We start from the raw sequence: 58024 nt of genomic DNA on the forward strand, positions 1-58024 counted from the left end.
CTCGGAACAACTGGCAGAAGTTTTTACGAAGATTTTCAATCGATCTCTGGCCCAAGCCACTGTTCCATCTTGACTGAAATCCTCTACTATCGTACCTCTGCCAAAAAAATCTAATATAGATAGCCTGAATGACTTTCGACCTGTGGCGCTTACACCCATCATAATGAAATGCTTTGAGAAATTGGAGCGGAATCGTATTATGGCTTGTTTGCCAGATGGATTTGATTCTTATCAATTTGCATATAAGAAGAAGAGATCCATGGAGGATGCTGTGGCTATGGCCTTACACACTGTCCTGACCCATTTGGAGAAACAAGGGAATTATGCAAGACTGCTTTTTGTAGACTTTAGCTCTGCATTTAATACTATTCTCCCATATAGATTAGTGCCAAAATTATTGGACCTGGGGCTTCCACCATGCTTATGCAGGTGGATACTGAATTTTCTATCAGAGCGTTCTCAACAGGTCAGGATGGGCTCTCATGTCTCGACGGATCTCAGTATAAATACAGGGACGCCGCAGGGGTGCGTGTTGAGTCCACTTTTGTACACGCTTTACACATACGATTGTGTTCCCAATTACCTCAGCAATAGGATTATTAAGTTTGCAGACGACACAACTGTGGTTGGTCTGATTACTGCTGGAGAAGGGGAGTCGGCCTATAGGAAGGAGGTGGAGAGGCTGACAGAGTGGTGTAGGGAGAATAACTTATTCCTCAATTTAAAGAAAACAAAGGAGATCATTGTGGATTTCAGGAAATGCAAATTGGATTTCCAGCCACTCATTATTGAAGGGATTTGTGTGGAACGGGTTTCGGTGTTTAGATTTCTGGGAATAGAGCTGAGAGATGACCTAACATGGGGAGCAAACACCAAAGATCTGGTGAAGAGAGCACAGCAGAGATTAGACTTCTTGAGAGTTATCCGGAGGACTAATCTCTCAAGTAATCTATTGTTGGTGTTTTATCGCTGTGCTATAGAAAGTGTGTTGACTTATGGGATCTGTGTGTGGTTTGGGAGTTGTACAGCCAGAGAAAGAACACTGCTGTCCAAGGTTGTTAAGACTGCGGAGAAAATAATTGGGTGTACTCTTCCTACCTTAAATCAAATCTATTCCACTAGGTGTTATAATAAAGCTGTAGAGATAGCGCAGGATCCCACGCACCCTGGAAATGATCTCTTTCAGCTTCTGCCTTCGAGAAGGAGGTATAGGGTCTTAAAGACCAGGACCAGCCGCATGAGAAGTAGCTTCTACCCAAAAGCGGTCTCAGCTTTGAACGCAGCAAAACACAGCTTCTGAGGGGTTTTTTGTATTTAGTTTTTAGAGTTTTTTAGTGGGTTTTTAGTGGGTTGATGGGAGGGGGGCGTATTGGTATATGTTTAGATTATTCTTGTTAGGTCCTGTAGTAGTGGTTGTAGATTCTTTTCAATCTCGTTGTTCTGCACAGGACAATGACGATAAAGATTTATCTATCTATCTATCTTAAGGCAGGGAGAGCCACTCCAACCAGCATGGGCTGGTTTCAGTTCCAGATGAGGCCACGCAGCCCCATTTGGAACCGAAATAATGCCGCCTACATCTGATGTCATTCACGGGGGGCGTGTCTGGGGCCATGCTTGTGGCCCCTGATTGGTGGTGGTCCGGGTTCTGTGAACCCGTTCACCCAATGGTGGTTCCGCCCCTGCGATGCTTAATGCCAGCTGGAGAGCAATGCTGAATGCTACTGACAAGAAGAGAGGTGACAATTAGTGTGAGGCTTCCAGTCTGGCAGTGACTCCAGCTGGGGCTCTGGCCAGTGACATTGAGAGCGGGGCAGTGTTCCAGCCCAGCTGATTCAGGGTGCAGGGCTAGCTAGGCAGGTATGCAGGCTTTGAGCAGCACCTTTGAGCAGCAGTTCAGCTTCCCCAAAGACTTGGCCCACCACTTCAGAAAGGCTGCTGATCCCAGCAATAAAATCTACATTGCCCAGAATGCTCATCCACATTACAAATGCCTCTTTCCAGCTCTTTACTCTTCTGCGTTAACAATGAACAGTTCTTCACAAAGATCATGAGAGAAATGCAACGGCAATTTAAGACACAAGAATACAAACATCGGTACTCTGTTGTTGCAATATTGACTTTCCAGCAGAAGATGGTGCTAGCGTTGCTCATTTATTTCTGACTGGTGGAGCTTAAAGATGCCAAGTCAAGAAGTCCAAAACTGGGCTTGATTAAGTTTCAGGTTCCAATACTGTGTGTGCTCTACGTTACATTATAGGCAGCTCTTCTTTAACCCCATAGGATACAAAGGATCACAGTTACAAACCCTTGCCTGGAAGGTCTCTGAACTGCTTGTATTTCCCCCCTCACCAGCTGTGAAAGGATCATTGAGGAAAGCAGGGAGGGAATACAAGAAATGTTAGCAGCTTTGTGAATTTTAAATCTGTTTGCACTCCGTTATTAAACATTCTCTCTGGCTTGCGCAGCCAAGGCGAAACCCTTACAACTCCTCCTGCTGAGATACAAAAAGCAGGGTTGGCCTATTTCTGGAATCTAGGTACACAGTGGGATCCCCCCACCCGCCCCTCACCTCTTCAGAATACATTCAAACTCATTTTTTCTCTCTGGGCTTCGGCTCCCTCCCTCAGTCACCCTGACCTCCCCCACCCCCAGCAGGATACATTACCCAGGGCTGGAGTTCACATTTTCCATCATTCTGGCCCAAACCGACCCTTAAGGCAGTTTCTGTCTTTTCAAAAAGCACCTTCTGAAAAAAGGACTTTGGAACTCTGTAAAGGGGGACTCCAAAACTGCTCTCACAGTCTGAAACCTGGGTTGAACATTTCGGTTCCAGTCTTTTGAGATCCTTCTCTGTAAATTCTAACGGCTATCCTGACATCTGCCATGCTTCCAAGGACCTCAATGTGCACATTATAATGATACTATTATTTCTCAGTGGCCTAATGGCACAGCGGGTAAGTAACCTGCCACGGGAGCAAGAGGTTGCCAGTTCGAATCCCTGCTGGTATGTTCCCCAGACTATGGGAAACACTTATATTGGGCAGCAGCGATATAGGAAGAGGCTGAAAGGCATCATAATCTCATAATGCGTGGGAGGAGGCAGTGGTCAACCCCTCCTGTATTCTACCAAAGAAAACCACAGGGCTCTGTGGTTGCCAGGAGTCGACACCAACTCGACGGCACAACTTTGCTTTAATTAGGGGAGAGGGGACCTGTGTTTGCCCTTCCCATGGCATGCACACCCCGCTCACCCCTGCTCATGTGCAGCCCCTCTCCAGTCACTCCTGCTTTTTGTCCCCCCCACCCCCACCCCCAGGGGGCGCCTGCTCCTGCAGATTCTGCCAGGAACCAGGAGAAGTAAGTGCTGGCAAGCAGCAAGGGCAGTGGCAGATGGTGTGTGGGTGGCAATGGAGGAGGATGAGGATGGATGGATGGATGGATGGATGGATGGATGGATAGATGCTGGCAGCAGGGTTGGTGAGCAAGAGGAAGAGGAGGAAGAGCAGGAGCAGCTGGCTAGAGCGTGGAGGTGAGATAGGCAGCCCTCAGGGGTAGCACACGGCTTGCGTTCCAAGGGCATCTTGGGATATTGGTAGTTCTGTCCGTTATTACTGCTATTATTTCCTCTGGCACCATCCATCTGCAGATGTTTTTATGCATCAGTAAGCATGATGTATTATCACAGTATGTGTGTTTTCATAACCTTTAATGTAACATTTTCACACCCCATTGCCTGTGTTTTTGCAGCATTTTAGTCCTTTTGTTTCAAACTCTAGTTCCAGAAAATCTCAACAATCTCAGGTACAACCTGGAGTGAGCCATGAGGGCTGGAGAATGGAAAAGCACTGGCCCAGTTTTGAAACTGCAAAACCCATGATGCATTGTGGCCCTGCTGTCTGATAACACCCACATTGGAGTACAAATGGAAGTCACCTGGATTGAAACAGGAACCTGAATGGGTGTATTTATTTGTAGCACTCTTCAAGTCACCTTTCCAATGAAAAATGTTCAGGGTGATACGCATAAAATAAGAGAGCACTAGTAAAAACGTGAATGAAAGGGGGAAATGCTTAGAAAGCAGTATGAGGATCTGTCCTAGTCATGGTGCTAAGCAGCAAAACCCAGCAAACAGCTGAAAGGAAAACGTCTTCAACTGTATAGGAAGGGAAGCTGAACTTCCTTCGGAAGGAAGGTCTAGAGATAGACACCACAATGATGTGGTGTGTAAGCGAGCCAGCACCTTCCGGTCATATCCGGAAGACGAGGGCAACAGGGAGGCAGGGAGGTACGCTGCTGCCCCAATGGGCTGTTTTAAAAAATGATGCCAGTGGGGGGAAAGCGGTGAGAGGGGTAATTACACCCCCCCTCTTAAAGGGAGACCCTCCGCCGTCTTTGAACTGGCGGAACTGCCAGTTTCATGAACATCCCTAGCTTATGCCCAGTTGCAGGGGAGTAATGGCAGGAGAGAGGGCATGCCCTCAACTCCTGTCTGTGGCTTCCAGCGGCATCTGGTGGGCCACTGTGCAAAACAAGATGCTGGACTAGATGGGCTTCCTTGGGCCTGATTCAGCAGGGCTGTTCTTATGTTCTTATGCTGCTTTTATTTTGAATAAAATACACTTTGAGATATTTAAAACAAAAACAGCTCAAGAGACAAGGTATTTTTTAAAAATAATCACAGTTCAGAGGTATCTGCTACCTACTACCCTCTAATGCTTCTGAGAAAGTTTCTTCTCTAAAGAAAAAAAAAATCCACATCTTGTGAAGTCCCGTATTTTGCACCTAGCATGAAAAGAATGCAGAACAGCAATATTTATGCAGATTCCTGTGATAGAACTGGGGCTGATAATGCACAGAATGCTAGATCATTCTTCCTGAGTGTGGTATACTATTATGAGATAAGTGATCAGCTGCCACTTATAGCAGTATACAGTATATATTCCATATGAGATTCAAGGACATCTCCAGACTCAGAAGCAAGATGCCTTTAAATACCAGTTGCAGGGGATTAACAGTAGGCGAGAGGGCATGCCCTCAGTTCTTACCTGTGGGCTTCCAAGTGGCATCTGGTGGGCCACTCTGTGAAATAGGATGCTAGACTAGACAGGTCTTGGGCCTAATCCCACAGGGCTGTTCTTATGTTCATATACGGTTTTTAGGGAATTCAGGATGGCCTTTGACGTGCTTAGTAATCACTGAAGCATATCTTATTTGCACAGGTTACACTTTGGATCTAATTCCAGTACAACCTTGAACAGGCATGTTTTATAGATTAATGATTAAAATTAAGAGGGCAGAAGGAAATCAGACAACAAAATGTGCAATTTGGCAGTTTCCAGTTAAGGCCACCGAGAGGCCATTGCCACTTGGAACAATTGACAAGAATTACATCAGTGTCTGTAACAAACAAACATCAGGGACAGTCCCTATTTTCTGGTACTGGTCCCAATTTCGCCTTTTAGGAATGTCTTTTAAAGAGGGCCGGCTTCAGGTCTGAGAGAGCTCCTTGAGTAAAGCACTGGGGATTACAATCGATATTCTTAGCAGCAGACCTTACAGTAGGTGACTTACTTCCTGCATCCCTACAGCAGCTCCCAAGCAGTTGCTAGCCTGCTCTCTGCTGCAATGCTCACATAGTGGACAGATCTGGGACTACAGTTCTTCAGCCCAGCTGACCTGAGGAACCAATAAGGATCTGGCTAGCCCTATATAAGAGTTTCTCCAGGGAGTTATTTTGCACATGGCTTCATGCTGTGGGGTAAATGTTGAGCGAAGCCACTTTGAATTACACTGGTGGTATTGAGGGAGAGCAGCACCCCCTGCTCTCGGGCTTTGTTTTGGTGCAAGTTTTGGTGCAAGTACCCAGAATGTTGGGAATGTTGGGGACAATATGCTAAATCATTGTAAACCGCTTAGAGAGCTTCGGCTATAGAGCGGTATATAAATGTAAGTGCTATTGCTGCTATTGCTAGTTCACATGACATGCTTCTGTGTTTTCCTTCTAGCCAATGGAGGTGAGGAGAGCTTTCTAAAGAGCTATATCTGGATTTCTAAAGAGAGTATCCCTCTTATCATGCTAATTATTCTATGGCAGTGCCTCTTCCTATTTGCTCCCGTGTTTTCAGAAAAAGTCACTTAAAACCAGCATTTTAAACACCTGGAAATACATCAAGAAAAGCTAGAGTTCAGAAGACAAAGCCCGATTTGTGTGTGGAGTGGGTCCAAGGATTTCAAATGTACTTTGGGGTTAATTTGGCTGGTGTGTGAACGCACACACTCTCTTCCGAAGGAGATTCGGGATAACAGCCCTGTCTGTAAAGCCTCCAGGCTTAGCTACTCAGTCTGAGCAATGTCATTTGACAGCACAACAGCAGCAGTCTTGCTGGTACTTGACCACCTACCTGTCCATGACCACAACATCAGCCTCTGGACACTCTGCTCTTTGTCTACCTCAGGGCTGCACAACCTGACCCTTCAACTATTGTTGGACTAAAACTCCCATCATCCCCAGCCACAATGGCCAATCATTTGGACTAGATCTCCAGTTCTGGTCCAAAACAGCTGGAGGGCCAAAATTGTCCAGCCCTGGTCTACCTGATCTGCTACTTGACTCCAGCCTGTCTTAACCACTTCTGCTGCTGTTTTTTTGCTCCTTTGACCCTCAACTATCTTCTCCCTATCCCCAGAGACTGGCTGTCTTGGAGCCAGGCCAAGGACTGAGAAGGCTAAGACGCTGAGCTCACTGGTTTCTGAAGAACAGACCTGCCTTAGATTAAGCCCTGATAGTACAGAAGGGATATAGCCTCACCATCTCAGTTCTGCTGACTGTTGGTTTTGGATTACCATAAATCTCTGCTTTTTATCTCCAATCACTGAGCCTCTCCCCATAATATTGTTTTGCTTTTTCTAACAACAATACCAGTATATAGTCTGATGTATTTCTTGCAAGCTCAGCTGCTGTGACAAATGTGGGAAATAAGCACCATTAAACTCGGAGTGGGGGGTTCGGCTTCTTTGGGTGGATCAATGGTATTCATCAAATGATGATCACAGCACATGAAACCAAAGATGCTCAAAGTCTTTAATGTGAATTATATCAAAGTGGTCATTCTCTGGAGAACTCAAAGCAATTCCACCCATAGACTGTTGTCCTTGCCTAATGGCTTGCTGACCTAGAGTCCTTTATAGCTGCTAACAGAGTTGACCTTCTGAATGCCTGCCATTAGCCACTTAGTTATCCACTAAACCACTTGGCCTTTTCTGTTTGGGTCCATTACTCAGTGCATGAGGGTGACTCATGCAATCCATTTAGGGTGGCAGCAGGTTGCTTGGGAGATCCAAATAGTAGTGCTGCTTTAGGTGAAGCCTTCATGGCATGCTTCGCCCTGAGACCTGACATAAATCAAGCAAGGAATGTCATGTTATTGAAGAAGAACATTGATCAAAATGGGATGAGGAAAGATGTGTAAGAACATAAAAACATAAGAGCAGGCCCAAGGCCCATCCAGTTAAGAATCCTGTTTCCTATGGTGGCCCACCTGATGCCTCTGAGAAGCCCACAGGCAAGAGGTGGATGAGGGCATGCCCCCTCTCCTGATATTTCTCACCTGCAACTGGTATTTAGGGACTGGAAGTGGCCTATCACCAACTGGCTCTGAGGCTGGAGATGGCCGAAAGCCATCAGACCTAGTGGCCATTGATGGACTTGTCCTCCATGAATTTGTCTAAGCCCCCTTTAAAGCCATCCAAGCTGGTGGCCATCACCACAACCTGTGGCAGAGAATTCCATAGATTAATTATGCCCTGTGTGAAGAAGTCCTTCCTTTTGTGGATCCTAAATTTCCTGGTCATGGGATGACCCCCTGGTTCTAGTGTTGGGAGAGAGGGAGAAAGATTTCTCTCTGTACACTTTCTCTACTCCATGCGTAATTTTATAAACCTCTATCATGTCTCCTGTAGTTACCTCTTGTATGCATGTATGTATTATATTTGTACACACACACCCCCATCACTTCAATCTGTGGGTAGTTTACAGCAACATAAAACAAATTAAAACAGAAAAAAGCATAAAACAATTAAAAACCTAGTTTAAAAACTTGGGTGAATAAATGTACCTTTGGAGACTACATGAAAGTTATCAGAGATGCCCCCTACCCCATTTCAGCAGGGAGCGCACTCCAGACTCTTGAGGTGGCAACAGAGAAGGCAAATCCCTGTGTAGCCAACAGACGAACCTCTCTCCAGATGATCTCAATGGGCCAAGGGCAGAGGCGTATCTAGGGAAAATAGTGCCTAGGGCAAGCACTAAAATTGCGCGCCCTGTCCAAACATCTGACACCCATCTTTTCAGATAACTTTATCATAATAACAGCTGAAAAATACAAGTCAAGTTAGTTAAACTTTTAATGTTTCAAAAACTATTTAGCAGTGGATGTAGCCAGACCAAAAAATGCTAGAAAACTAAAAATTTCAGTATGCTGGGGGTCATTAAATACCCAAATATTATGTGGAGGTGTATTTGGAAAACTAAACAGAAGTGCCTGTCTAATTCTCTACTGTGCATTGTAGTATCACTATTACATAAGTTTTAAAAATAAATTGAGAATTTGACTTTTCCCAGATACACTGAAAATAATTAAAGGATATACAGAGTGAACTGTGTCACTGCTTGGAATATATTTTAGTATTTCAGAAAGACAGTTAAAATGAGAGAAAGAGAGCAAGAAACTCCCAGTGGGCCTTAATACTAAGGATTTCACACTGATTCAAAGACAAATTAACCATTAATAGCCATATTATTAAGACATCACATTTAACTCACTTATCACAAGAAGCAAAGTAAGAGCAAATGAATACAATCCTAGCTCAGAAGCTTCAGCTCATTATTCACAAGCCCTGCTCCTCTGTACATAGTGCCAAACTGAATATGTGTATAGTGACTTATATTATATTATTATTCTTTTACCTGTAGCCCCTTTGGGGGGGCTTCCTAAAGGCTGGGGGGTCTTAAAAGGTTCCCCCTCCCCACTCTGGCCTCTAGGGCCTCGTAGGGACCATTTGAACATATGTGGTGACCATTTTTTAAAATAACTGTTTTTAAAAAAAATGGCTGCTGAAAACAAAATGCCCACCGCGTATGCTCAAATGGCCTCTGTGAGGCCTGGCATGGCCTAGGGCCTCACAGAGGCCATTTGAGCATGCGCATTGGCCATTTTGTTTTTGGTGACCTTTTTTTTAAAAAAAATTAAAAAATGGCGCCCCTTCAAGTGGTGCCTGGGGCACGTGCCCTGCCTGCCCCACTCTAGATATGCCCCTGTCTAGAACCATCAGGCTTGCAGCTGAGCCCGGTGGTTCTGACAATTAGCAAAAATCAGACTTGGCTCTCCTAGCCCGAGTTTTGCTAATTGTGAGAATAGCCCCATACTCTGTCTCTTGTTCAGCTTTGCCCCTTCAGCTGTTGTTGGGCTACAACTCCTGTCATCCCTGGCTTTTGATCACAGTGGCTAGGGATGATTCGAACTGTAGTTGGAAGTCAGAAATGCAGCAATGGAGCAATGAGCAGGAGCAGGAGCAATTAAGTTGTGCACCCCTGGTCTAAGAGAACAGAAGCAGCCTGATTGTACCTGCTAAACCAACAGTTCTTTTGGGGGATCCTTGGTGTGGCTGATCGAGTTGTTAAGAACATAACATAAGAATAGCCCTGCTGGATAAGGCCCAAGGCCCATCTAGTCCAGCATCCTGTTTCACACAGTGACCCACCAGATGCCGCTGGAAACCACAGGCGGGAGTTGAGAGCATGCCCTCTCTCCTGCTGTTACTTCCCTGCCACTGGTACTCAGAGACATCCTGCCTTTGAGGCTGGAGGTAGCCCACAGCCCTCTGACTAGTAGCCATTGATAGACCTCTCCTCCATGAGGTTATCCAAACCCCTCTTAAAGCCATCCAGGTTGTTGTCTGTCACCACATCTCATGGCAGAGAATTCCACAAGTGGATTATGCGTTGTATGAAAAAGTACTTCCATTTGTTGGTCCTAGATTTCCCGGCAATCAGTTTCATGGGATGACCCCTGGTTCTAGTGTTATGTGAGAGGGAGAAGAATTTCTCTCTATCCACTTTCTCCACACCATACATGATTTTATACACCCCTATCATGTCTCCCTACAGTCATCTTTTTTATCTCCTCTCTAGTAAACCCAGCACTCAGCTGGATGTGGGGGCCTATGAGGGTGGTGCTTTGCCTCATGGGTCAGGGTGGGAGGTTTTCTGTCACAGTCTCCATAGCTGGAGCCCTTCCCATGGCTGGGGACTGGGGTTCCCAAGGATGACATTCTATCTATCTATCTATCTATTACTACTAATTTTTATATATACTGCTCTTCAACCAAAGTTCTCAAAGTGGTTTACATAGAAAGCTGAGCAATACATAAATAAGATGGTCCCCTGTCCCTAAAGGGCTCACAATCTAAAAAGAAACATAAGGTTGATACCAGCAACAGCCACTGGAGGGATGCTGTGCTGGGGATGGATAGGGCCAGTTGCTCTGCCCCTGCTCAATAAAGTGAACCACTACTTTACAAAGGTGCCTCTTTCTTCAGCTAAAGACAAAGTGTGCTGTCAAGTTGATTTCAACTCCGGGCGCCCACAGAGCCCTGTGGTTTTCTTGTAGTATAAAAGAGGGGTTAACCATTGCCTCCTCCCATGCAGTATGAGATGATGCCTTTCAGCACCTTCCTGTATCGCTGCTGCCCATTATAGGTGTTTCCCATAGTCTGGGAAACATACAAGTGGGGATTTGAACCGGCAACCTTCTGCTTGTTAGTCCAGCATTTCCCCACTGTGCCATTAGGTGGCTCTTTGCTCAGTTAGCAGGGGTTAACTGAGTTAGCAGGGGTTATCTATCTATCTATCTATCTATCTATCTATCTATCTATCTATCTATCTGATTTGTACACCACCCCAAATTTTCATCTCTGGGCAGCTAACAATAACAATATGAGAATGGGAATCTCTTGGATCTGCTTCATTTCCAGTGCAGGATGCTGCTACTTGTGGGCAGATGAGGAGTTGGTTGCACATTCCAAAGAGAGGGGAAACTGCAGGCTGTCAAATGGCTTTCCACCCCTGGATCCAGATGCAAATGCTCATTGCCACCACAATGCAGCACATTGCAACCTTTAACCAGTTAGCAATCCAAAGACGGACCTGTCCTCTTAATCCATGACAGCTAGGTTTACTCAAGAGCCTGTGGTGAGGGACTTTGTCAAAAAGCATTTTTGAAGTATATAATGTCTGCTGAATTAATACTAATCACTCATCAGTGGGAAGTCTACATTGTGCCTTTGCTCTTTGGTATATTCTAACTTATATTGTTTGGTGTTGGAAGTGAGGGACTCTGCGCTGTCTCATGTCTCAATGACAGAGGGGGACTGACTAGTGAGTCAGAGGGCTAGAGGGGTCAAGACATTGGTCATCCCTTCTCTACTGCTCTGACACTATCCCTTTGATATGTAGATTGCTACTTGCAGGGACTTCCTCCTTCCTGCTTTGCCACTTCCTCTTTCTCCCCTTTCCCCCCTTACAACACCCATGCTCCTCTCTCCCTGCACCATGTGTGCAGAGATGCAGAAACCATCCCTCTGCATCCAGCTAGCTAGCTAGATTAGAGATCCTATCTCTCCACATTCCTATCTAGAATGGAGCTCTCCAATAAAGACTCCTTATATTGATTTGAAACTATGAACTGGCTCCAAGTTTCTTTTACTTTCAGCATACACGCATGCCTAGGCAGACTCTGCTGTGTTTTGCCTCTGTGCACTCTGCTGTAATAGAAGGGTATCTCTTACTAGAGCGACTTCCCAACATTTAGGAGCATATGTATATTTTCAAAGGAGCTGGAAATGTTATGATCCTTTATGGCTACATAACCAGAGTGTCTGTGGGTGAGTAGAAGGTACTGACAGACTCAGGTGATCCGCAGATATGGCAGTGTTTTAAAAACCTGAAGAAAAAAATGTAAATGGAGGGGACCCCCAAAACCTTCCCCATGTAAGTCAATGGGATGGACTATTTGCAATCTCAGAGTGTAGTTAACAGACAAGCAGGTGGCTGGAGGTAAGGGAACTCTGTGGCAAGGAGGGGGAAGGAGGGCTTGGATAAAAAGAGCAGCAGTTTGAAGAATACTCCCTCCGGACATTCAGAAGCCCTTCTTCTGAGGCATCATGCTCAGGCATAAGCTCAAGTAACAGAGGCATACCAGAGAGATATTGCAACATTTTGCTGCAGTTCCATACTTGTCCCATCTGTGAGGTAGAGTGCTATCACCCCATGTTTCAGATGGCACTAAGAAGCAGTGGCTTGCCTGAAGCCACCAAACAAGTTCATGGGTGAACTGAGATTCACACTGGGGCCTTCACACTCATAGCTGCTTTGTTCTCTTTCTATGTAGGTGTTGCAGGGGTTCTCAACCTTGGATCCCCAGCTGCTGCTGGGACTACAACTCCCACCATCCCCAGCCTTCTCCCAAAGAGCCTGGGGATGATGGGAGCTGTAGTCCACCAACCTCGAGGAACCCAAGCATGAGAAGCCCAGGACTAATGTATAATTTCCAACGGGGAACCCAATGCACAGAATCTCACTAGTGGAGCCATCCCCATACAAGTCTGGTGAAATGGAATCCTTAAAACCCTAATACCACCTCTCGTTTGGGGCTGTTGCTGTTCATGCCCCTTTCCTTTTAGCCTGTTTTGCAATCTCCCCCTTATCTAATGGAATAGCATTGACTTGATGTCCTCACATGTTTGCTTTCCTCTTGTTTGCCGTCGATTTTTGGACCTGGGGCAAATGTAGCAGCAGCCTGGTGTGTATGCCAATGTGGGGGCGGTCTCCTCCCCTATAAATGGGAGCCCCGCTCCGGCTCCTTCCAGCAGGAAATGCTTGACTAACAAGCAGAAGTTTTCCGGTTCGAATCCCCACTGGTACATTTACCAGACTATGGGAAACACCTATATCGGGCAGCAGTGATATAGGAAGATGCTGAAAAGCATAATCTCATATTGCACGGGAGGAGGAAATGGTAAACCCCTCCTGTATTCTACCAAAGAAAACTACAGGGCTCTGTGGGCACCAGGAGTTGAAATCAATTTGACGGCACACTTTACCTTACCTTACCACAAGACCAGCTCTCCTCATGAGCACCACATGATGGCTTGTAACTCCTCTGTGAGGCAGGTTAGGCTGACAGAGTTTAGGACAGTTCGTATGATGATAAACTAACTGCTTGAGATATTACTCAATTTTGGGAGCTGGGTGTGCTCCTGTTTTGAGATCATGTGTTCGATTAAATACAAGGTTGGAGGTGGGGATCTTGATCATCTGTCAAGCCCCAGCTGATTAGGACGATTTTTCCGCCTACCTCGTTCAGAAGCTGAAGACGGAATCTGGCTTGCTCATCCTATCCAGCTGGGGCTTGACAGGCAATCAAGATCCCCACAGCCGACCTTGTTAGTATCTAACACACAATTGTAAAACAGGAGTGTGCCCAGCTCCCAAAAATGGGTAAGACTCATATCCCACTCATTTTACGGTCATGTGAACTGCCCTAGTGACTGACCCAAAATAATCTTGGTATCCAGGTTCTAGTCTAACACATGAATCATACAATTAATTGACTCATAATTAAATTGACTTGTATGACTAGTATTTTATTTTCTTGTCTTTATCCCATTGTCTGTATATTATCTGTTTTCCAAGCATCAGCCGACAAACAGTCCACTAGTACAAAGCTTTAAGCAAGCAACGAGTTCTGTGAAGTCAGGAGCTTGCATCACAGACCAGTCCACTTGCGCTGCCCATGGCATGCCTCCTGTGGTGAAACCTCTTCCCCAGCCCACATATCTTTCAGGGAATGATGAAAAGCTCCCCACTGTCCTTGCAGCACTCACACACAACACTTGTGCAAGTGGACTGAGATTGCACAACTTTGAGCAGCCACTGAGCTATGCAACCTTCTTCTGGGCATGCATAAACATTCGTCTAAAACAGGCCTGCTCAACTTCATCCCTCCTGTCGAAGTTGGACTACAGTTCCCATAATCCCTGGCTATAGCCACATGGCTTGGAGTTATGGGAGTTGTAGTTCAAAAACAGCTGTCGTTCACACTACCTTTTTCATTGGGCATGGAGGGCTGGTGGGGAAGACAGAAGCATTCCCACCTTCTCCCTCACAGATGATCTTCTTTTCTTTGTGGGCTGTGCAGCTCATGTGCCCACATGATCCACACTCCTCCTGGCAGCACAGTGTTCTGGAGGCTGGGAAAATGCAGCTCAGCCTCCAGATATCCCTAAATGCACCACACAAGGAGCGCTGGGCATTGAGGGAATTCCCCTCAGCTGGGCACTCTAAGCCCCTGGCTCTGTGTCTGCTCGGGAGCATGATCCCGGCCACGATCCCGATGAGTTGCATTAGCAGCCCTAATCTGGTAGGCCTTTGTAAGCCCACGTAGGACTGCTTGTGTGAACAGGCTCTATATGTCATCCAAAGTATGTAAACTTGAGATACATTTATTATAACTGTATTTGGCATAATGAAAGTTGGAAAGATTAAACATATAGAAGAACCAACCTTGTTGAAAGAGACACAGCATGGTTTCTGCAAAGGTACATCCTGCCTCAGTAACCTTTCAGAATTCTTTGAATATCAACAGGCATGTGGATTTGGGCAATCTACTTAACACTCTATTCTTGGACTTCCAAAAGGCTTTTAACAAAGTCCCTCATCAAAGGCTTTCGAGTAAACTTAGCAGTCACCGGACAAGGGAACAGGTTCATGTGAAAACCAAAACTGATCACAGCAAGCTCCAAAGAAGTCTTCCCAAGTGGGGCAGATTGGCAACAAAAAGACAAACCCAGTCCAATAAATGTAAATGTAAAGTGATAGGGGTACTCACACTTCTGAAGCGAGAACAGAATTGCTGCATGTGTGCTTCTTTGATTGCAAACATGCAGCATTGATCAGGATGTTGGCCATTTTTCTTCCCCTCAAGAGTGTCTTTCATCTCCGCCCAACAAAATTAAGTGAGGAGTTGTCCTCAAGCTTTCCCTCTCTCTGCACCCCTGAATGCATGCACTTTAAAAGGGAAGCTGGGCACAGGCCCCTTTGAAGGCACTTTGATATACTACTGAGCATGCATTGAACATTTGAATAACTGTACATGTGTATAGTCTCTACATGTGTAGATAACTTGTAATAACATGTGTAGATAACGTGTGAATAACGCGTAGATCATGTAATAACATGCGAATAACTGTGTACACTGTACACAGATTGTATGGGTGCTGATCATAACATGTGACTAGGGTTTAGGTACCTCTCTGGAGTATTGCCTGACCCACCTCCTGTTTTGGCTCATCCACTCCTGGGAATGCTGACATCTGGAAGCACTCTGTGGCAGGGGCAGCAGCTTGTGTGTGTGTTTAACAAAAAATTACCAGAAGTATCCAAAGAAAAAGGTTTGATGCTGAACTTCAGCCCTAATAATGGTCACTCTTTCCCCCCGAGCAGATGCACAAGTATATCCCCCTCCAGGTGCTGTCATATGGAGTGCTTTGGCTTCTTGAACTGGACTTACTAGAGACTGACTGCCATGTGTCGAACCCTATGCCTGTTGCCAACTGTGCCGTACGAAAACGGACACAGCATGTGAGTATCTGAACTCCTTGTAGAGAATCGGAGAACATGGCACATTTTGTTTGCCCTGCATCCAACCTGCCTCCTAACCATCACATCCAGGGTAGGCTGACCTCAGGAGTGAGTTATCTACTTTGTAGACATCCGTGCCTCTATTCCTCCAATGTGTTTTCACTGTACAATACTAGAATGAGGCATGATGAATCTGCATTCAGTGGTTCCCAATATGCATTTAGACTGCAGCAGGTGTGTTGCTGGACTAGACCAAAGTGTGGCGATGTTTGCAAGAATCCGGACAGCCAAGCAAGGGGAGCTAAAGGGTCAGCCAGAAATGCTTCGTCTGCCCACACCTACATTAAAATACTCTTTCATGCTGCAAGCCAGGGCCGGATTATGACATGCTGAGGTCCTAAGATATGTCAAGCTCAAAAGACCCCATAAAGAGTGTGTGTGTGTGTGTGTGTGTGTGTGTGTGTGTGTGTGTGTGTGTGTGTGTGTACACTGTATATATATATATATATGGCAATTAAAATAGAAATAATTAATATTTATTTTTACTTGGTAAAGATGGAACAAAAAACCAACAATCTAACAAAAAAAGCTATCTTGCAATAAGCCTGTTTTCATTAGAAATACCTTTAAATGGAAATACATTATGTAGAACTCAAAATGTGGTCACTTTTTTGTACCAGGCACAACAGCTTTTGGCTGTGGAATACAGTAAATATCTTTAATAAGATTTGGGCAGTGTGGGGAGAGAGAAGCGGAGGCTGGCTTAGTTTGAGCTGATTCATTCAAATCAGTCTTTTGCTGCTTGTATCATTTAGGCACATGCTGAGCAAGCTACAACCTAGGGCTCTGAATACAAAGCCCCATCGTAATGTGAGGCCCTAGGTTGTAGTTTACTTAGCATGTGCCTAAATCCGGCACTGATACAAGCAGCAAAAGACTGATTTGAATGAATCATCTCAAAGCCAGGCCCGCCTCTCTCTCTCTCTCTCTCTCTCTCTCTCTCTCTCTCTCTTATTAGGGATATTTACTGTATTCCACAGCCAAAAGCAGCTGTGCCTGATCAGCTCTAGGTTGTGCAATGGGAACTTGCTACCAGTCTTCATTCTGCGGGTGCAGCTTACAGGCGATCAACCTGTTATTCTCTCCTTTTGAACCTCTAGGCTGTTAAAGGGGATTGTGATGTCCGCATGCTTAAGGATAGGGGACGCATTTCTATTACCACTAGATGCCATTCAACTCCAGGTAATAAAATTTGATTTTGGGGGGTTCTCAGCAGGGCTGGTTCAAAGACAGGAAGGTAAGGTTTCTTCTTCAGTCCCTATTTACGAGGGACTGGTTTCCTCTTCTGTGGCACCTGTTCTTGGCAGGAGTGACGGAGACAGCTGTGGGGGTTGGCATGTTCCATGTGCTCCTCACTCTCTCCCATCCTGCTCCACCCCACCATTAATCAGAGCCATGCTGCCTGAAGGTTGGCCATTAATCTGGTAGAGGTGCGTGACTTGGTTAATCATTGACCAACTTGCACAACTATACCTGATGAATGGCCAGCTCGCGAGGCAGCATGGCTCTGATTAATGGTGGGATGGGGCAGGATGGGAGTAAATGTAACTTCAAGAAGGAGAGGCAGCTGTGCCTCCTTTGAAGCCCTCCCCTTTTTGTTCATTAGGATGAGTCTTTTGGTAGCAAGCATGACTTGTCTCCTTTGCTAAGCAGGGTCTACCCTGGTTGCATATGAATGGGAGACTACATGCATGAGCACTGTAAGATATTCCCCTCAGGGGATGGGGGCGATCTGGGAATCGCATCTAGGTTCCAAGTTCCCTCCTTGTCATCTCCAAGCTAGGGCTGGCAGCGATTCCTACCTACAACCTTGGAGAAGCCGCTGCCAGTCTGTGTAGACAATACAGTCATCCCTCAACAATCATGGTTTTCCCAATTGCAGATTTGAGTATCCCCCACTGGGAAATTGTGACCACCTTTGCCAACTGCGATCTGAGTATCTGCACCAGTGAGGGGATTTTGGTGGGTTTGAGGGGATTTCTGGGGTCAGGGTCATTTCTGAGGCTCAGGGGGCAATTTTCAGGGGGGTGGGGTGATTTGGGGAGGTCCAGGTTGATTTTCAGGGGTTTGAGGGATCATTTCTGTGGGTCAGGGGTCATTTCTACAGGTCAGGGGGTGATTTGGGGGGATCAGGGGGCAATTCTATCTGGTTTTTACCTTGTTTTTGGTCTTTCCGTGACCATGATTCCCCTAACCCCCTGTTTGCCATTGGTTTCAATGGCTCGTATACCATCAATTTGCCAACTGCATGGTTTTCCGGGAATGGAACCCTTGTGGTCGGTGAGGGACAACTGTACTGAGCTGGATTGACCAATGGCCTGAATTGATATATGGCAGCTTCCTATGTTCCTATTCTTGGTAAACCACGGCCCTATTTTGTACCGAAATTTTGACCCTTTTTTGGATGCCTTGTTTAAATCTTGTGTGAGTTGCTAGCATTGTCCTTCTTCAGGATTCAGCTCCCTTCTCAGGGTCTCTAGATGTTAAATTTCTGAGTGTGTAAGTGGGTACATATTGTTTCTAGAGTACACATAGGTAAATGCATGCACATGGGCACTAAAGCACCATATAGTCTTCAGCCTACCATTTCACAGATTTCATCTGCCAAAGCCTGTTTAGAACAGTTGATAATATATTGTAGGTCAATGATAAAAAATATCGGATCCAATCGGATTGGATCAATAAAATGCCGGATTCAGGCCTTTAGATCCCTTCAAAATATTGGAGCTGGATTTTCCAACCAGAAATCCTCCCCGTCTCTGGCTATTTATAAAAAACATCTGAAGACCCACCTCTTCACTCAAGCTTTTTCAGCTTTTTAAATTTGTAGTTTTAATTTTATAATGTTTTAATTTTATATTGTTTTTTAATTGTTAAACTGTTTAAACCTTTTATATTTGTTTTAATTGTTTTAATGTTATTGTTAACCACCCAGAGACGAAGGTTTGTGCGGTATACAAGATTAATTAATTAATTAATTAATTAACCAGGTTGGGAGAAGCCTTGAAGCTACCTCGTCTCAAAGTTGGCTCCAGACCCAGTTTTTTTTTTAGTTCTGCCCTCCAAAAATTGGGGTGTGTGGGTCCAAGTTCCTCTCCACCACACTTCCTTTTTTGCTGCACCCACTCCTCCTATTCAAATCCAGTGCACCAAAACTTTGAGCAAGGATGGTGCCAGGCAAGCTTCTCTGGGGTAGGAATTCTGCACACAGGGCACCACATTGGGAAAAAGTCCTATTTAGTCCAGGGGATCCCAACCTTTGGTCCTCAGATGTTGCTGGGCCACAACATACCTGCCAATTGCCCCAATTTACCCAGGACAGAGATGAATTCCCACCACGCTTCCCAGCTCACAACCATGCAATGGAAAACCCCAATTTCCACCGCATGGAGCATGGACTTTGCTTTTCAGAATAATTTCTTCCATTTATATAATCTATCCCTGCAGTATAGGGTCAGATTATCTGACAGAGCACTGATTTTGCTTTTATGAGACCTTCTGAGATCAGATGGTTTCTTTGGTTTGCTGCCATTTACTAGCTATGCACAGTGTGCCTTCCGGGTGGCGGGAGGGAGATAGATTTTGTGCCTATTTCTCATTCTGAAATGTTGGCAGGTATACTACAACTCCCATCATTCTCAACCATCATGACTATGTGGTCCTTCAGATGAACAACCCACTCCTATGCAATAAAGTGACATGCCAGGATGGCATTGGGACATCCACGGAAGTTGCCCCAATGAGCAGAGTTGTGAAAAGGAGAAGGGAAGGCTTCTCAGAAGCCCTGGAACTTAAACATGAAATGGGAGTGGTATCAAGCCCTAACGATGCCTGAAAGCTTCATGCTATTGTGAAATACAATCATGTATTTATAGCTATTCTTCTGTTTTACCATTAATTCCTATAAGCCATTATATTTTATGGGATGACACATTGACTCTATAATGATGTACCAAATGATTTAATCTAGGCTGGTACAATTATTGGGTGAATGATTTGACAATTGCTTGCATACTCTAATAAATAAATGACATAGGTTTCCACCACAAGATGCCTGCTTGTGTAAACAACTAAGCAGCTATTAGGAGCAGACTACCACTTATATCAATGCTTGAAGGAAAGTGTGATCTTTTCCTCTCTTTTTTCTCCTTAGATTCAGCTGAAGATGTTGTAAAATTCTGCCCCGATTGGCCACTTCTGGCCCCTCTGAATGACCCTGCTGTGGTCAGCGCTGCTGATGCTGCCCTCCTTGTGTATAACAGCTTAGAAACTACTTTGGAGCACTATATGATCACTGAGATTGCCCGAGCGCAACACACAGTAAGTACCAAAACAAGACTTGTGGCTGCTGTATTCAGCACAGAGTTCTCCACATGGCTGAGTGAGCCCAGCACAGGAAGTACATGCTTGTAGGCTGCAGAGCTCCAATTGGGAAACCAGCTGCAGAGGAAGAGGAGGTTCCTGTGGAAAATGGGTGGGGAAAGGCATTTCAGAAGGTGCAGCTTGTCATAGGCTGACATACAGAGCAAGGGTGCGCTGGTGCAAGGAGAGAGCAGCCTAACAGAGCTTCCCACATAACTGAACTGGTGCAGCTGGGAAGCGGCAACTTTTGATCCCTTCCCCAAGAAGCAATCTGTCACCTAAGAATATGTCCCCAAAGGCTGCAGAGTTCTTGGGGACATATTTTCAGGTGATACAGAGGGCTTCCTGGGGAAGAGGGAGGTGTCAAAAATTGTCACCTCCCTGTTGCACCGGTGCAGTTAGGTGGGGAGTTCTTCTAGGCTGCTGTCTCACTGCCCTGGTGCACCCTTGCTCTTTATGGCAACCATAGATAACAGTGAGAAATGCCACATCCACTGAAATAGCCTCTTGTACACATCCACTGAAATGGCCTCTGCCCTCCTTTAGCTCTTTAGTCACAATGATAAGATTGAGAGGGACCTGCCTTTTCTGAGATGGTTCTCTCATTCCAAGTATGTGTACCGCTGCATCCCCCATCAGGAATGCAGGAGGTTGCTTTGTGGATTGTGAGCTATGTCCCATAGCTCAGCCCTAGAACACATGATTTGCATGCACAAGGGCCCGGGTTCCATCTGCCAGAAACCATGGAGAGTGGCTGCTGCTTAGAGTGGACAAGACTGGCTTCGGTCAATTCCAAGGGTAATGAAATGAAGCACATTTTCAACGACTGTATTATGGTTAGTGTCTGAAACAATCAATATGCGTCTGTAATGGAACCAGAATTTTTGGACATTGTTTCTGATTCCGTTGCCAACATATTTTGCACATTTCTGATGTTATCTATAAATAATATTTAAGCGTTTTGTAAAACTCTGGCCTTAGAGTAGGGGATGTTCTCTTGCCAGTGGGTATATATAAAATCAACTGGAGAATTTGTTTATGGCTACAGTCATGGGAAAAGTGGTAACATGATTGATTCTGTTACCCTTAGAATTGCCCATTAGGTGGATGGCATAAGGCAGCCTCAGATGCTGGTAGAGGATTCAGACTGCAAAAACCTGCCTCAGGTTCATGTATGACTTCAGTGCTGTGCAACACTGTTCATAAGCTAATTTCTTTGGGCTCTTCCTCCTCAGTTCTGTAGCTTTCCACCAAGTGGCTAAAATGTGCTTTGCTCTGTTCCCAGAACATGCCGCCGGCAGTCTATGTGGAGTTTGCAATTGGCAGCACGAACTGCACCCACCACGCCAATGAGCATGTGGAAGTTAAACGACTTTGCGCTGTCTCTTTGTCTCAGTCAGTGGCGGACAGACTAGTAAGTCAGAGGGCTAGAGGGTCAAGACATTTGTCATCCCTTCTCCACTGCTCTGATACTATCCCTTTGATATGTAGATTACTAATCTCAGGGACTTCCTTCCTCTCTCTCTCTTCCATGCTAAAATGTGCGTTGCTCTGTTCCCAGAACATGCTGCCGATAGACTATGTGGACTTTACAATTGGCAGCACGAACAGCACCCACCACTCCAATGAGCATGTGGATGACAACTGCCACCTGGAGACAGGCAACCACTCAGTAAGTGGGAGCGATGGTTCCTTCCACATTAACCCAATGTTGACTTAGAATGAATGAATGCTCACCTGACAGGACTCTTCTGTCTTTAGAAGGACAGGCACATTTGGACATTTGAGTTACCTGCTTCCTGAACTGTATGATTGTGGATATCTGTTAAATTCAATCTTATTGAAAGCCAGGCTGGAAAGAAGGGTCTTCATGGTCCTCATGGAAGCCTCCAAAGAAGCTTGGCCTCTTATACCCACCCACACGGAGCGCATTCCACAACTTAGGGGCAACAACTGAGAAGGCCCGATCCTGGTTTGCCACCTGATGAACTGGTGGCATCCAAAGATAGACCTCTCCTGATTATCTTAATTAGTGTGTGTGGTGGGGGATGGTGGTTCTTATGGGGAAAGGTGTTCTCGCAGGTAACCTGGACCTAAGCTGTTCAGAGCTATGCCTCCTGACCTGCACCAGTTAGCTAGCTGGCCATGCTCACCAGGCATCCACACCTCCAATGCTTGTACACAAATGGTAGCACTGAATTTGGAGACACTTCTGCCACGTGGTTTTGGAACTCTGGGGAGCTAAGGGTCCCAAATGATGTGGAGGAGCTTTCTATACATTCAGCATTGCAGCATGGACTCCTAAGAAGCATGGCCAACCACTGCATCAGTGTAGGAGGTGTGGCTAGGCAGAACACTGCCAGTTGATCCCCACCCCACATACACACATGTTCAACTGAAGGATAACTTGAGAATAGGGATATTATGTGGTTGACTGTTTAAGAAATAGTCATCACCTCTGGGTAGAAGAGGAAACCACCTCAGTAAATACAGCCTCCCATTTTTGCCTCCAAAGGGCCAGGCCTTAATCTAGCCCGTCAGATTCTTGGGAATGGCTCCTGAAGTTTGGAGATCCCTATAACCTGGAAGGGGCAGGGCATTCAGAGAATTCCTTCACTCTGCCTCTGACATTTACCATCTGTAAGAGAATAGAGGTGCCTTTGTGGAGATGATCATTTGCTGGTTTGGGGCCCCCAGCAACGTTCTCTAGGGAATGTCTCCCCAGTTTGTCTGTAAAAACTGGACAGCACCACTCTTTGGAGATCATTCTGCTCTTTCTCATAACATGACGGTTCTCAAAATATGAGGCATTTGGATGACTGCGTGGCCCAAGAGGCAGAGTGCTACACTTTCTTCCCTTAATTACGAATATATTCTAGGTGGGTGCGTGTGGACTGACCAGAGTCTTGTGAGATTTATTCTTCTTTTTAACAGTCTCCATGGTCCACTCATACATTTTAAACTTCAAAGCAAGAGTGACTACTCAGGATTTCTTAGAGGGCCAATTCTCACAATTGATCTAACATAGTTTCCATAGGAATCTGGAGATCCCTATTAGCATGCTCCCACAGAGTGATCACGAGGACTCAAAAATTTCCCCCGATCACTGCTTAGCAATGCACCAAACAATTTGAAGCTCACATGCTCAAGCCAAATTCAGATCTAAGATTACAGATCTGGGTTTCATGTGGGTTTGGTTTATTGCCAAATGGGGACCAGGGGAAAGTTCTGAGTTCTCAATATCGCTCTACAAGAGCCCACATGTGCCAATGGGATTTCTAGATTCCCCCAGAGTCCAGATCAGATCAATTGTGAGAACCAGCCCAGAGAGATAAGGCAAAGTTAATGACAGGCATGAGGAGGAAAATTACTAAATTAGTCCCATTGGAATGAAAAGTCCATTCAATGGGACTACAGTAATTTTCCTCCTTGTGCCAGCCAATGTGTGTTGAATGTACATGTAAACCAGTCAGAGACACAAGTTTGGGGCTGTAATTAATTAATTAAATGGTCTTCTTTCTGCCCATCTCTGAATAGACCATGGTTCTGAGTATGCTCAGCAGCCTAGCATTGTCCCAGGGATCTCCATAAGTCCTTAGCTGTTTCCACTCTCATCCTCAGACACAACACTCATTGAACATTTCTCAGTTTGCTGCAGTGTTGTAGAAGGGTGTCTGCTTTTTCCTGTGCAACATGGCATGGCTGGAAAACCATCTTTTCTTCCTGATGCCTCAGTGGTGACTCAAGCGCCCTTTTCTTTTTCAGCACGCTGGGTTCTGCAAGGCAACAGTCTTCAAGACTCTTAATGAATCTGGAGAGGTGCAGTGTGAGATTTATAAAGAGGTACAAATCCTAAGCATCACTTTCAGCTCTTCTTCCCTTTTCCTTCCTTGACATTCATTGGCCTTGACATTCATTGGGGAAACCCAATGTAGGGGCCTCTGTGGAGCCAGCCCGCCCTCTCCCATTGCACCAGATCGTGCAACTCCCATGCTCCAGGTGTGCCTCTGCACTTATCTGGCCTACCCAACTATTTTGTTATTACACCTAGGCATACTTAGGAACATAGAATGCTGCCATAAACTGAGTCAGACCCTTGGTCCATCTAGCTCAGTATTGTCTCCACAGTCTGGCAGCAGCTTCTCCAAGGTTGCAGGCAGGAGTCTCTCTCAGCCCTACCTAGAGATGCCAGAGAGTGAACGTGGGACCGTCTGCACTCAAAGCAGATGCTCTACAGCCCCATGACCCCGTTTCCTTTGCCCTTTCCAGCTTCTCTCCTTCCAGCTGCTCCTTCAACCTCCTGCTAGGACCCCCAGCTTGCCTGTGGGGACCTGGCTCCTGGATCTAAGCAGCCGGTTTAGGCTGTAGCCTGTTCAGCCTGTAACCAGACCTGCTGCTTCTCTTTCCTAGTCCCTCTTACCATTAGAAAGACCCCTTGTCTATTACTGGGCCTTCCCAGACTATTCACGTCACTTTTTATGTCCTCTAACTTCTTCCTGATGCCTCAGTGCACTTTTGCATGGCTCGAGTTTTTGAATGGCATGTTTTGTGGTGGGGTGGGATGGAGCTGCAGCTTTTGTGTCCGGCTGCACACTGAAAAAGGCTTGTGTCCCCCTGTGCAGCAGAGGGGATGAGGAACTGGCGTTGCCATTTCTACACAGCCTGCTGCTCTTGAGCGGCAGAAATAGGCAGGGCATACACTCACAAGGAAGGAAGAGGCCGTCCCACCAATGGTCTCCTCTAGGAAGAGAACCATCCAGAAGCATATTGGGTCCTTCCAGATGCTGAATATTCCAACACCAGCAGAAATTACAAAGGAAAAAAACAAAAAGTGTCCGCACTAAGAAAGACGCATTAATCTTCTTGGTGCCACCTACTGGCCATCTGTGGCAACCCACTAAACTCCTGTCTTTTGATACTCCTCCTTTTATTCTACCATGGGAAAAGACAGTTGTTTCATAGATTGCCACAGATGGCCAGCAGATGGCACTAAGAAGATAAGTGATCTCTGTCTTTTCAGCATGGATTCTCTGCTTCCCACTTCCCACCCCGCCCCCACCTCCATTGTAATAAGAGCTGATGTTGGAAAATACCAGCGTCTGGAAGGACTCACAGAGGCATTAGCCGCACATTGTCTAAATCTCTTAATACATTAGCCAGGAATTAAATTTACAAAGAACCACTAGCCAGCTAAGTACCTGGATCTCATCTAGGTAATATTTTCAAATTGCTGTGGTATGTTACTTCCTGATGGGGCTTACTTTGACCAGACTCCAGCCTTCCCTGTGCTCTGTTTTCTTTAACTGTATCTATCAATACATGCAAATGGAATCCCCAGCTGTTGATAGGAAGCAAAATATGTGCCACTGAGAAGTTACAGTCACAAACCATCTCATTATGACCCTGATAGTGAAAGATACTGGAACATAGGAAGCTGCCATACACTGAGTCAGACCATTGGTCCACCTAGCTCAGTATTGTCTACCCAGACTGGCAGTGGCTTCTCCAAGGCTACAGGCAGAAGTCTCGCTCAGCCCTATCTTGGAGATGCCAGGGAGGAAACTTGGTACCTTCTGCATGCAAGCAGGCAGGTGCTCTTCCCAGAGTGCTCCCATCCACTAAGGGGAATATCTTCCAGAGCTCACACATGTAGTCTCCCATTCAAATGCAAACCAAGGTGGACCCTGCTTAGCAAAGGGGGCATCCATGCTTGCTACTACAAGACCAGCTCCCTTGCCATCCCTGGAAATTGCCTGAATATCTCCAGCTGCCATGGGCCTGACCAATGGCTCTCTGCCTTAAACTGCCAATGAAAGAAAGGACATGGTACAGGTCAGAAGGGACCTGGAAACCGCTGTAGGGGGAGTTGAAAGGAGTGGGAGACATTACCAGAAGCCAGTGATTCATTGCAGAGATGAGAGGAAGACACAACTTGGTCCAGCCATGCTGAGCCCGAGAATGGCAGAATGTGCAGGAGATGCTATAATATGCCAGCAATCTTCACTCTTTTTCAAGTAGGGGCTACTTGGGGAATCAGCCTTCAATTTGAGAACCCTTTCCTACCATGCTGACATGAGAACATAAGAACAGCCCTGCTGGATCAGGCCCAAGAATTCCCATCTAGTCTAGCATCCTGTTTCGCACAGTGGCCCACCAGATGCCGCTGGAAGCCACAGGCAGGAGATGAGGGCATGCCCTCTCTCCTGCCATTACTCCCCTGCAACTGGTACTCAAAGGCATCCTGCCTTTGAGGCTGGAGGTGGCGTACAGTCCTCTGACTCTGGTAGCCATTGTTAGACCTCTCCTCCATGAAGTTATCCAAACCCATCTTAAAGGTATCCAGGTTGTTGGCTGTTACCACATACTGTGGCAGAGAGTTCCATAAGTGGATCACATGTTGTGTGAAAAAGTACTTCCGTTTGTTGGTCTTAGACCTCCTGGCAATCAATTTCATGGAGTGACCCCTGGTTCTAGTGTTGTGTGAGAGGGAAAAGAATTTCTCTCTCTCCACTTTCTCCACACCATGCATGATTTTATAGACCTCTATCATGTCTCCCCGCAGTTGTCTTTTTTCTAAACAAAAAAGCCCCAGGTGTTGTAGTCTTGCCCAGAGGCATATCTAGGGAAAATAGCACCTAGGGCAAGCACTGAAATTGCGCCGCTGTCCAAACATCCGACACCCATCTTTCAGAAAATTTTACCATAATATCAGCTGAAAAATACAAGTCAAGCTCGTTCATCTTTTAATATTTCAAAAACTATTTAGCAGTGGACGTAGCAAGACCAAAAAATGCTGGAAAACTACAAATGTCAGTATGCTGGGGCTCATGAAACACCCAAATACTGTGTGGAGGTGTACTTAGAAAACTAAACAGAAGTGCCTGTCTAATTCTCTACTATGCATTGTAGCATCACTATTACATAAGTTTTATAAATAAATGTAGAATTTGACTTTTCCCAGATACTCTGAAAATAATTAAAGGATATGCAGAGTAAACTGTGTCACTGCTTGGAATATATTCTAGTATTTCAGAAAGACAATTAAATGAGAGAAAGAGAGCAAGAAACTCCCAGTGGCCTTAATACTAAGGATTTCACACTGATTCAAAGACAAGCTCACCATTAATAGCCATATTATTAAGACATCACATTTAACTCACTTATCACAAGAAGCAAAGAGCAAATGAATACAATCCTAGCTCATAAGCTTCAGCTCAGTATTCACAAGCTCTGATTCTCTGTAAATAGTGCCAAACTGAATATGTGTACACTGACATATTATGTTAAATTTAAAAAATTACCTGTAGCCCCTTTGGGGGGCTTCCTAAAGGCTGGGGGGGGGTCTGAAAAGGTCCCGGGCTGATTTTTGGACCTGTTTGGGCCAGCCAAGATTGGTGTGCTGGCCATTTTGGAGGCTGCCAGGCCTCACAGGGACCATTTGAACATGTGCGGTGGCCATTTTATATATATATATATATATATATGTGTATATATATATATATATATATATATATATATATATATATATATATATAAAATGGCCACCAAAAACAAAATGGCCATGGCCTAAGGCCTCACAGAGGCCATTTGAGCATGTGTGGTAGTCATTTTGTTTTTGGTGGCCATTTTATGTTTAAAAAATTAATTTTAAAAAAATGGCACCCTCCTTTAAGTGGCACCCGAGGCACGTGCCCTGCCTGCCCCACCCCTAGATACGCCCCTGGTCTTGCCTCATAAGAAAGGTGCTCTAGGCCCCGGATCATCTTGGTTGTCCTCTTCTGTACCTTCTCCAGTTCAACAGTGTCCTTTTTAAGATGTAGTGACCAGAATTGTACGCAATACTCCAAGTGTGGTCGCACCATAGTTTTGTATAAGGGCATTATAATATTAGCCGTTTTATTTTCAGTCCCCTTCCTAATGATCCCTAGCATGGAATTGGCCTTTTTCACAGCTGCTGCACATTTGCACAGTGCTGTGCTTTCCCCAGTATTTGGGTGCTGTGGTGGTGGGCTCCTTTAAGAGAAACAGAGCCCTGTCAATACCCAATGCCATCTTTGTTGGTTCAGATGGAGAGTTGGGAAGTGTAGTCCATTTCCCAGCACTTTCCCCCAGGGTGGATTTGATTTAAATCAAATTGATTTAAATCACTTTTTAAATCACTAGTCAGTAAGACTAGATTTAAATCATGGTTTTTTTAAAAATACATAAAGACTCATTCTTGCTGGTATAATCTTAATATTTGTACCCAGATGAAGGTTTCATTTTTGGTCCTCTTCTAGATAGAAAAAATGCCCAAAATAATCTTACAGAAACCTCTGGAAGAGCATGACATTGCGAATGGATTAATGGAATTCATTTACCAAAAAATTTAAACATGGCCTAGATACAGCCTCATGCTACATGACTAAAAACTAATGCTTATTTCATGATGAATACCTTTGGACTATACTATATCTTAAATAGAAAACTATCTTTAGATAGATTTTTCCCTCAAGAAGCATTTTATTTTTTTTTAAAAATCCAATTTAAATAAAAAAATCAGATTTAAATTGTAAAAATCTGATTTTTTTAAATTTTTTTAAGTCATTGATTTCTATCCCCATAGACCTCTGTGGGGAAAGCATCGGGAAGAACTACATTTCCCAGCACTCTGTAGACACCTTCCAAGAGCTTGCTTTGGCTCTAGAGCTTGGATTCCAACCTGGGGTCCTCCCAGCTGTGGCTAAACTGCAACTCCCATCACCCCTAGCTACAGTTTATCGTGGCTGGAGATGCCAGGACTTGTAGTTCAGCAACACCTGGAAGACCCCAGGTTGGGAACCCCTGCTCTAGATCTTTTTCCCTTAAAGGAGCCCCGCCAGCGCTGGACAAAGCACATCACTGAACAGTGGGAAAGTGGCCTCCGCACAGGGCAGGGGGCTGCATGGAATATTGTGTTTCGGCCAGAGCATCACAGTGCAAGATGGAGAGCTGGTGTTGTGGTTGTGAGCATAATGTGTCCCTTTTGTTAAACAGTGTTTACCTTGTTTTGCATTTGGATGAGTGACTACATGGGAGCACTGTCTGCTGTAAGATATTCCCCTTAGGGAAGTGGTCCCCAACCAGGGTTCCTCCAGATGATGCTGAACTACAACTCCCACCATTCCTACCAACAATTTATTGTGGCTAGGGGTGATGGGAGTTGTAGTTCAGCAACATCTGGAGGAACCCTGGTTGGGAACCAGGGCTGCAACTCAGTGGTAGAGCATCTGCTTTGCACGCAGAAGGTCCCAGGTTCAATCCCTGGCAGCATCTACAGGTAGGGCTGGGAAAGACGCCTGCCTGCAACCTTGGAGATCTGCTGCCAGTCAGTGTAGACAAGACTGAGATAGATGGACCAAGGGTCTGACTTGGTATAAGGCATCTTTCTTTGTTCCAAGCCTAAGAAACAACTAGGGATCTGATTTTAGAGTTGATGGGGGCTGTTTTTGGCTCCCTGGCCTTGCAATGAAGAATATTGATAGTTGCCCAGACACGTACTGGGAGACACCTGGTGAAATGGGTTCCACCAGCCTACTCTGCCCCACCCCAGTTTTCTGTAAATGGCATGGTTGAGGATAGCTTTGTTTACTTCCATAGCTCGCATGATAATCAGATGAATAAGCTGTGGCTAACTGAGGACCTTCAGTGGTTGAACCACGGAAGATATTTTATTGTTGAGTAGAAGTGGAAATGTTGGTGGCCACAGCCCATCACCATCCTTGTGAGGCATAAGGGGGGAGGGAGCAGTTCTTGCTGCAATTCCTGCTTCAATGCAGTCCTCCAAGTTCCATCAGAGCGGTATTCTTTTGTTGCATCTGGCTACTCCAGATCTTGAAGGTTCTTTTGTGAGCAGAGGGGTGGGGGCTTACTGGCTGCAGACTGGACCACCAGACATATATCTCTGTGGGGATCTCTCTATTGTCACTTTAATATTGGGTGAGGGGATGGATGCATTGTTATTTGGGCAGTACTCAGTCACTTCATGGTATATGTACAAGCTGGAGTGCCAAGCCAAAAGATCCACATTGGGATGGCACATGAAAAGAATGGCACAAGCAGACTAAACAGAGTTTTTCTCTATTCCAGGCTGGACACAGCCGCAGCCATAAGCACCTGGCTGGACATCACATTGGAGGAAACCGTCCTTCCCCTGGACATGGCCACACTGTCCTTAACCTCTTTCATTCCCACAATGACACATTCGCATCCCATACATCCCATGAATCTGCCGAACGTGTTGTGGAGGAACACATTGGAGGAAACCGTCCTTCCCCTGGACATGGCCACACTGTCCTTAACCTCACTCATTCCCACAATGACACACTCGCATCCCATGAATCCCATGAATCTGCCGAACATTTTGTGCCCTCAGTACTACCTGCCGTGGTTGAAAGAGCAGCTGTAGAGGTTGCCAGCCCGAAGAGAACAGCAGCAGCATCTCCATTTCCTCTTAAGCCTCTGAAACTCTGTCCAGGGAGGACACGGCATTTCACTTTGTAGGATTCAAGCCTTAAGGGCTGAGCCTAGTGGTTTGTCTGGAGCATATACCCCATGAGTGAGAATGCAGAGAAACCCTGAGATCACTGAGTGAATCGCATATCTCTTATATAGTCCTAAGTTTGAACTGAAATTCTTGACTCCAGGGAGGCTTCATCCCGATGCTACAGCAAATATCAGTAGCCTGCAAACATATTATTAGAGCGAGCATATGTGTATTCTGCTGATTCGCTTTGTAAATGTGCAGATTCTGCTGCCCACGACAGAATTCGGCATCCTCCATCTCTACCGTCATCTTTGTTTTAAAATCTAGTTGAACTCCTGTCACTAGAGACACCAGTTGGGGGGAAACGCAGATAGTGCCTGATGGAATCCTAGGGCAGGAGTGGTCAAACTTGGGTCCCCAGATGTTGTTGTTGGACTTCTGGTCCCATAATCCCCAGTCACAATGTCAAAAGGCCATTAAGGCTGGGGATTATAGGAGCTGAAGTCCAGTCTGGGACCCAGGTGTGAGAACCCCTCTCCTAGGAGGAGGACTTAGGAGAATTTTGCATAATTCTTCATCTCTTCCCTTTGAAAGCAAAAGCAGAATAAGCTGTATGCAAATGCAGTCATTCGTATGCACAATCTGGTGGGAAGCAAAGTTTAGAAGGAAGACTATACAGGGCACTGAACAGAAGGGACCAAGAACTTCATGAAAAAGAGCACATCTTTTTGTGTTCTCCAAGTGATTTTTTTTTTAAATGTCCAAAATTGCTAAGGCACATTACAGCATCAGTGATGGAAAATCTGTATTCTGAAAATAAGCAAACCCAATGATGGTGCTTCATAAATAAAACTCTAAACTCAAAAGCTTGCTTGCTTTTCCTTCTTCTTTAGTTCTTCTAAGGACACATCAAAGTCTTGGGCATATTACCATTAATGCTAATCTTGGACAGATACAATTAATCTAGCAAATCTCGCACTATTTACCTTGGGTGTTCTCCACTTGGGTCCCCATATATTGTCAGACTACAACTCACATCATCCCCAGCCATAATGGCTTGGGGATGATGGGAGTTGTGATCCAACAACAGCTGGGGAGCCACATTTGAGAACATTGATCTACTTCAATTGGCAATGGCTCTTTGATTCCCACATTGACATCGTTCACACAATCACTTCAGTGTTGTAACTCACATTAAACCTAGATTCAAATTATGATATGAACAAGGCCAGTGAGTCTGTGTGTGTGAAAGAGAGAGGGGTGGGTGGGAGAGAGAGTCAGTCAGACTTGATATGGGTTCAGAGGCAGCTTTGACCAATGGACCCATGGTTACACACACACACACACACACACACACACACACACACACACACACACACACACACACACACCCCGCCTGCTCTCCTGTCCATGTGTGGATGTTGGGAAGAGGGGCCTCCCTGCAGTCAGTGAGCCCGCAGAGGGTTCTGGACAGAAAAACAGACTCCCTCAACACTGCTTCCGTCAAGCCCAAACTGCAGTGCTTGAGGCAAGTGCTTGAGGGAGTACTTTTGGTGGGGGGTGGGGGAGAGAAAGAGCAGAGGACTCTGGGAAGAAAGTTTCAGCTTTTGCTGGAGAGAGAAACCCAGGCATTATAAAAACTCGGGGTGCTGTATTCCAGGGCTGCACAAGAATTATGGCCCACGGGCCGCATCCAGCCCTAGGACACATTTTTGCTGGACCACAGTGGAAGGCAGCCCTTAGCCCTCCCCACCCCCAGCTCTCCCCCTAGGGATGTGCACTAACTGGTTCGGCGGTCCTTTTGAGGATCTCTCTCCTGGTAAGTCACTGACAGCCCAGGTCCAATTTATTTATTTATTGTTGAATTTCTATACCGCCTTGCATTAAAAACAACCTCAAGGAGGTTCAATCAGCGTATATGTGGAGTTGGGGTTTTTTGCCCCAATATGCATCACTTTACACTTGTTTACATGGCACTGCATTTGCCATTTGTTGGTCCGAAATTTCCCCACTTTCAGTTTCATGGGATGGCCCCTGGTTCTAGTGTTGTGAGAGAGGGAGAAAAAATTCTTTTTGTCCACTCTCTCTACTCCATGCATAATTTTATATACCTCTATCATGTCTCCCCATAATTGCCTCATTTCCAAAGTAAAGAGCCCCAGATGCTGTAGCCTTGCCTCATAAGGAAGGTGTTCTAGGCCTCTGATCATCTTGGATGCCCTCTTCTGCACATTTTTGAGTTCTACAATATCCTTCTTAAGATACAGTGACCATAACTGTACACAATACTCCAAATGTAGTCACACCATAGATTTGTATAAGGGCATTGTAATACTAGCATTCTTGTTTTCATTCCCCTTCCTAATTATTCCTTGCATGGAATTTGTCCTTCTTACTATTGTCGTGCACTGAGTCAACACTTTCAACAAACTTCCACCACGACCCCAAGATCTTTCTCCAGGTCAGTCACTGACAGCCCAGCAGAGGCGTAACTAGGGAAAACGGCGCCTAGGGCAAGCACTGAAATTGCACCCCCCGCGCCCCCAACAGTATAGCATCACAAGCAACTTTAATTGTACTTATCAGTTTATCAAGTGCAGTGCAATACTTTTTCAGTGGTATCTGGTCACACTTTCAGTACACAAGTTAGTAAAGAAATCAAATCACAGATGTCTCTTAAATTTACAAGCAGAAGCAGCAAATTGCAATGCATACGGAGTCGTGTCGTGTGCCCTGGGAATGGCTGGTGGGAGTGAGCACCAAGGTTAATAGATTGAACTACGCAGGCACACCTCGCAGTTGGGAAGCGACGCCAGGCTGGACGGCAGGCCTCGGCATTGCTCTGTTCTCGGCCATCCGCCCGCCGGCGCCTCAGCCGCGGTCCAGGATAGGGGGGCTATGATGACCACCTTGGCGCTCACTCCCACCAGCCATTCCTAGGGCACAGACACATAACTCTGTCCGGCGGGCCGCTGGGCTGGCCAGGTAGCAGCGACGAGCTTGGGTGTGCGGCACTGCCGCACGGCCCAAGGAAAGGGCAGCTGGAGGGGGTCAGGGGGAGGGAATCCGGCCACTCTCTCTTCTGCCTCCAGTCCTGCACACAGCACGATGGCACAGATTGAGCCGCTGAGGCCGGCCGACCCAGCCCAACAACAACCTGCCCGGCGTGGGCCATGCCGCTGCTGCCACCTCTTCCTCCAACTGGGCCGTGTGTCGGAGGCCACCCGCTTCCGCCTACCCCCCCACTCCCTGGCTGCGCCACCACCCGGTTCATTAAGCAAGCCCACCACGCCACCGCTCGGCCCGGAGATTTTAAATGAAAATACAATTATTATTTAAAAAAATTTAAAAAACCACACACACACACACCTTGTCCTTCCGTTGCACACTTTATTGCAGTGGTCCTTCCTTGGAGATGATGTCGTGTCTCTGTTGATGATGTTGTTGTTGCTGTTTTCTTGGGTCCTGAAGTCCTTGCGGGAGCCCCAGCAGCCAAGCAGCAAGACGCTCTCGCTCTCTCGAGGCCGCCTCACAAATGCACGTCCGTGCGAGGCGATGAGAGCAGGAGGTAAACTCGCACATGCTCGAGTGGGGGTGGGTGGGGACTTGGGAGGAGTGCCACGAGGAGGTCAGTGGCAGGCAGTGAGGGCGCTGCCAGGCAGCCGGAACCCTTGCTGGGGGGGGCGCCACTCCTGCCTCAGAAGAACAGAAGATAATTTGGTGGTCTGAGCGGGTCTCTATGCAGGCGGCAGTGCCCAGGCTAGCACCCACTGGGGGAGAGAGGCGCCGCTGGCGCCGTGCAGTCGCGGCTGCTGCTGCTAGTGCTGCCTATTGTTGCTAAAAGTAAAAATTTTAAAAATAGATTTTGGTCAGAGCACTTTTTGGCGCCCTCCACCAAGTGGTGCCCAGGGCACGTGCCCTACCTGCCCTACCTTAGTTACGCCCCTGGCCAAGGGGCTCATAGTGAAGAAGATATTCTCTTAATTACCCTGGGCCTAAGTCATGTGGGGCTTTATAGGTTATAACCAGCACCTTGTATTTTGCCCAGAAACATATTGGTAACCAGTGTAGTTCTTTTAATATAGGAGTAATATGGTCTCTTCAAGATGACCCAGAGACCAATCTGGCTGCAAAATTCTGTACCAACTGCAATTCTCAGACTATGTACAAAGGCAGCCCGACATATTGTGAATTGCAGTAATCAAGTCTGGAGCTTACCAGCAAATTCACCACTGTTCTGAGATCATTTATCTCAAGAAACAGATGCAGCTGGCATATCAGCTGAAGCTGATTAAAAGGACCTCTGACCACTGCCTCACCTTGGGATACCAGGAGAGGTTTAAATGCAGAAGCATTCCTGGTCTGCATAACTGTTCCTTCTGGGAAAGTGAGATCCCGTCCAAAACCAGATCAAAATTGTCTCCTGAGTTCTGACCCCACACAACAAGTACCTCTGTCTTATCTGGATTCAGTCTCAGTTTGTGATCTCTCATCCAGCCCATCACCATCTCAAGGCAGGCATTTAGGGAGGTTTTGCCTTCTCCTGATGATGTTGACATGGAGAAATAAATTTGGGTGTCATAAACATATTGATAACACCCTGCACCAAATATCCTGCTGATTTTTCCCAGTGGTTTCATGTAGATGTTAAAGAGCATTGGAGATAGTATGGTGCCCTGGGGGATGCCATATAAAAATTCACATGTTGAAAAACAACAGTCTCCAAGTGACACCATCTGGAATCTGCCCGTGAGGTAGGAGCAGAACCATTGCAAAGCAGTGCCTTCCATTCCCAACCCTCTCAGACAGTTCAGACGGATACAATGGTCAATAATATCAAAAGCTGCCAAGAGATCCAAAAGGACTGCCAGAGTCACCATCCCTCTGACAATTCCCCATTGGACATCATCCATCAGGCTGGCCAAGGCAGTCTCTACCCCATAGCCTGCCCAAAAGCCATTTGGAAATGGGTATAGATAATCAGTTTCCTCCAAGACTGCTGCCTAGAGCTGGGAGGCCACCATCTTGCTCAACCATAGAAGGCTGGAGACAGGCCTATAGTTTTTTCAAATTAAAAAGCCCCAGGTGCTGCAGCCTTGCCTCATACAGAAGGTGCTCCGGGCCCCTGATCATCTTCGTTGCCCTCTTCTTTTCCAGTTCTACAATGTGCTTCTTAAGATACGGTGACTTGAGATCATTCAGAGGAATCACTTCACCAAGAGAGAAACAGAAACCCAGAGTGCTTTGATCTACTTGACAAGTTGTAAGGGCTATGCCAGTTGGTTCCAGCAATTTGAGTGTTCCTCAGGGAACTGTGTGTTCAGTGGGGTAGAACTGAACTGCAGGAGGTTATCTGAGAAGTTCTCAGGTACCAATTGCCAGACACGTCATTATGTGATTTTTTTTTTTTTTAAGACTGCTGATAGGGCTGCCAAAAAGCAATACCTGGAGACTCTCCTGCCCTGTCCTGGATACAGGTAGAAGGAAGTTCTATCAGCATTTGCAACATCCATTTGTTCCCTCAGTTGGAGGAAGATTCCAATCCATTAATTCCCTTGGTTGTAGTGGCTAAACCTAGGAGAGTGAATTCCATATGAAATGCAAGTAAGGCTTATTTGCATGCTGATGTGACTATAGTGTATGCTTGTGCAGCTGGATCAATCTTTCATGGTGTTTTATCTACAAGATGAAAAAAGGCCTCTGACGAAAAGGCCTCTGTATGACAAAAACAAAACCACATTCATAGGTTGCCCTCTGTGTGGAGAGCACAAAGATGTGTGGAGTTGAGAAGGACTCTTAATAGAGGACCAGTGGAAAGAAGACGTGATCAGAGGAAATGACATTGTAGGGGATGTGAGCCAATATTAGTGATGGGTGAACTCTCTTCACTTCAACTCAGAACTGGTTCAGTAGCTAGGAATTTCCATGGCTAGCATTCAGAAAAGGCTCATTTGTTTAGCGAGCATTTTCTCCCTCCTTGCAGTGTGGGAGCATGCATGCTGATGATGCTCTGTGTGTGTGTGTATTGTCATACTGCTCCCTGGGAAACGTTGCTTGGTTTCACCTGCCCTAAACCCACCCAGCAGCACCATCCATGGTGGAGAGTTCATCGAACACCATTGGGAAGAGAAGAGGATTTCATTTCTGGATGGAGGGTACCATACACATCAAATCTATGCAAGAAACAATCACTGAATGGAGCAGTTACATGCAGAACAAAAGACTGCATGGTTAGATAGTCTGGTCACATAACCCTTCATTTTACTGAGTAATGCTCTTAATTCCAATGAGCCACAGATCTTCCCCTTCATAAGAAACTCAGTAAGGGATCTGTCCTACATACTGAGACATATACATCATTAGAGTGTGATATCCTGACTCGGAGCTCAATTCTAGATCCCTTAAATGTTCTAAACTCTTTGAACACACCCTCCACTTTTTAAAGCGACAGATTAATTGGATATGATCCTGCTCTTGTGGTCAGCTTTCTAGCTTGTGATGGATTAAAATTATCACTATCCAGTAGGACTGAAGAAAAACCAGACATGATAGTAAAGGAAGACATAAATTCTGGTGTCAGAACAATAAAAACATTGACAACAAATATGGCTGCAAAACTACCATTGTTATCAACAGCAGCAGCAATAATGAATGGAATAATAAGAGGAGTAACAATGTTTTGAAAAACAATAACTGGAATAATGACAATAATTGCTAGAGTTCTGAACAGCTCTAGAAACCACCAGCCACAGTATTGTTCTGGGCCATCTATCGGGGTGGGTATTGTGGGTACCATTTTATAATGGCTTCAGGAGGGCAGGTGTCAGTAGGTTATGCTGGGGGACTCCTGCTCAATACCATGGCTGTTGGCCTACTGTGTCCCATAATACAGGATGATGTTCAGAGTAAGGCTGATCTGAATACCCGATTTTCAGGTGACAAAGGGGCAGTGGATTTCAGTGATCTTTTTTAGGGGGCAGAACTATTTTACAAAAGTTCAGGGTGGCTTCTTGCTGGCTTGTTGTGATTTCACTTGCTAGACAGTGGAGCTCTTTGCACGATCAGTGAGAAGAGCTCCGTGGAGGTCTGCAGGGGGAGTGGGTTTTACTTACCTGCCTTGCAGACGATCACTGACCCTTCCCTGGGCCAGCGATCGCCTACCCAGACAAGCACTGGCTGCTGCCAGTGGCTCTGGGGGTTGGGTGCAGGGAAGCACTGCCACGTGGTGTCCCACCCCTGAAGCCCCAATAGTGCACCATGTGAGTGTGCAGTGCATTACTAGGATCCCCCTCCCGCCCCAAGTGTGACCACTGCGGCTGCAAGCAGCCGTGGCAGACATGAAATTTAAAAATGTGGTCAAGGGAGCACTTGCTTCCCTTAACCTCATTATAGCAGGAGGCTACTTGGGCAGGTTTGCTGCTGTGTAGGTACCGGGATTGAGCCCAATCCCGGTGGTTCACATGAGTGTGCAAAACCAGGCTGGGCTCCTTTAGCCCGGTTTTGCACACTCATGTGAAGAGCCTCAGTGTTTCCTAGTGATGGGGCCACTGCTCAGTGATAGAACTTCTGCTTTGCAGGCAGAAGGTCCCAGGTTCAATCCCTGGCAGCATCTCCAGATAGGGCTGGGAGAGACTCCAGCCTGAAATCTTGGAGAGCAGCTGACAATCATTGTATACAGTACTGAGCTAGATGGACCAAGGGTCTGACTCAGTAGAAGGTAGCTTCCTATGAGGCTTATAAAACTATGAAAGGCAGGCCTGCACAACATAAGGCCCAGGGGCCAGATCCGGCCCACAGGGGCTTCTTTGCTGGCCCCAGGGGTGGCCCAAAGTATTGTGGTGCCTGAGGTGAGGTGCAAAATGCCACGTTGCCCCATGGACCTGGTGGCGGTCAGCCCCCTTTAAAAATTGACCTTTGCAAGCACTGAAAGTGCATGGGGGACATGGAAGAGAAAAAGTTGCTTGCAGAGCTTCGCCATGCTCCCTGCCTCAGTGTTTTTAAAAAACATCTTAAAACACACCTTTTTAGGGAGGCTTCTTAACATCATTATTATTCTGCTGTATCTGGTAGGTTCTTAAGTTTCTTCAGCTTTTTATAATTTTCAGTATTTGAACCTAATAGCCAATCTGACTTTAAAAAGACAACAACAAAACCCACTAACTTTATTACTTGTATCTGTGTCTATCTTATTGTTGTAAGCTGCCCAGAGCAGTATTGCACTGGAGGGGCGGGGTATAACTATTATAAATAAATAAATAAATAAATAAATAAATAAATAAATAAATAAATAAATAAATAAATTGTGCACCCCTGATGTAAGGTGTGAGGAATGATGAGAGGAGTTTTCCTCCCTCCCTCACAACTGCAGAACCAGGGGTCATCCAATGAAATTGATTGTCACAAGATTCAGGATGGGTAATGTTGGAAATTCTCTGTGGTGAGAGAATCCCTTTTTCAATATAGCAGAGTGCACAGAGGCACAAACACAGCGGATTTAGTTATGCATGCATGTGTGCTAAGAGTAAAGTAACTTGGAGCCAATTGCTAGTTTCAAATCAATATAAAAGGCATTTATTAAGGAACTCCATTCTAGATAGGAAAGTGAGGATTTAGGATCTCTAATCTATCTATCTAAATGGATGCAGATGGATTCACCATCTTCTCTGCACATATGGTGCAGGGCAAGAGACTTGCCATGTTGCAAGGTCAACAGCCAGGTAGGAAGAGAGAGAAGGAGGAAGGAAGTTGAATCCCCTAAGATTAGCAATCTACATTTCAAAGGGATAGCATCAGAGCAGCAGGAAGTGATGACCAAATGTCTTTGACCTTCTAGCCCTCTGACTTACTAGTCTGTCCTCCACTGTCTGAGGCAAAGAGACAGCGCAAAGTCCTTTCCTTCCAACACCCCCTCTCGTTGTCTCGTGACTCAGTTCACAATATTCATTTTCTCTCTCAGCTTTTCAAAGCAGGGTCTTGGTAGTGGCTTAGTGAGTAAGTCTGCGAGCATTTCATTTGTCGGGCAGTAGAGCAACTTGATTAGTCCATCTTTCTGCAGACTTCTCACTACATGGTACTTCACATCAATATGTCTGGTACTCCTCTTTACATCTTCTTGTTTGGAGAGTTGAATGCAGCTTTGGTTGTCTTCATACACTGGTATGGGCTGTGGTACATCTGTACCTAGGTCCTTCAGTAGTTGACACAGCCATTGTATCTCGTGACAGCCCTGTGCAGCTGATACATATTCCGCTTCAGTGGTTGATGATGCTACTATGTCTTGTTTTCTGCTTGACCAGCTTATCGCTCCATCTCCATAGAAAATTATGTGACCACTGGTGGATTTCCTGTCTGTTATATCTCCACCCCAGTCTGCATCTACGTATGCTTCTAGTTTTGGTTCACTATTAGCTGGCAGCTTGAGCTTAAAGTGTGCAGTACCCTTTAGGTACCTAACAAGTCTTTTCATTGCATTCCAGTCCTTGACTGTTGGTGATGCAGTCTTTCTACAAAGTAAACCAACTGCTGTACTAATATCTGGCCTAGTGAGTGTACTAATGTATAAAAGCTTACCCAATGCTTCACGATATCTATGGTTGTCAGATAGTGGCTCAGTTTGATCTTCTTGCTTTATGTAGTTCACTTCCATTGGAGTTGGTGTAGGATTTGCATTTTCCAGTCTGAGCAAGTTTATCAAGTCTTTAATTTTCTGTTCTTGGTTGATCAGGAAACTTCCATCTTTCTCTCTTTGTACTTGAATGCCCAAGTAGTGTGCAATGTTGCCAAGTTGCTTGACTTCCACTTCTTTGTTCAGATGATCCATTATTTCCTTGCTGTCATCTGGATTTTCATAGGCAAAAATCAAATCATCAACATACGCCAAAATGTAAGTCCATTTCCCATCTCTGCATCTCGTGTACAGGCAGGGATCAGCTTCACTTCTTTTGAAGTTTGCTTGAAGCAGCATATCATTCAGCTTTATATTCCATGCTCTGGCAGCTTGTTTTAAACCATAAATGCTCTTTTGCAGTTTGCATACATAGTCCTCTTTGCCTTCCTGTAAGAAACCTGGTGGTTGTTGCATGTAAATGTCCTCTTCTAGTTCACCATGCAAGAATGCAGTTTTCACGTCTAGGTGCTCAACATGCATTCCTTTGCTAGCAGCAATACTTAACAGAGTCCTTACTGTGGTATGTTTAACCACTGGTGCAAAGGTTTCATCATAATCTTCTCCATATTTTTGTGAATATCCTTTTGCTACTAATCTGGCTTTGTAGCGCTGAATCTCACCATCAGCATCATGTTTGAGTTTGAAAACCCATTTGCAGCCAATAACTTTTCTTCCTTGTGGTAACTTAGTAAGAGTCCAGGTTTTGTTTTTCTGTAGAGCCTCAAGCTCTTCAATTGCAGCCTGTTTCCACTTCTGGGCTTCTGGTTGTGGTAGCTGGGATATTTCCTCCCATGATGAAGGTTCTGGTTGTTCCGCTGTTCTTGCGAGGTAGGACAGCCTCGGAGCTGGAACACCTCTGTTTGAGCGCGTTGATCGCCTCACCTCACCCTCTGTGGTCTCTTCTATCACCTCAGGTGCGTCTGGTGGATCGCTGGGGGTCTCTGTGTCAAGTGTGGTTGGATCTGGATCTGCTGTCTCCTCCTCCTCCTCAGTTCCTCTGAGATCAGGAAGCATAATCCAGTCATCAGGGTGCTTGGTCTGGTTGCTTGCTTCAGTGTAGGCCCCCTCTGAAGGTGTAGCTCTTTCATCCTCTTCAAAACACACTGCTCTGCTTATGGTTATCCTGTTGGTGTCAGGATCCAGAATTCTGTAGGCTTTGGATTGTGCTGCGTAGCCTACAAAAATCCCTTTTGTGGCCCTAGGCCCTAACTTAGTCCTTTTTTCCTTTGGGATGTATGAGTAAGCCGTGCTTCCAAAGACACGCAGATGCGTCATGGACGGCTTATGACCATGCCAAAGTTCATAAGGTGTTGTTTCAATAGGTTTTGTGTTCATTCTGTTGTGTATGTATGTAGCAGTCATGATGCCTTCTCCCCAGAATTTCTGTGGGAGGTGTGCGTCAGCAAGCATGCATCTTACCATGTCCAGTAGAGTTCTGTTCATTCTTTCTGCGATTCCATTTTGGGGCGGGCAGTAAGGCACCGTAGTTTGATGCACAATTCCATGTTCTCTTAAGAACTGCTGTGTAGCATTGGACATGTATTCTCCTCCATTGTCTGTGCGCAGGATCTTTGGCTTCCAGCCAAATTTGTTGCTTGCCATCGCCACATATTGTTTTAATTTCTCCAGCATCTCTGATTTTTCCTTCAGTAAATAAACACACGTGTATCGTGAGAAATCATCTGTTATAGTTAGAAAATATTTATGATTACCTATGGTTGCTGGTAGTGGTCCAGATATGTCACTGTGGATCAGATCCAAGGGTCCTTTCGTCTTCCTTTCACTCTGCTTTGGGAATGGCTTGTTTACTGCTTTGAACTCGAGACAAGAAACACAGTTAGTTACAGTGTCACATGGTACAAAATCAATGCCATTAGCTAATCCCTGTTCCTTCATGTTTTGAATTGATTCAAAACTTCTGTGTCCTAGTCTTCTGTGCCATAATTGTAAGCAGTTTCCATGCTCACACAACTTGGCTAGGTTCACTACATTAGGCTGGTATGCCTCAGGTCTGGACTGGGCTGGTCTTTCTCTGTCTGTAAATTGCTCTTCCACATGATAAAGACCTTGAAATTCCGAGCCCACAAGGCAAACTTTTCCATTCTGGGTAACAACACATTGTCCATTTTTAATATACAATTCACAGCCTTGTTGCTCTAGCTTGGATATTGAAATCAAGGAGCTTGAGAATTCAGGGATATACAAAACATCTCTCAGAAAAAATGGTTTAACAGATCCATCCAGCAATTTGCAATATAAAATTCCTTCGCCCTTTTTCTTTGCTTTAATTGTAGTATTATTGCCCAAATAAACGGTCTCTTCAGGAATATCAAACAGTTCAGTATAGAAACTTAGATTTTTAGAAATATGGACAGATGACCCAGAATCTAAAATCAGCTTTTCATTATTTTTCATTAAATTAACACTATAGTTCTTGTTGAAATGTCTGTCTGTATACTTGGAATCTCTATTTTCATTCTCCTTTGTTTGACTGATATTCCCAGACCTCCTGGTCTGATTCTTGGGACAATGCGCCACCCGGTGGCCAAATTCGTTACATAGGAAACACCTGAAGGCTTTGTTTCCAGCTGACCTCATTTCAGCACTGGCGGTCATGTGACCTCTCTCTCTGGGCTGAGTTTCTCTGGTGTAATCTGCTCTCTTTGTATGCAAATGTGAGGTGCCCATGCGGTTCCCTCTTGCAGCATTTCCTCCAGCATTCCCTCCCCATCTCGGGTTACGTCTGGAATGATCAATTGTTGCTTTAAGAGCAAAGTTGCTAGCCAGTTCACTTTCATAGCGTGAGTTTAAAAGGTTTCTTCGGTTTGCCTCCGAAGACAATGTTTCTACAGCCTTTTCAAAGTTTAGATTGGTGTGGGTTTCCAATTGCCCAATTATAGTGCTATAGGAAGCAGGCAAGCTCAAGAACAGAGTCTCCAGCTTTTGACTCTCTGTAAATTCCTCTCCTGCTTGTCTAAATTGAAAAAAGAAATCTTCCAAAGTCCCAATAAAAGTAGAGAAACAGTCCCCATCTTTATATTGGAGATCTTGCAATTTTCGGCGTAAATTAAACGTGTATGCCCATCCTTTCCTCATATGCATAGAATCTAGCTTGTTTAGCATCTCCTTTGAGGTTCCAAGATCACAAATAGCATAAAGGAAAGTTTTACTCACGGAAGCTGCAATCATCGCTTGTGATTTTCGGTCCTTAATTAGCCAGAGTTCCTTCTCCTTTTTCTCAGCATCCGAGGTTCCATCTGGTGGCGGGTCTCCCTCAGTAACTTGGTGGAGTCCCTCTGCTTTCAGTGCAATCCTCAGTCGAGTCTTCCATTCCAAGTAATTATCCGCTTCCAGGATGGTAAGCCTGAGTTTTCCCTCCAGGTATGCAGCCATGCTCACCGGCTCCAAAAGGCAGTTGCTGTAGATTAGCAATTCAAAGTGTCCACGCTAGATCTCAATGGATCTCCTGGAACAAACCTAACTATCTAGTTGCAGCACACGCAGCTCAAAATACTGCTCCCATAACTTGCTGGAGCCCATAACCTGTTGGAAATTCTCTGTGGTGAGAGAATCCCTTTTTCAATATAGCAGAGTGCACAGAGGCACAAACACAGCGGATTTAGTTATGCATGCATGTGTGCTAAGAGTAAAGTAACTTGGAGCCAATTGCTAGTTTCAAATCAATATAAAAGGCATTTATTAAGGAACTCCATTCTAGATAGGAAAGTGAGGATTTAGGATCTCTAATCTATCTATCTAAATGGATGCAGATGGATTCACCATCTTCTCTGCACATATGGTGCAGGGCAAGAGACTTGCCATGTTGCAAGGTCAACAGCCAGGTAGGAAGAGAGAGAAGGAGGAAGGAAGTTGAATCCCCTAAGATTAGCAATCTACATTTCAAAGGGATAGCATCAGAGCAGCAGGAAGTGATGACCAAATGTCTTTGACCTTCTAGCCCTCTGACTTACTAGTCTGTCCTCCACTGTCTGAGGCAAAGAGACAGCGCAAAGTCCTTTCCTTCCAACAGGTAAAGGGAAATATTTCTTGCAGGTAAACCCCAACGATATGAAGGCTGAGTAGAAATGTTAAAGGTAAATAAGTATCTAGGTAAATAAGTCCCTTTTTTAAGGAGAAGGGGAAAATTGTGCAAGCTGTGAACTGTATGAAAAGGAGCATAGGAAGCTGCCTAATACTGAGTCAGAGAGACCATTGGTCCATCTAGCTCAGTATTGTCTTCACAGACTGGCAGCGGCTTCTCCAAGCTTGCTGGCAGGAGTCCCTCTCAGCCCTATCTTGGAGATGCCATGGAGGGAACTTGGAACTTTCCGCATGCAAGCTTGCTGTAGTGATCAGCCACCCCTCCCTCTAAAGAGTTAACAGGGAGCGAACCCTTGTCTTGACTGACATGCTGGCAAACTCTAGGTTCAGAAAGGAAAAGGGAAGCTTAGTCTAGGGAAAAGTTTGTTTAGTCAGACTTTGCGTTAGAATTTCTATTTCTTTGTTGTGTGTGTTTTGTATATTCCTGATATTGTTTTATTATAGTTACCTGGAATGTAAATGAAATAAAAAACACTAGCCTATGCTCATCTGCCCTAGAGTGTTGCAAAAGACTCTATAAACATTTAAATGTGCCTAAGACCATCTATTTTTGTAGCCAACTAAGTGTTTTTAACTGTATTTAAAGCTAGAAAGCCTTAGGCGGAAGCAGTCTGCAGTAATTGAATAAAATTGTTTTTTTAAGTCTTTTCTTATTACAAGTCTCTCTGAGTTGGTTTTTTAACTCAGAAAAAGTGGGCCCCAAAGGGGGGCTTTTTCTCTGATGCAAACGTGTTCTCAGACGCTCAGCAGCTATTAGTTTTTCTCATCCCATGTAAGCTGACACATGGAAGATTTTTGTATTTGCCCAATACCTAGTTACAGAGGGACCTTGGAATTATAGCACCCAATCCATGGGTCCAGTCCTCAGCAAGTTTTAGGGTGCATGGTGGCAGCCTTTTGAACCTACCAGGAATACAGAATAATTTTAGGAGAAGCCTAGCCACTCAGGCAGCTCAGCAGGGATGATTCAGCATTTTGTTCCCTCACATGAGCTTGCTCTGAGACACAGGCTTTAATCTACTACACATGCAGATGCTCTCCCCAGAGTGGCCTCATCCCCTGAGGGGAATATCTTACAGTGCTTATATGTAGTCTCCCATTCAAATGCAAACCAGGGATGACCGTGCTTAATACCAGGGACAATTCATGCTTGCTACCACAAGGCCAGCTCTCCTGAGGGAATGGGCTTTCAGGCATCCCCTCTCTGGAGCTAACGCCAGTTATCTGGCATCAGGACCATCTATCTGTCTGGAGTCGTGGTTGTCCCAATGTCAGAAAACCTCTGAAATTGCCCAGAGGGAGATTCAGAATCACTGAGATAGGGATGACTGTCAAGATAAACTGCATCCTAAGAAGCCAATAAATAGGTTTTTATTATTCTTACATGAGTCGGTGTTGCTTTAAAAAACAAAACAAAAAGCATCAGCAACTTGCTTGTGGAGGCTGGCTGGGAGAATGGCTGCATTTTGAAAACAAAATTGATACAGTGTGACACATGAATCCCAAACGATAACATAACCCTGATAACTCCAGAGTTATCGCAAAAACAATGAAAGAAGAATGCCACCACGTAATGTTGTGTGCCTTATTGATATATTTTTTAAAAATGTTCTCTCTCTGAAGAAGAGCTTTGCTTTGATGTGTTCATGCTGGTATAGATTTACTACTCATATTCAGATTTTGAAAGTTTAAAAAAAATTGTTTGCTCTTCCGTTTGCTCTTTTACCAAGACCTATTCATCAGCCTAATGTGGGTGAGTCAACACAAAGGAGGAAAAAAGAGGGTTATTTATTATCTTCCTTTATTTTTCTATGCATAATTCAAGGCTATATTTACTTAGAGGCAACAGATGTTTACTTTTTCAGGATAAAGGCTGGACACTTGATTAAAGAGATGGCTTGTGGAAGAAGGCATGCCCAGATTTGAGCCAGGCCAGATTTCTGGATCCAAGCCACTTAGGCTCTGATGATGAAATAGAATTAAACCCATAGGAGCCTAGCCTTAAACCTTCTGACGAGGAAAAACAGCTACACTCATTTGACGTTAAGTAAATCAAAGTATTGAGGTGAGTGAGGAAGCCACAGAAGCTATAAATTTCTATGCTTTTTGGTGAAATGCCCTGTCCCAGATTAAGCTCAGTGAAAAGATGCATCCTCCTACATCTTGGAATACATTTTGTTCATATTTAAAGAGCACAATTTTGTACATTTAAATACATCTTCCTACCTAAATATTATACACTTTCAGAAATCAAATGAGTGCACTGCACATTAGCAAAGCTGTGATATGCCGATTTGTTCCCATGGAAGACAGAAGCCCTATTCAGTCATTTGGTTGAACAATGAGTGTATGGTCTATAGATTGGTACACAGGTACAGTTATTCACAAGTTATGTTGAACACGGGTACTGTATAGCAGTACATTTCCTATCTGTAACCCGCATTTGAGGGGCCTGTGCCCAGGTTCCCTTTTAAAAAGAACATGGTACTCTCATTCACACAAAAACATATACGAATATACAGACATCTGTACACTCGTACAACATATTGAGGCACTTCACATGATTAGTGTGAAGTGCCAGGAGGGTTTGGGGGGGGGGGAAGCGGGCTTAGCACAAGGAGTTGGGCATTCCTGCGCCCAGCCGCGGCTCCATTGGGAGCTCTGGGGATCAGGGGAAAGGGGGTGCCGCCGTGCGGTTCCCTGGCTCTCCAAACCGCAGGAAGGCACCGCATGAGTGCACGGTGCCTTCCTGGGGTCCCCCTCCCCTCTCCCCCCACCCGAGTGTGCCAGCCGTGGCTGCCACACCATCCAAAAAACACGGTTAACGAGCGCTTGCTCCATTACCCTAGTTTAAGGGGAGGGGTTGTTAGGCAGGCTAGCTGCTGGGGAACCACCAAGCTTGTTCACGAGCCCGGTGGTTCCCACGATTGATCATAACTGGGCTGGGCTCCGTTAGCCCGGTTTTGATCAATTGTGGGGATAGCTTCACTGAATGGGCTAGAGAGTACTCTCCAGGTCAAATAGGGTTCAGTCAGAAAATAACTTCCAATAGTACTGACAAATGCAGCAGACATCAGAAATGTCAGGACTCTGTGTTGTGTCGGGTCTAAGAGGCATATTGGCCTCAATATGCCCTCTATCGGGCATTATTGGATGGAGTTCCACAGGAACAACAGGGAGCCCTGACAGTTGGAACTCCAACTGAGATCCTTGCTGATGTGTTCTGACCGAATTCTGTTCTGTCAGAGTTCTGACATGCTTGGGAGACCCTCTCCCTCTCCGCTTCCCTTATCTTGGACTGGGTGGGGGCCAGGAGAAATCATACACAATGGCTACCTTCAGATGTAATGTGGAACTGCAGGTCCAAATTTGGACGTTTCCCGGTTCTCCTGTCCAAATTCAGATGTCACTGAGAGCTCACTCTCTGCAGTCTCACTGACTGCAGAGAGGAAGAGGAACTGGCTCCCTGGGCTTCCTTCTTCACTGAAGGACAGTCCCAGCAGCCAATGGCAGCTGGAGCGAGGGAGGAACTTCCTCCCTCAACACTGGTTGCAGATGTGATGCTGGCACCATGGAACTGGAGGTCCAGGCAGCGGACCTCACTACAAACCGAAGGTTCAAATCACAGTCTGGGAGTGAAGCCCTGGGTCCATGTTTTGATGAAACTGCAGTTGCCCACATCTGGATGAACTGTTTTTGAAACCAGAGGTCCCTTCACCTCTGGTTTTGTGTTAACATGGGAATGTGGCCAATGTCTTCAGTCTCACCATTTGCTTACCAGTGTGGCTTCTGTTTAAAAGGGGTTTTCCCCTTCAAGTTCCCTTTAGATTGTGAAGCAGGGGCATTTGTGGAATCATATTTTTTTTAAGGCTGCATCCCTAAAAAACTATGCACCCCACAATCCTGGCAGCACTTGGTGGTGACTTAAAAGGAACTTTAAGAGGGGGGGGAAACACCTTTTATACAGAAACCATGCTAGAACCGAGTGGTGAGGCTGCGGGCTTAGTGCTCTGTATGGATTGAAGAGGACATTGCATATGCTGTCTCCTGGCCCCCACCCAGTCCCAGGTAAGGGAGGGAGATGGGGAGAGGGCAGGGGAGGGGTGGCATCCAGCAGAAATTTGGAATTCTGGCCAAATCTGACCTGGCCCTTCTGATGCAAAAGCTGGGAGAGGCAATGTTGGCCCTCTTGACAGTCTCAGTGGGTTTGGTCAGATTGCAATCTGGCATTTTGGGCAATGTGCAGGCCTAGTAAAAATAATGAAAACACAGTTACTACAAGAGGCGTATCTAGGGAAAATAGCGCCTAGGGCAAGCACTGAAATTGCTCCCCCTGTCCAAACATCTGACACCCATCTTTCAGATAACTTTACCATAATATCAGCTGAAAAAGTCAAGCTCGTTAATCTTTTAATATTTCAAAAAATATTTAGCAGGGGACGTAGCCAGACCAAAAAATGCTGGAAAACTACAAATTTCAGTATGCTGGGGCTCATGAAATACTCAAATACTATGTGGAGGTGTACTTGGAAAACTAAACAGAAGTGCCTGTCTAATTCTCTACTATGCATTGTAGCATCACTATTACATAAGTTTTAAAAATGGAGAATTTGACTTTTCCCAAATGCTCTGAAAATAATTAAAGGATATGCAGGGTAAACCGTGTCACTGCTTGGAATATATTCTAGTGTTTCAGAAAGACAGTTAAAATAAGAGAAAAAGAGCAAGAAACTCCCAGTGGGCCTTAATACTAAGGATTTCACACTGATTCAAAGACAAACTCACCATTAATAGCCATATTATTAAGACCTCACATTTAACTCACTCATCACAAGAAGAAAAGAAAGAACAAATGAATACAATCCTAGCTCATAAGCTTCAGCTCAGTATTCACAAGCCCTGATTCTCTGTACATAGTGCCAAACTGAATATGTGTACAGTGACTTATATTATATTAAATTTAAAAATATATATACCTGTAGCCCCTTCTGGGGGATTCCTAAAGGCTGTGGGGAGGGTCTGCAAAGGTTCCCCCTTCCCCCGCTGGACCTTTAGGGTCTTGCAGGGACCATTTGAGCATGTGTGGTGGCTATTTTTTAAAATAGTTTTTTTTTAAAAAAATGGCAGCTGAAAACAAAATGGCCGCCATGCATGCTCAAATGGCCTCTACGAGGCCTGGGGCCTCACAGCAGCCATTTGAGCATGCACGGTGGCCAATTTGGTTTTGGCAGCCATTTTAAAAAATTTTAATTTTTAAAAATAGCGCCCCCCTTCAAGTGGCGCCTGGGGCACGTGCCCTGCCTACCCCACCCTAGATATACCCCTGGTTACTGCACCTATTAAATAGGAACATTTGGAAAGTAGGTTTACATATTACAAGGCTTGCCTTGAGTGAAGTGTTGAAACTTGGAAATGACTTCCAAAGACGCTTTGCATTGTTACAAAGGTAGTGAGTGGCTAATGGTACATAGGAAGCTGCCATATACTGAATCAGACCATTGGTCTATCTAGCTCAGTATTGTCTTCACAGATTGGCAGTGGCTTCTCCAAGGTTGCAGGCAGGAATGTCTCTCAGCCCTACGCTATCGCTCTCTTTAAGGAGAAAAAAGTCCCTTTCCATTTATGGGAAACAAGGTGGCGCTTATACCATCAAGTACTACCACTTAATGTGGCTAAGCCATGGCTCCCAGAGGACCAGCAAGAGTGCCCTAAAATCACCTGCAAACAGAAAGCTAGTGAGCTAGGTAAAACATTCAGGGAAACCCACTCACATTTCTTAAAAGAGTGTGTGGTAGCCAAAAGAGTGTGGCAGGGAGTAAGCAAGCTGTTAGAGTGGCCTGATTTGGAAAAACAGACTTGGGAAGAACTAACATCGGGTTTGAGCGATAGAACCTCCTTTCGAGGTCCCAGAAAGAAACCTTAAAGGAAACGGGACGGAACGGGTGCCCTCATACTAGGGAATTGGAATGTTCCCCTCCTCGTAATCAGGCTAGTAAACCTGTATGTCATTTGTGCAATGCTCCTGCATAGGAATAGGGAGGGAAGACGCGACCAAGAGGTTCACACAGATGAGACAGTAAATCTCTTCTGGAAAAGTTTGCATGGTTATGTGCAAAAAGACAAGAGTATCTCTTCTAAACAGCAATGGGACAAATTGTGGAAATGGACGTCGGACGTAACTCCCCCGATTACCTGATGTGCCTTGAATTCCCCCACCCTCGAGTTACAGTACTACCTTCATATACTTCATAACTTTGTGGGTTTCCAAATCATTGTGTGTAAATCTTTGTAGATATATCATGTACAAACAACCACTTTGTATATAATTGTGCTTTGGCAACGTACTGTATGCTTTGGTAGTTTGTTGGTTCAATAAAAAATCTTGTTCTATCTTGGAGAAGCCAGGGAGGGAACTTGGAAACCTTCTGCTCTTCCCAGAGCAGCTCCACCCCCTGAGGGGAATATCTTACAGTGCTCACACTTCTAGTCTCCCTTTCATATGCAACCAGGGCGGACCCTGCCTAGCTAAGGGGACAAGTCATGCTTGCTGCCACAAGACCAGAGCTGCAGTTGCTCCTTTGTCTCTTCCAGATCCTTGTTCCATTGCGATTTCTCTTCAAAGGATTCAGTGCATTGTTGGTTACTCTGAGCTCTCCTGCTTCTTTCCCTTTGTGCCACTCACAGTTGTGGCTAAAGCTCACATAAAGAGGGAATGATTAGGAACCAGGGTGTGATAGAGGCCAGAAGGAGTCCCTGGGTCACTATTTGCTGGACCTTTCCCTAGATGGTCCAGTTCCAACAGGATGGAGGTGTTGCTGTAGCTTTTCCATTTCCAAGTGGACTCCACACAGCTGCTGCCACGTTTGTCAACAGTGAACCACATAGTTTGGTGCTAATGTGGAAACACCAGCCTCAAAGCAGGTGGAATACTAGTGTGGCATTGTTCCACGTAATCATGCCAAACCACTTGCTCATTGCTGGCAAATGTGACCGAAGCCATGTAGAGCCCCATTCACAAAGCAGGGGTTTCCAAAATTGGGTTCCCAGATATGGTTGGACTAGAACTCCACTCATCCCCAGTCACAATGCTCAAAGGCCATTGTGGCTGGGGATGATGGGGATTATAGTCCAACAACACTGGGGCACCCAACTTTGGGAACTCATGCCATAGAGGAGGCAGGTTCCGCAGATACTACTCCAACGTCATGGTCATCTTCCAGGCTCAAGTCGAGGCTGGTCTGATCTTTTAACGTCTTAAATTGCCTAGTACCAGAGAATCTGAACGACCACCTGCTCTCACGTGAGCCTGCCTATTTCTTAACATTTTCACAGAAGGCTCTTCTCCATCAGAGATGTCTGCCCTGTTTTCCCAAGCTTAGAACGGCATTTAATTGCTTTTTTAAAAAACCGATCAGCTTACCTCACTTTAACTTTAATTGGAATTGATTTTTATTGCTGGCTGCTTTTGCTTTATTTTGATCTGCTCTTTTAGCTGCTAGTAGTCTTCTGTTTATTTTAATGTTTTATGGTTGTCTGCCAGTTTGAGGCTTCGGCAAGAGTGCAGACTATAACTCTGGAAGAGGAACATGCATGTTTGAACTGGGCCCTAGGAGTAGAGACAGAAGAAACATGAGTGGCTGTTGTGTGTGGAGTGGGACAAACCCCAAGTGATTTTTGGAGCTCGTAGATGAAGAGGACAGGATCTCAGAGTGGCACTTGGCACATTGTCAGAAGTGGAAAAAGAAAAAGGACATTTCATATTTTCCCTCCCTGAGTTAACACATGCACTAGCTCTTGTTGATGCTATGTATAGACATCACATTCACCTCTTGGTGGATGCCAGCATTGTAGGGATGCATGCCAGCTAAAGATGTTCCTAGAGACAAGGAATTAAAGTAGATGGACGGGAAGTCTGATATGCTCTGGCAATCCCTTCCATCTTGTAAAGAAACTCTTCTGCTTTTTCCCTCTTCTAAGGGGCTTTCTTCTGGATATTTTTTAAACAAATGAGGCCCAAGACTTTCATTAGGTGCTCAGCTGTGGGCATCCATCATTTCACAATCCGAGATCTGCAACTTCTCATCCAGTAGATGCTGTGCTGTTGTTGCATAGAAAGAACCCAGAGCCTGCATTATGCTTTTCAACATCTAGTTTTTGACGGGCACAGATGGATGATAAAAGAATTAAAGGTTAAAGAGGTGACTGGGAAAAGAAGAAGAAACAGAAATACAGCAAAATATCTCCTTCACAGTTTAGATCAACATTCCTTTTCAAAATGGCTATCTATCTATCTATCTATCTATCTATCTATCTATCTATCTATCTATCTATCTATCTATCTATCTATCTTTGCAGTGCTTTTTAATTGAGCCCTTTCCACAATGAGGCCCCTCCTTCCTTCTCCTTCCCCTCCAGAGATGGTTGAAGTGATTCAGGTGCCCAACATGGTGGTTAAAAAAAAAAAATCTAATAATAAACTAGGTCATTGACTAGGTCAAGCCCGCTAAAGCACTGCCCCTGGAGGGTGGCCTCACCCTGCCTGGTGGTTGGGCCGGATCTGCTCCCTTCCACTTACTGCACTTTTAAATTCCTCGTTCCTGTGATTAATATTGTGTTTCCATAGATTTGCATTCTGCGCTGAGATCTGCTCCACTTGTCGGTCAGGTCACACAGTGGTGGAGGGATCTAATGAACTGCCAGCATCCCCTAATGTGCAGAGGATACAATTAGGAAAAGAATCGCCTTATTGCCATGATAATTGTCTACAAAGTAAAAGTGTGGGGGGAAGAAGTTAATGTAATATCTGAGTGACATAATGGGCAAGCTGGGTGTTACAAGTCTCCAATTCAGTGACACTCGAAGATGGAAATGGAATAATCTTCATTTAAAAAAAAAATGAGGACGGCTTGACTATGAAAGGAAAGGTCATTTGGCTTTTTGCTTCGAGATAGATCGAGAGATGTTTATTGCTACTACTTAACATTAATTTCACCTCAATTCCATGCTAGCTACTGCCCCAAACAGAAATGACATAGGGGAAATGGCTTCCTCTACAAAAAGGTGCCCTGTGAATCTATTTAGGCTGTGTCGGCACCAATACTCTTGTCATGTTTCATTTCATCTCATTTGATTCATGTTGCATTGGCTAGCTGACTCAGATATTATCTTCACGTGTTTCTCATATGCAAATAATTCTCCTTCCTCAGATTGCATGCTTGGGCATTATTTGTTTTCTCTCTTTTGATTATTAGACCCTGAAGTTGCACAATTGCACCCACTTTCCTCTACGTTTTATGCAGTGCGATGGCAAGCAAAGGACAGAATCATCAGACTGGAGGGTGAATTAGTTCATTTCTTGGAGCAAGAACTAACCAGGCATTTTGCCAATAGTTGCTTTTGGACTCGCATTTTCCCCAGCTACAGTGGCCAATAGTCCAGGATGATAGGAGGAGTTGTCCAACATCTGTAGGAGGATCAAGGTTGTGTGGCCCTGTGCTACAACATGACCAAAGTGTCCACCAGAATGGGTGCAATGGGTGTAAGTGCTGCGGCACTGGTGGTGGTGGTAGGTGGGATGGAATCAGCTCTGCTAGTGGAGGAAGAGAGTGGGCAATGATCAGGAAAATAATACGTGTCACATGGACAGCAGACAAGACCCTGCTTTTTCACTGCTAGAGGATACATTAATTGCTAGCTAGCTCAGGTGGCTTTTTCAAAAAGGTTACCTCAGGGGTTCTCAAGCTTGGGTTACAACTCCCATCATCCCCAGCCACAATGGTCACAGGGCATTAATACTGGGGGTGATGGGAGGTGCCATTTGATAACATCTGGGGACCCAAGGTTGAGAACCCCAGGGTTACATGCATGCATGGAAGTCAGGTCTAGCACGGGAGAAATGGAGTCTCCTCCAAGTCCAGAGATAGCAAGCCACAGGATAGCAGGTGCTGGAGAGAGAATATCTTGGGGAAGGGCTTTTGCTTTCATGGCTTTCTTGTCGATTTCCCAGAGGCTTTGGTTTGGCCACTATTGGAAACATGATGCGGCACTAGGTGGACCTTTGGCCTGGCCCAGTAGGGCTTTGCTTGTGTTCTTCAGCAGTCTGAATCTGAGCAGAAAAATTGTTTTTGGAATCTATGGTCAAGAAGCAACCTTGAGGAGGCTGTGAGTGGCTTTCTGTGGCTTTGGGAGATGGATGCTGCCTGCCTTTGTGCCTGCTTGCTCCTCCCCTGATCGTGTATATTTGTAAACAAAACCTCTCTCTATGATAGAGACAGGTTTTGTTTACAAATCTACATGATCAGAAGAGGAGCAATATGTAACCAGTACTCCTTTTTCTCACAAGGAATCGGACCTTGTAGAACTACCCCAGAAGGTCCGGATACCTGGAAATGCCAGCTACTCATCTTGGCACAGGTTGTTCTAAAATACCTTATTGCAGGGTTTCTCAAATGTGGGTCCTCAGAATTGCCTCCCCCCGCATTGTAAGATATTCTGCTTAGGGGATGGGACCGCTCTGGGAAGAGCACCTGCATGATTGCATGTAGAAGTTCCCAAGTTCCCTACTGGTGTCATCTCCAAGATAGGTCTGTAGGGATGTGCGGTTCGGTTCGGATCCGAACCGGTTCAGATGCGAACCGGCTCAGTTCGGCGGCTCAAATCTGAACCGAACCGGGCTGTTTCGGATCTGAACTGTTGTGGATCCGAACTGAATCCGAATTGGTTCGGATCCGAACCGGTTCGGATTTTACGAACCAGTTCGGATGTGCCATAGGCTTCTATTGAGTTTATAAGAAGTTTAAAGTGTGTCCTCCATTTTGTGGCTCCTTCCTGCAACTTTTGCTCCAGGCATCCATTTTGTGAGGCTGTTTTTCAGGCATTGCATTGGCTGCGTTATTGATCCTTTGATTGGCCAGAATGAGTCTTGCGCTCTGGTAGGCTGTTGGCTGTGCCACTGTTGAGAGCTGGCATCCTGTTGGCCGGTGGGGGGGAGTGCGAAGGTGGGGGCTCCCAAAGGAGGGAATTTCAAACCTATATAAACCCAAGCCTCTTGCCTAGAAATTTCTCTTGGCTGCAGTTGTGGGATCATCATCTGAGACCCTTGCTTTTGCTGCTGGTGTCTGTGTGAGTCCCTGACTGTGTCCTATAGTGTGTCTCTCTGTCTCTCTGTCTCTCTCTCTGTGTGTTGTTGTGCTACCTTCTAATTTGTCCATCTGCCCTGTGTCTGTCTGTCTCTTCTCTTTACTTACTTTACTTTTTTCTTAACTTTTCCCAACTTTTCCTGTTGTACTTCTTCTGTTCTCTCCTCCTTTCCCCACCCTCCCTTTACACTCTCTCTCTCTCTCTCTCTCTCTCTCTCTCTCTCTCTCTCTCTCTCTCTCTCATTCCTCCTCCTTTTGGCTTCCCCTCCCCCACTCCACCCATCTGCATTGCTTTCAAAATTTCATTTATTGCTGTTTGTGCCTTGTTTTTGTTCAACCTTTTGATTTTCATTCCATTGGTTTCATTTATATATTTGCTGCTGCTTTGGTCGTTTGCTCTAATTGTTAACTGATTTCAATTTTGTGCTCTGTTGCTGCTGCCTGCCTGAGTTGGTTCCCCCCCCCAAAGGATTCTGTTCATATAGCCATGTTTTGTTGTGATTGTCCCATATTATCTATTTTGGTTCTTCTTTGGTGGTTTGTGTGTGCTTCTCCCCCCTCCGAGACTTGCCCAAGTTGCTGCTTGATTCTTTAAATTGGTTTTCTGTGTTCAACTTTTTGCATTGGGTTTTGTTTGATTTGAATTGAGATTGTTCCCTCTGTGTGGCCCCCCTGTTCCTAACTTGCCCCTCCCATCCAGAAACCCAGTCCCCCCTCACTCCCACTCCTGCCCTGCCTGCCCCCACCCAGATTCTGCCCCAGATTCCCCCATCCCCGCCGCCGCTGCCTGCCTGAGTTCAGCCTTCCTTTGGATTTTGTTGTGAAATTAGCTTCTTCTGGTTCTGGTTTTGCTCTCTCTCTCTCTCTCTCTCTGTGTGTGTGTGTGTGTGTTCCTCTGTGTGTGCTGCTTCCCCCCCCCGCACCCTAGACTTCTTTCTTCCCCATTTTTTGATTCTTTTAAATTGGTTTTCTGTTTTCAACTGTTTGCATTGGGTTGTGTTGATTTGAATTGAGATTGTTCCCTCTGTGTGGCCCCCCTGTTACTAACGTGCCCCTCCCATCCAGAAACCCAGTCCCCCCTCACTCCCACTCCTGCCCTGCCCGCCCCCACCCAAGTTCTGCCCCATTGCCACACCAACCCCCCCGAAACACACCCTCTGGACTTCCCCTCTTCTTGCCCCTGACTCCCTTTTACATACCCCAGACCCCTTGCAACACCAACCCCCCCGAAACACACCCTCTGGTCCCTCCTCTTGGGACTGCTGCAGCTGCTGTCCCCCCACACCTGGATCCCCCCTCCCCGCTGCTAAGCTCCCCCCACTCCATGCTGCTCCTCCTCTCTCTTCTTTCTCTCTCCCTCTCTCCTCTCTCTCTTCTCTCTCCTCCATCCCTCACTTTTTCCTCCCACAGCTGCAGCCAGGCACAGTAGCCTACCACCTCCGACCTCACCTGGAGGTCCCTGCCATTGGTTTTTTGGTTTTTTTCCAAAGTTGTTCATTTCATTTGTCTCTGCTTGGGGGCGAGTTGAGCGACACAAATAGTGTTGTCTCCTCACTTCTGCCCCTCCATCGTTGACCTACCCCGGCTGCCTGTGCCTCGTTCGGCCACCCTGTCTGTGTCCCAACCCAGTGGCTGGCTGGCGGCGGTGCATCCGTGACCAGCAATGTGCGGCAGGGGAAGGACCAGAAGAAGAGGGGTTAGTGCGTGCGCAATTGTGCACCTTTGGTTGCCCCCTTTCCCTCCCTAGTTGGTGGTTTTAAATAGGGACACCCCTATTTTGAAATGCATTTGGGTGTGGGGAGGGACCCTTGGAGATGTACTGTTGTGTCTTGCTTGATGAAGAAATTGCTGCTGTGTGGTGCATTGCATGCTTCTTGCGCAGGTGTTTTTTTAACAGGTTCCCCAACACCCCACCCCATCCCACCCCACCCCAGGTCATTATGTTTGGAAGATATATGATGATGTTCCATGCTGCCATCCAGTGTTTGCTTGCCTTGGGCAGAGTGGGTGGGTTGGTTCTATCTGTGAAAGTTCAATTGGTTTCTGAAAGTGCAATTTTTGGTTTTTGTGAAATTGGAAGTTCCTAAATAGGCACATTGCAAGTTTGATGCTTGCAGCATTACCTGAAAACCGCCCCCCAACCACACACTGTGCTCAGTTCACTAAAGAAGGGTTTCCTTTGATTTTCAGGTTCCCAAGCTTTGACTGTGTCCCTCCCCCCCCAGTAGGTGCTGTGCCCTCCCCCCATTCATTCTCCCCAAAATAATAAAAAGACTTGCCCACCACCCCACAACTACTCCACTCAACTGCCCGTGCCACCCACTCCAGGGGTCCACCCTTTCCCCATTTTTAAAAAAGGAAAAACCCAGTCCCATCTCCCCAATTGGCTTAACACCCCAATTTCAAAAGGTTACCCTCCCCCCGACTTCAATTGGCTTGCCGCCCATATGAAAAAGTCTTCCCTTCCCCCCAAATGGCTTTTTCAAATCAAA

At 45.6% G+C, this 58024-nt stretch overlaps 1 protein-coding gene across 1 annotated transcript; it reads left to right on the plus strand.

Annotated features, from left to right (window-relative positions):
* Window positions 1–15562: 15562 nt before the first annotated feature.
* LOC128350625 (antihemorrhagic factor cHLP-B-like) lies at window positions 15563–31492 on the plus strand. The gene is made up of 8 exons (XM_053309016.1): window positions 15563–15700; window positions 16861–16942; window positions 19914–20080; window positions 21226–21294; window positions 21408–21536; window positions 21684–21794; window positions 23888–23965; window positions 30230–31492. The coding sequence occupies exons 1-8, from the start codon at window positions 15563–15565 to the stop codon at window positions 30641–30643; spliced, it is 1188 nt and encodes a 395-aa protein (XP_053164991.1). The 3' UTR covers window positions 30644–31492.
* Window positions 31493–58024: the final 26532 nt, after the last annotated feature.

The sequence above is a fragment of the Hemicordylus capensis genome, chromosome 3 (genome assembly GCF_027244095.1).
Source record: "Hemicordylus capensis ecotype Gifberg chromosome 3, rHemCap1.1.pri, whole genome shotgun sequence".
NCBI classification, from domain to species: domain Eukaryota; kingdom Metazoa; phylum Chordata; class Lepidosauria; order Squamata; family Cordylidae; genus Hemicordylus; species Hemicordylus capensis.

Bases quoted from the DNA above. Each gene is read 5' to 3' on its own strand.
- LOC128350625 (XM_053309016.1), top strand. From the start codon at position 15,563: ATGCACAAGTATATCCCCCTCCAGGTGCTGTCATATGGAGTGCTTTGG. The intron at 20,081-21,225 runs GTAAGTACCAAA...ATTGCCCATTAG, and splicing joins TTGCCCGAGCGCAACACACA to GTGGATGGCATAAGGCAGCC. The intron at 21,537-21,683 runs GTAAGTCAGAGG...CTCTGTTCCCAG, and splicing joins AGTCAGTGGCGGACAGACTA to AACATGCTGCCGATAGACTA.